This window comes from Oncorhynchus kisutch, unplaced genomic scaffold (assembly GCF_002021735.2).
Source record: "Oncorhynchus kisutch isolate 150728-3 unplaced genomic scaffold, Okis_V2 Okis02a-Okis13b_hom, whole genome shotgun sequence".
NCBI lineage: Eukaryota > Metazoa > Chordata > Actinopteri > Salmoniformes > Salmonidae > Oncorhynchus > Oncorhynchus kisutch.
In genome coordinates this window covers 1,358,275-1,410,784 of record NW_022261979.1, presented here as the reverse complement: position 1 = coordinate 1,410,784, position 52,510 = coordinate 1,358,275, and the positions used below count along the sequence as shown (strand labels likewise).

General features: G+C 42.8%; 1 protein-coding gene across 3 annotated transcripts; it reads left to right on the top strand.

Moving 5' to 3' along the window:
• The first annotated feature begins 9,819 nt into the window (after positions 1–9,819).
• Positions 9,820–33,502, top strand: LOC116359306 (angiopoietin-1-like). 3 transcript variants are annotated; one of them, XM_031812099.1, is made up of 9 exons: positions 9,822–10,651; positions 19,316–19,471; positions 19,721–19,830; positions 19,932–20,173; positions 20,958–21,103; positions 21,755–21,856; positions 26,464–26,630; positions 31,292–31,422; positions 32,275–33,502. In XM_031812099.1, the coding sequence occupies exons 1-9, from the start codon at positions 10,208–10,210 to the stop codon at positions 32,433–32,435; spliced, it is 1,659 nt and encodes a 552-aa protein (XP_031667959.1). In that variant the 5' UTR covers positions 9,822–10,207; the 3' UTR covers positions 32,436–33,502. The 3 variants fall into 3 exon arrangements, with proteins under 3 accessions (XP_031667960.1, XP_031667959.1, XP_031667958.1); XM_031812098.1 differs by having other exon boundaries at positions 19,709–19,830; XM_031812100.1 differs by lacking the exon at positions 31,292–31,422 and having other exon boundaries at positions 9,820–10,651; positions 19,709–19,830.
• The last annotated feature ends 19,008 nt before the right edge of the window (positions 33,503–52,510 follow it).

Below are 52,510 nucleotides of genomic sequence, written 5' to 3'. Positions count from 1 at the left end.
TTGCCAACAAAGGGTATATAACAAAGTATTGAAATAAACTTTTGTTATTGATCAAATACTTATTTTCCACCATAATTTGCAAATAAATAAATAAAAATCCTACAATGTGATTTTCTGGATTTTCTTTTCTCATTTTGTCTGTCATAGTTGAAGTGTACCTATGATGAAAATTACAGGCCTCTCTTTTTTTTATTTTTTATTTTTTTTATTTTTTATTTTTTTTATTTTTTATTTCACCTTTATTTAACCAGGTAGGCTAGTTGAGAACAAGTTCTCATTTGCAACTGCGACCTGGCCAAGATAAAGCATAGCAGTGTGAGCATACAACAAAGAGTTACACATGGAGTAAACAATTAACAAGTCAATAACACAGTAGAAAACGAAGGGGGGGTCTATATACAATGTGTGCAAAAGGCATGAGGAGGTAGGCAAATAATTACAATTTTGCAGATTAACACTGGAGTGATAAAAGATCAGATGGTCATGTACAGGTAGAGATATTGGTGTGCAGAAGAGCAGAAAAGTAAATAAATAAAAACAGTACGGGGATGAGGTAGGTGAAAAGGGTGGGCTATTTACCAATAGACTATGTACAGCTGCAGCGATCGGTTAGCTGCTCAGATAGCTGATGTTTGAAGTTGGTGAGGGAGATAAAAGTCTCCAACTTCAGCGATTTTTGCAATTCGTTCCAGTCACAGGCAGCAGAGTACTGGAACGAAAGGCGGCCAAATGAGGTGTTGGCTTTAGGGATGATCAGTGAGATACACCTGCTGGAGCGCGTGCTACGGATGGGTGTTGCCATCGTGACCAGTGAGCTGAGATAAGGCGGAGCTTTACCTAGCATAGACTTGTAGATGACCTGGAGCCAGTGGGTCTGGCGACGAATATGTAGCGAGGGCCAGCCGACTAGAGCATACAAGTCGCAGTGGTGGGTAGTATAAGGTGCTTTAGTGACAAAACGGATGGCACTGTGATAGACTGCATCCAGTTTGCTGAGTAGAGTGTTGGAAGCCATTTTGTAGATGACATCGCCGAAGTCGAGGATCGGTAGGATAGTCAGTTTTACTAGGGTAAGCTTGGCGGCTTGAGTGAAGGAGGCTTTGTTGCGGAATAGAAAGCCGACTCTTGATTTGATTTTCGATTGGAGATGTTTGATATGAGTCTGGAAGGAGAGTTTGCAGTCTAGCCAGACACCTAGGTACTTATAGACGTCCACATATTCTAGGTCGGAACCATCCAGGGTGGTGATGCTAGTCGGGCATGCAGGTGCAGGCAGCGACCGGTTGAAAAGCATGCATTTGGTTTTACTAGCGTTTAAGAGCAGTTGGAGGCCACGGAAGGAGTGTTGTATGGCATTGAAGCTTGTTTGGAGGTTAGATAGCACAGTGTCCAAAGACGGGCCGAAAGTATATAGAATGGTGTCGTCTGCGTAGAGGTGGATCAGGGAATCGCCCGCAGCAAGAGCAACATCATTGATATACACAGAGAAAAGAGTCGGCCCGAGAATTGAACCCTGTGGCACCCCCATAGAGACTGCCAGAGGACCGGACAGCATGCCCTCCGATTTGACACACTGAACTCTGTCTGCAAAGTAATTGGTGAACCAGGCAAGGCAGTCATCCGAAAAACCGAGGCTACTGAGTCTGCCGATAAGAATATGGTGATTGACAGAGTCGAAAGCCTTGGCAAGGTCGATGAAGACGGCTGCACAGTACTGTCTTTTATCGATGGCGGTTATGATGTCGTTTAGTACCTTGAGTGTGGCTGAGGTGCACCCATGACCGGCTCGGAAACCAGATTGCACAGCGGAGAAGGTACGGTGGGATTCGAGATGGTCAGTGACCTGTTTGTTGACTTGGCTTTCGAAGACCTTAGATAGGCAGGGCAGGATGGATATAGGTCTGTAACAGTTTGGGTCCAGGGTGTCTCCCCCTTTGAAGAGGGGGATGACTGCGGCAGCTTTCCAATCCTTGGGGATCTCAGACGAGATGAAAGAGAGGTTGAACAGGCTGGTAATAGGGGTTGCGACAATGGTGGCAGATAGTTTCAGAAATAGAGGGTCCAGATTGTCAAGCCTTATCTTTTTAAGTGGGAGAACTTGCACCATTGGTGGCTGACTAAATACTTTTTTGCCCCACTGTATACAGGTAACTGCCAACATAAAGAGACAATGAGGGATACAACGTATATTGAATGCAGGTGCTTCCACACAGGTGTGGTTCCCGAGTTAATTAAGAAATTAACATCCCATCATGCTTAGGGTCATGTATAAAAATGCCCAGTTGCCAATTACGTTGGGGTTAGTGCTACCCGGAATCCTTGGGACGTCTCTACCCTAAACCCTAACCTGAACCCCTGCCCTGCCCTGCCCTTACCATAACCATTACCTAACCCCTACCCTAAACCCTAACCTTAACCCCTACCCTTACCATAACCCTTACCTAACCCTAACTCCTACCCTTACCATAACATAACCCTAACCCTAACCCCTACCCTAAACCCTAAACTTAACCCCTACCCTTACCATAACCCTTACCTAACCCTAACTCCTACCCTACCCTTACCATAACATAACCCTAACCCCTACCCTAAACCCTAAACTTAACCCCTACCCTTACCATAACCCTTACCTAACCCTAACTTCTACCCTACCCTTACCATAACATAACCATTACCTAACCCTAACTCCTACCCTACCCTTACCATAACATAACCCTTACCTAACCCCTACCCTAAACGTAACCCTTACCATAACCCTTGCCTAACCCTAACTCCTACCCTACCCTTACCTAACCCTAACTCCTACCCTACCCTTACCATAACATAACCCTTACCTAACCCCTACCCTAAACGTAACCCTTACCATAACCCTTACCTAACCCTAACCCCTACCCTAAACGTAACCCTTACCTAACCCTAACTCCTACCCTACCCTTACCATAACCCTTACCTAACCCTAACTCCTACCCTAAACGTAACCCTTACCATAACCCTTACCTAACCCCTACCCTAAACGTAACCCTTACCATAACCCTAACCTAAACCTAACCCCTACCCTAAAGGTAACCCTTACCTAACCCTAACCCCTACCCTAAACGTAACCCTTACCATAACCCTAACCTAACCCTAACTCCTTGTCACGCCCTGACCTTATATATCTCTGTTTTTCTATATATTTTGGTTAGGTCAGGGTGTGACTTGGGTGGGTACTCTAGTTTTTGTATGTCTAGGGTTTTTGTATGTCTATATTGGCCTGATATGGTTCCCAATCAGAGACAGCTGTTTATCATTGTCTCTGATTGGGGATCATATTTAGGTAGCCATTTAGTCTCATTTGTGTTGTGGGATCTTGTCTATGTATAGTTGCCTTAGTGCACATCAGTAGCGTCACGTTTCGTTTGGTTGTTTATTGTTTTGTTCAGTGACTTTCGATTTATTAAAATGATGTGGAACTCTACTCGCGCTGCGCCTTGGTCTAATCCTTACGACGAACGTGACACTCCTACCCTAAACCCTAAACTTAACCCCTACCCTTACCATAACCATAACCTTTACCTAACCCTAACTTTAATCAATATTAACATTACTTTGGCCACCATGGCTAGAAGGTAAAACAAGGGAAATGCTAGTGGGGACATTTCCCATGTCCCCATGAGGACAAAGGCTATTTTAAACTTAGGGTTTAGTGTTATTAGGGTAAGAATTAGGGTTCGAATTATGGTCAAATCAAATCAAATTTATTTATATAGCCCTTCGTACATCAGCTGATATCTCAAAGTGCTGTACAGAAACCCAGCCTAAAACCCCAAACAGCAAGCAATGCAGGTGGTCAGGGGTTAAGGTAAGGGTTAGGTTTAGGGTTACCGGTTAAGGTAAGGGTTAGGTTAAAAAATAGGATTGTGAATGGAAATCAACTTTAGTTCTCCACGAGGACAGAAGGACAAAACCTGTGTGTGTCGTCTGTGTCTGTGTGCGTGCATCACTTTCTTGTGAAAAAGAGGAACCGTGTGTAATGTCTGAGAAGTTAGCTGAGAATTGTTTCTCAGGAATCAAAACTTTCAAAAATGCCTGGCTATATTTCCTGCAATGTGAGCACATAGCTACAGCAGGATCCATGGTGCTTGTGTAAGCAGAATGGAACATGAGACTGGACTATTCTGATGAGCCACTAGGGAATAGTTCTATTCATATTCCTGATGGAGTGTGAGTGGTCAGAGTTAATTGAAAGGTGGAGTAGCTCAATGTTTAACAATTGACATAAAATCACTATATTTTATGCATTATTACTTGTTATAAGCTTATTATCAACTCATAACCAATGTCCATTGCTTGGGAATGTGCAGTATAATTCTGTGTGGGAAATGAACTACAAAGGAAAATGCATCTTGTTCAAATGACATAAATGGCATTTCTAAATGTCATTGTGCTTTGCTTTGCTGTGCATTACTCCCCACACCTCCCCTTTGCATTAAACGTCAAAATACCATTTTATAAGACAAAGTATTTTCCTGCTCACCTCACAAAGTATTGATTTGCGTCTTAAAGGAACTAAGGAGCCTCTTGAAGACTAGATGGTGCAATTCAATGGGTCTATAATGATTTTTTCCTGTCAGAAATACAACCCACTGGCCACACACTGGTTGAATCAACATTGTGTCCACGCCATTTCGTTGCACCAACTTGGAATAGACGTTGAATTGACATTTGTACCCAGTTGGAAGCCTTTATTGACTTAATATTCTGCTTTAATCTCCTTTATGCAAATATCCCATACAATCCCTTTAGATTGTCCTGAGCTGAAGCTTTTTATATGTTAATGCATCTGACTCATCTTTTTCCTCCTCTCTCTCTTCACTCTCTCTCTCTCTTCACTCTTTCTCTCCTCTCTCTCTTCACCCTCTCTCTCTTCACCCTCTCTCTCTTCACCCTCTCTCTCTTCACCCTCTCTCTCTTCACCCTCTCTCTTCACCCTCTCTCTCTTCACCCTCTCTCTCTTCACCCTCTCTCTCTTCACCCTCTCTCTCTTCACCCTCTCTCTCTTCACCCTCTCTCTCTTCACCCTCTCTCTTCACCCTCTCTCTCTTCACCCTCTCTCTCTCTCGCTCTCTATTTTCTTCCTCCCCTATGCATTGAACTATTCATCAGCGCTCTCTTTCTTTACATTGTTTTTATTAGTTGAAGCCTGAAGGTCCCCTTTGTGAGGGCAGATGTACACTGAACAGAAATAGAAACGCAACATGTAAAGTGTTGGTCCCATGTTTCATGAGCTGAAATAAAAGATCCCAGAAATGTTTAATTGACACAAAAAGCATATTTCTCTCAAATGTTGTGCACACATTTATTTATCTCTGTTAGTATTTCTCCTTTCCCAAGATAATCCATCCTCCTGGCAGGTGTGGCATATCAAGAAGCTGATTAAACAGCATGATCATTACACAGGTGCACCTTGTGATGGGGACAAAAGGCCACTCTAAAATGTGCAGTTTTGTCTCACAACACAATGCCACAGATGTCTCAAGTTTCGAGACAGCGTGCAATTGGCATGCTGACTGCAGGAATGTCCACCAGAGCTGTTGCCAGATAATTTAATGTTAACTTCTCTACCATAAGCTGCCTCCAACATTGTTTTAAAGAATTGGGCAGTACGTCTAACCGGCCTCACAACCGCAGACCACATGTAACCATGCCAGTCCAGAATCTCCACATCTGGCTTCTTTTCCTGCGAGATTGTCTGAGACCAGCCACCGGGACAGCTGATGAAACTGAGGAGTATTTCTGTCTGTAATAAAGCCCATTCTGATTGGCTGGGCCTGGCTCCCTAGTGGGTGGGCCTATGCCCTCCTATTCCCACGCATGGCTGCGCCCCTGCCCTTTCATATGAAGTCCATAGATAAGGGCCTAATGAAATGATTTAAAATGACTGATTTCCTTATATGAACTGTAACTGTAAAAGTGTTGTTTATGTTTTTGCTCAATATATAAATTCATGAGGTTTTCCTTCCTGTAATAATTGTAGAATAATCTTGTATTTTTAAGTGTAGTATATGGATATATTATAAAGAGTTATCTTACTGTTTTATCTTCTCTCTGTGAAGTCCTCAGCTCAACATTCCACTTCTTCAATCTTTACAATATAATAGGTGTTGGATTGTCATCTAGTGGACAATTACAGTATTGACTCTAATCGTTCCTAAATTGGTCACCATCTAGTGGACAGTTACAGTATTGACTTTAAGCTTCCCTCAATTGGTCACCATCTAGTGGACAGTTACAGTATTGATTCTAATTATCCCTCAGTTGGTCAGCCTAGGGGGATATGAAGCCATCACTAGGGGGATATGAAGCCATCACTAAGGGGATATTATTTTAATTTTTTTCACCTTTATTTAACCAGGTAGGCTAGTTGAGAAGTTCTCATTTGCAACTGCGACCTGGCCAAGATAAAGCATAGCAGTGTGAACAGACAACACAGAGTTACACATGGAGTAAACAATAAACAAGTCAATAACACAGTAGAAAAAAGAAAAAAAAGAGTCTATATACATTGTGTGCAAAAGGCATGAGGAGGTAGGCGAATAATCCATCACTAGGGGGATATGAAGCCATCACTAGGGGGATATGAAGCCATCACTAGGGGGATATGAAGCCATCACTAAGGGGATATGAAGCCATCACTAGGGGGATATGAAGCCATCACTAGGGGGATATGAAGCCATCACTAGGGGGATATGAAGCCATCACTAGGGGGATATGAAGCCATCACTAGGGGGATATGAAGCCATCACTAGGGGGATATGAAGCCATCACTAGGGAGATATGAAGCCATCACTAGGGAGATATGAAGCCATCACTAGGGGGATATGAAGCCATCACTAGGGGGATATGAAGCCATCACTAGGGGGATATGAAGCCATCACTAGGGGGATATGAAGCCATCACTAGGGGGATATGAAGCCATCACTAGAGGGATATGAAGCCATCACTAGGGGGATATTAAGCCATCACTAGGGGGATATTAAGCCATCACTTGTTGCTTCATTTGACCCTCTTCACAAGGGTGACTTCATTCACAAATAGTTCATGCCAAATCTCTAAAGTCTGATTCATTCAATCAAGTGAAACACACACACACCCTTTCCAAAACAAACTATACAGAGTAAGACACACTGGTTGCCAAGCCTGGATGACATGAGAATAATTTGTGGTGGTGTTTGGTGTGTTCTGAGTCTGCACACAGTGTTCACACAAGCTCTCCTGATGATAGTTTAGTAAGGCCTGTGTTACTGTAACAATAACAATGCAGGGAAGCCTTTCTCATCATTTCATGTAGACCTACATTGCTACTCCATGGATTCCCGTAGCTGAAGCCCATGGGTAGGCAACCCTGGTCCTGGAGTGCAGCTGTCGCTTCATGTTTTTCATTTAACCGACCAGGTGTGTTGAATTTAGGCAATCACTGAACTGATCAATTAGCTAAGTAGCTCAGTGTGATGCCTGGTTGGAACAGGGTTGACTACCCCTGCAGTAGCCAAACACCTACCTCACCAATGTCCTAATTTGAATATTATCACTATCACTTAACTTGAAAGTGTGTCGAACAAACAGCACTATGGGTCTCTAGACAAATGTGTGTACTGTATTTATGCACTGGAGTCATTTAAAGTGTGAACTTGGAGTCCAGTTCCAAGTTTGGCTTTGGCACATACCTCTCAGTAACACAGGGTTTCATTCTAGAACTAAAACGATGAGGAGGAGAGAGTCGAGCCTCTCTGAGGCTCCACTGTGACTGTCTGTGGCAGGAGAGTAAGGAGCATAGCAGGGTCTACGAGCCAAATGGGTGAAAGAGCAGCTTTCTGACAACAACCCCAGCATGGTCACTAGAATGAGGACATAGAAAAAGTCAGCTTCTGCTCCATCCTTCTACTTCTCCTCTTCAGGCCTGAAGTCTAGCAGGAGTCTTTAGTTTGATTCCTACACCTCCTCGTCAGTCCTGAAGTCTAGCAGGAGTCTTTAGTTTGATTCCTACACCTCCTCGTCAGTCCTGAAGTCTAACAGGGGTCTTTAGTTTGATTCCTACACCTCCTCTTCAGTCCTGAAGTCTAGCAGGGGTCTTTAGTTTGATTCCTACACCTCCTCGTCAGTCCTGAAGTCTAGCAGGAGTCTTTAGTTTGATTCCTACACCTCCTCGTCAGTCCTGAAGTCTAACAGGGGTCTTTAGTTTGATTCCTACACCTCCTCTTCAGTTCTGAAGTCTAGCAGGGGTCTTTAGTTTGATTCCTACACCTCCTCTTCAGTCCTGAAGTCTAACAGGGGTCTTTAGTTTGATTCCTACACATCCTCTTCAGTCCTGAAGTCTAACAGGAGTCTTTAGTTTGATTCCTACACCTCCTCTTCAGTCCTGAAGTCTAGCAGGGATCTTTAGTTTGATTCCTACACCTCCTCTTCAGTCCTGAAGTCTAACAGGGGTCTTTAGTTTGATTCCTACACCTCCTCTTCAGTCCTGAAGTCTAACAGGGGTCTTTAGTTTGATTCCTACACCTCCTCGTCAGTCCTGAAGTCTAACAGGGGTCTTTAGTTTGATTCCTACACCTCTTCAGTCCTGAAGTCTAGCAGGGGTCTTTAGTTTGATTCCTACACATCCTCTTCAGTCCTGAAGTCTAACAGGAGTCTTTAGTTTGATTCCTACACCTCCTCTTCAGTCCTGAAGTCTAGCAGGGGTCTTTAGTTTGATTCCTACACCTCCTCTTCAGTCCTGAAGTCTAACAGGGGTCTTTAGTTTGATTCCTACACCTCCTCTTCAGTCCTGAAGTCTAGCAGGGGTCTTTAGTTTGATTCCTACACCTCCTCTTCAGTCCTGAAGTCTAACAGGGGTCTTTAGTTTGATTCCTACACCTCCTCTTCAGTCCTGAAGTCTAACAGGGGTCTTTAGTTTGATTCCTACAACTCCTCTTCAGTCCTGAATTCTAGCAGGGGTCTTTAGTTTGATTCCTACACCTCCTCTTCAGTCCTGAAGTCTAACAGGGGTCTTTAGTTTGATTCCTACACCTCCTCTTCAGTCCTGAAGTCTAGCAGGGGTCTAGGGTAACACACACATTCTTTTTCATGTTCAAACACATTTTTGTTTGTGTTTTTCACAAGTAAATATGTAATCTTGCATGCCATAGTAAACAATGGTAGGCTACAAAATGTGTCTGCTCAGTGACATGATTCTATTGGGTTCTCCATTTTGTTCATGTCATGTTTAAATCGACTTTCTGGATGTCAATGTAATTTACCGACACTGTCTAACAAAAAAATAGAAAAAAGCTTGTTGTACCAAATCAGGGTACCTTAAAACCGAAAACGGTTTGTTCTTTTAAAGATGGCAGAGCGTGCCCTCAGAGTTGGCCCTCATTTCCCCAGAAAACCATCCTCCTTCCATACATTGAAACAAGGTTTTATTTTCTATATGGGAGACGTTTACATTCCTATGAGGGAGAGCTGGATATGATGGCATGATTAAATGAAGATGAAAGGAAGACACTGTGCATAAAGAGTGTCTGAGAGCCCATCTCCTGCTCTCGGTAGATATCTGTCTGAATTACAGACTGTGGGGTCATTATATATGGACCAGGCATTCATTCAAGCCTGTGTTGTGGAAGTGTTTTCAAATCAGGAGTATATTAATAGAAATGAATCTCAAACCTCTCTCTCTCGCTCTCTCTCAAACACACACAACCCCATACTCTCTCTCTCTCACATTCCATTCGATCAGTCCCTCAGTATGGGAGGCACAGAGCCTGCCCAGAGTTGGACGTTCCAGTCCCCCCCCCCCGTTAAAGCACTCTAAACTCACATACAGACAGGCAGACATGAGGAACAGCACTACATACAGCCAGCCATGAGGAGGAGGATACAACACAGATCACTCCACTGACTGACAATGTAGTCTACATCACACAACTGTGTAGTGTGGATCCCTGTCCTGGATCTGGACCAGCAACAACAACTAACAAGACAACTGGTGATGAATTGGGATGAGTTCCACATTGACACTTGAGAGGACTACTCATCCATTCCTACTGATGGGAAGCGGCCATCTTTCTGGATCGACGGTCTACCTCCCAACCGTCTGATTGACGACAGGACAGGAAGACATGCTGTGAAGAAAGACAGAAGACAGACAGAAGCCATAAAAGAGGACCGTTAGCCTGTGTTTCCTGCTGCCATGCCGTGGTACTTCCTGCCCTGCCAGCCCAGCTGCCACATGATCTGGCTGGTTCTGGCTGCCCTTCTGCTGCTACTGACGGGCTCTGTGTCTGTGTCTCTGGAAGAGCTGCCCAGGGGCCCAGGGGACATAGCTGGCAGCGGGTCCATGAGCGCCAGCACTAACACTAACGCTCGCCAGTACAACTCTATCCAGCACGGATCCTGCACCTATACCTTCCTGCTACCAGATAACGCTGGGGGGAACAGGCCGTGCTTGACGGAGGCGGAGGGGGTCGGCAGCTCCAGCACCAGCCAGGGACAGGGCCAGTACCAGGGGAACACTCTACAGGGAGATGCCCCCCTGAAAAAGCCCAAGCTCCCAGGACTGGCCCCGGCTCTGGGGAACCAGAGGATCCAACACCTGGAGAACGTCATGGACAACTACACACAGTGGCTTCACAAAGTAAGAGCATGTTCTCCAAGCATACAGTATAGTAGTAGTTGATATAAAGATTAAAGCCTGGTGTTTCAGTCTAAACAGAGCTTTATCAGATATTTATACTCTAGAAGGAAATGCATGCCATGTCCCATGGCTGTGCATGTCAAAAAGATCAGCTTTTTATCCGATTGAACTATGTGCTATTGCATTTATAACACATTAGCCATTGTTGTTATCAAAGTTATATAGAGGTGGAACATCTGGCCAAAGCTAGAAAGTATACTGCATTTCATCACTTTAAAATCTATCTGTAGTGTTTTATACGGTATTAAATATCTAACTTTTTGAGCGACCCGACCAAATTCACATAGAAATGTGAGTTATAGATCTGTCATTGTCGTTGAAAGCAAGTCTAAGAAGTGGTAGATCGGCAAACAATTAGAATTTTAGCAAACAGGAAATGGGTGAACGATTTCTGCACAGTGCATCTTTAAGTGCACATTATCAGCATTGAGTGTGTTTCAACCCCATGAACTGTTTGGGCCGAGCCAAATGTGTCCTGCCATAATGAATATTATTATTATAGGACAACATTTGGCTCGGTCCCACCTGGATCCATCTCTTTCCTCTGTCTCTGTTTACTCAAGAGCAATAAGATATAAGATACCCCAGTACAATTCATCATTGCTTTACAGCCTATCTACATTTTACTCCCCATAGTACAGTATACAATAGATACTGTATATTTGTGGAGATCTGTTGTTTGGATTACTCCATTACACCGAACAACTCTAAATGACATGAGCACCAACCCAACAGAAACAGAAACCTTAAGGATACTAAAACATCTCTCTCTTACCCCATAAGTGATGAATGCACCATATCCCGCATTATTCATTAAAAACACTGTCATTTCAAAAGGACTGTTGTTCCAGTGTGTGTGGACCCAGGGACTATGTTGCAGCCCCAGGGATGAGAGATTGATGACAGGGACTTGTTTGACTGTGACAGACAGGCTGTGGCTCTTGGTCGCTGGGTTGTGATGTTCTGAGTGTGTCCGGCTGGCCTGGCTGTCCTTAAGAAAACACTGTGTTGTCTGTCTGAACCCTCTCACACTATGTCACATTGGCCCAATCCAGGGCTGGGGAGTCAATTTCAAGGAATGGGCTCAGCGTTTGGCAGTGCTCTGTCTGTCTGTCTGTCTGTCTGTCTGTGTGTCTGTTTATGTCTGTCTGTCTGTCTGTCTGTCTGTCTGTCTGTCTGTCTGTCTGTCTGTCTGTCTGTCTGTCTGTCTGTCTGTCTCTCTGTATCTGTTTATGTCTGTCTGTCTGTCTGTCTGTCTGTCTGTCTGTCTGTCTGTCTGTCTGTCTGTCTGTCTGTCTGTCTGTCTGTCTGTCTGTGTTTGTTTATGTCTGTCTGTCTGTATCTGTCTGTCTGTCTGTCTGTCTGTGTTTGTTTATGTCTGTCTGTCTGTATCTGTCTGTCTGTCTGTCTGTCTGTCTGTCTGTCTGTCTGTCTGTCTGTCTGTCTGTCTGTCTGTCTGTCTGTCTGTCTGTCTGTCTGTCTGTCTGTGTTTGTTTATGTCTGTCTGTCTGTATCTGTCTGTCTGTCTGTCTGTCTGTGTTTGTTTATGTCTGTCTGTCTGTATCTGTCTGTCTGTCTGTCTGTCTGTCTGTCTGTCTGTCTGTCTGTCTGTCTGTCTGTCTGTCTGTCTGTCTGTCTGTCTGTCTGTATCTGTCTGTCTGTCTGTGTTTGTTTATGTCTGTCTGTCTGTCTGTCTGTCTGTCTGTCTGTATGTATCTGTCTGTCTGTCTGTCTGTCTCTGTCGGTCTATGTGTTCCCTGACCCACCGGGACCTAGGCCAGCAGCATTCACATTCCAAGGAATACCTGTCTGTCTGTCTGTCTGTCTGTCTGTCTGTCTGTCTGTCTGTCTGTCTGTCTGTCTGTCTGTCTGTCTGTCTGTCTGTATGTATCTGTCTGTCTGTCTGTATGTATGTATCTGTCTGTCTGTCTGTGTCTGTTTATGTCTGTCTGTCTGTCTGTCTGTCTGTCTGTCTGTCTGTCTGTCTGTCTGTCTGTCTGTCTGTCTGTCTGTCTGTCTGTCTGTCTGTCTGTCTGTCTGTATGTATCTGTCTGTCTGTCTGTGTCTGTTTATGTCTGTCTGTCTGTATGTATGTATCTGTCTGTCTGTCTGTCTGTATGTATGTATCTGTCTGTCTGTCTGTCTGTCTGTCTGTCTGTCTGTCTGTCTGTCTGTCTGTCTGTCTGTCTGTCTGTCTGTCTGTCTGTATGTATGTATGTATCTGTCTGTCTGTCTGTATGTATGTATCTGTCTGTCTGTCTGTCTGTATGTATGTATCTGTCTGTCTGTCTGTCTGTATGTATGTATCTGTCTGTCTGTATGTATGTATCTGTCTGTCTGTCTGTCTGTATGTATGTATCTGTCTGTCTGTCTGCGTCTGTTTATGTCTGTCTGTATGTATCTGTCTGTCTGTCTGTCTGTCTGTCTGTCTGTCTGTCTGTCTGTCTGTCTGTCTGTCTGTCTGTCTGTCTGTCTGTCTGTATGTATGTATCTGTCTGTCTGTCTGTCTGTATGTATGTATCTGTCTGTCTGTCTGTGTCTGTTTATGTCTGTCTGTCTCTGTCGGTCTATGTGTTCCCTGACCCACCGGGACCTAGGCCAGCAGCATTCACATTCCAAGGAATACCAGAGATGATTCTGTCAGGGAGAACAAGGCCACTTCAGTAGTAACAGACTACCACTTCAGTATTACCAGTGCTGAGTTTGGTAATTGCATTTGGTATAATGTAATACAGTCTATGCTTAAGGGTGAGCACTTGGAACCCTGCATACATGTAGTGAATATAAATGACAAACTATTCTTCATCTCACTGCACCATCAAATGTTTTTGATATGTGCATCTGAAAATGACCAGGAGAACAGTCGACAGTTAAGAAAGCAACAATAATATAGTTTTTATGTGGGGCCATGCTTTTCAGAGAACTTCAACCTCAGTGTATTTGTGGGATATCAGTTTCACTGTCTTCATAGTTTCAGGAGTTCCTCTCCATGGCCATTCTTTGATTAAATGAACGTTATAGTGTGGTACTGAGGTAATGTGTTTTTCCCTTTGATTAAATGAACGCTATAGTGTGGTACTGAGGTAATGTGTTTTCCTCTTTGATTAAATGAACGCTATAGTGTGGTACTGAGGTAATGTGTTTTTCCCTTTGATTAAATGAATGCTATAGTGTGGTACTGAGGTAATGTGTTTTTCCCTTTGATTAAATGAACGCTATAGTGTGGTACTGAGGTAATGTGTTTTTCCCTTTGATTAAATGAACGCTATAGTGTGGTACTGAGGTAATGTGTTTTCCTCTTTGATTAAATGAACGCTATAGTGTGGTACTGAGGTAATGTGTTTTCCTCTTTGATTAAATGAACGCTATAGTGTGGTACTGAGGTAATGTGTTTTCCTCTTTGATTAAATGAACGCTATAGTGTGGTACTGAGGTAATGTGTTGTCCTCTTTGATTAAATGAACGCTATAGTGTGATACTGAGGTAATGTGTTGTCCTCTTTGATTAAATGAATGCTATAGTGTGGTACTGAGGTAATGTGTTTTCCTCTTTGATTAAATGAACACTATAGTGTGGTACTGAGGTAATGTGTTTTCCTCTTTGATTAAATGAACGCTATAGTGTGGTACTGAGGTAATGTGTTTTTCTCTTTGATTAAATGAATGCTATAGTGTGGTACTGAGGAAAAGCAGCCAACAAGAACTCAGCATATGTGGGAACTCCTTCAAGACTGTTGGAAAAGCATTCCTCATGAAGCTGGTTGAGAGAAGGCCAAGAGTGTGCAAAGCTATCATCAAGGTAAAGGGTGGTTACTTTGAAGAATCTTAAATCTAAAATATATTTGATTTGTTTAACACGTTTTTGTTTACTGCAAGATTCCATTTGTGTTATTTCATAGTTTTGATAAGAAAAACCCTTGAATGAGTAGGTGTGTCCCAACTTTTGACTGTTACTGTATATTTGGTAGGTGCCCCGGGACCCCTAATGTGGTAATCCGGCCATGCAACTATTCCTCTGGGTTTCTTATGTCTAATGTAGTGTGTGATTATTTGAGGACTCTGGACATTGTAATAAGGAGACTGCCACTTGACACGTTTTATCCTGCTCAACATGTGTACACTGCACTAGACCTTCTCTTCCTTTCCTCTGCATTAACATTGACATCTTAATGCACTCTGATCTTACAGATGAATTAATTCCTGAATGATTCCATTAGCTGACTATGCAATTGTCTTCGTGGGAAGCTGCTCAGACCACATAGCAGCAGAGATAAACAGTCTGACACTGCACTTTCAGTAAGTGTCATAGAGACCAGGCCTTTTTCTGTCTGTGCAGAGGGAATCTTTCAGTAAGTGTCATAGAGACCAGGACTTTTTCTGTCTGTGCAGAGGGAATCTTTCAGTAAGTGTCATAGAGACCAGGCCTTTTTCTGTCTGTGCAGAGGGAATCTTTCAGTAAGTGTCATAGAGACCAGGCCTTTTTCTGTCTGTGCAGAGGGAATCTTTCAGTAAGTGTCATAGAGACCAGGCCTTTTTCTGTCTGTGCAGATGGAATCTTTCAGTAAGTGTCATAGAGACCAGGCCTTTTTCTGTCTGTGCAGAGGGAATCTTTCAGTAAGTGTCATAGAGACCAGGCCTTTTTCTGTGTGCAGAGGGAATCTTTCAGTAAGTGTCATAGAGACCAGGCCTTTTTCTGTCTGTGCAGAGGGAATCTTTCAGTAAGTGTCATAGAGACCAGGCCTTTCCTCTGTCTGTGCAGAGGGAATCTTTCAGTAAGTGTCATAGAGACCAGGCCTTTTTCTGTCTGTGCAGAGGGAATCTTTCAGTAAGTGTCATAGAGACCAGGACTTTTTCTGTCTGTGCAGAGGGAATCTTTCAGTAAGTGTCATAGAGACCAGGCCTTTTTCTGTCTGTGCAGAGGGAATCTTTCAGTAAGTGTCATAGAGACCAGGCCTTTTTCTGTCTGTGCAGAGGGAATCTTTCAGTAAGTGTCATAGAGACCAGGCCTGTTTCTGTCTGTGCAGATGGAATCTTTCAGTAAGTGTCATAGAGACCAGGCCTTTTTCTGTCTGTGCAGAGGGAATCTTTCAGTAAGTGTCATAGAGACCAGGCCTTTTTCTGTGTGCAGAGGGAATCTTTCAGTAAGTGTCATAGAGACCAGGCCTTTTTCTGTCTGTGCAGAGGGAATCTTTCAGTAAGTGTCATAGAGACCAGGCCTTTCCTCTGTCTGTGCAGAGGGAATCTTTCAGTAAGTGTCATAGAGACCAGGCCTTTTTCTGTCTGTGCAGAGGGAATCTTTCAGTAAGTGTCATAGAGACCAGGCCTTTTTCTGTCTGTGCAGAGGGAATCTTTCAGTAAGTGTCACAGAGACCAGGCCTTTTTCTGTCTGTGCAGAGGGAATCTTTCAGTAAGTGTCATAGAGACCAGGCCTTTTTCTGTGTGCAGAGGGAATCTTTCAGTAAGTGTCATAGAGACCAGGCCTTTTTCTGTCTGTGCAGAGGGAATCTTTCAGTAAGTGTCATAGAGACCAGGCCTTTCCTCTGTCTGTGCAGAGGGAATCTTTCAGTAAGTGTCATAGAGACCAGGCCTTTTTCTGTCTGTGCAGAGGGAATCTTTCAGTAAGTGTCATAGAGACCAGGCCTTTCCTCTGTCTGTGCAGAGGGAATCTTTCAGTAAGTGTCATAGAGACCAGGCCTTTCCTCTGTCTGTGCAGAGGGAATCTTTCAGTAAGTGTCATAGAGACCAGGCCTTTTTCTGTCTGTGCAGAGGGAATCTTTCAGTAAGTGTCATAGAGACCAGGCCTTTCCTCTGTCTGTGCAGAGGGAATCTTTCAGTAAGTGTCATAGAGACCAGGCCTTTCCTCTGTCTGTGCAGAGGGAATCTAGCCACAAAGTAGACATTCTTAAGTTGAAAATCATATTTAGGGTGATCTGTTACTTTAAATCAGGGATAAAGTGAGACATGAAATTCTAACTTTGCAATGTAACTATTTCATATACCATTATTGTGACTACTTAACTGTAATTTCCAAACTGTACATTTTTGAAAATACATAGTTTAAAAGCTGTCCAAGGCTAAACTGATTCACATGAACTGAAAAGGCCATGGCTTGAAAGCCGGGGTAACAGGAAAACTCTAAACTTCAATGAATCACTGAATGACCCTGAGCTTTCACAAAAAAAACGATACATTTTTAAAGCACATTGCTGGGAAAGACCTCTCCTCATTGTAATCATCATCAGGACAGTGAACTTCAGATGGATAATGTCATTGGCAGCTGAGCCCTGTCCACATGATGCATCTGTGGCAGAAAACATACAGATGCAGTCCCATGACTGATCTCTCCTGGTTGACTAGAAGGAAATGACTGAACTCAACAACCCTGAAAGATCCCTCCCTAAGTAGCTGACCAGGGGCCAAGGAAATCCTTAGACAGGACCATATCGATGCAGTAAATCCTTCAATCCACAATTGCTGAAGGGAATGAATACATATCCAATCGTTTTTCTTCCCTGGATATAATTAGGTTATTTATGGATGGTTCCTTGGAAGTTGTGGGAACGTATGTTTTTGGTTTCACATTGGTTGTGGGAACGAAGCCATACGTTTCCTGACCGGTAAAACATCATTTTCAAACATTCTGAGAACAGAAGTCTCTGTTCTGGGAACTTTTATTTTTAGGTTGCAGAGATGTTCTGGAAATGGATATTATAGGTTATTTTGGTTTTTTAAATAACTTCCTTAAAACATTCAACATGTTTCAGTAAGACTTTTAATAACACTACTAGCTTATTTGGGGGTTTACTTTTTGAACTGCAAGCACAGATAGACCAGTTGGTTGTCTAGCAACAAAACCAATGTGTGCACAAATATGGGGTAAAACAGACAGGGTTGGCTTAGATTGTTGACAACATGTAAACTATAATTTGTCTTCAAATGTTTATTGAAAACATAAATACATTTTCACAACGAGCACAAATACATCGTTACAGTTGTTGGTTAGCTAGCTATCAAATTTTAGCCATATAAGCATTGACATGAAATCAGTCAAAACACGACATGGTTTCAAGAACAAGATAAATCTACGATTGCCTGCATGGCAGATTCTTTGTCATTGTTGTTTGCTATCTGATGTTTCAGAATCATAACAAAGCACATTTTCATGACGTTGTCAGACAACTGATCTATCAGACATTAACCCTATAAATGTGTTTGCATTAATCATCCAAACACATTTCTTCATTATTGTGACATGGCATCATCTTCTGTCGTCCATCCATGGAATCAGTCCACTGCGCCACCAGTATGGAGCTAGCGTGGACTAATAACAACACATCCACAGTTGTTCTTTTTGTCTATTCAAACAGACCCCATTTTAAAAGGCAACAAACACTCATTAACATCAAACACTTAACAAGACAGAGGATAGAGTTTTGTTGATGCTGAGAATGGAACGCTTTTATGGAACGTTTTCTTAATGTTCTGAGAACGGGACGTATGTTTTTAAATACACATTTTAGAACATTCTCTGAACATTACATTCTCTGAACATTACATTCTCTGAACATTACATTCTCTGAACATTACATTCTCTGAACATTACATTCTCTGAACATTACATTCTCTGAACATTACATTCTCTGAACATTACATTCTCTGAACATTACATTCTCTGAACATTACATTCTCTGAACATTACATTCTCTGAACATTACATTCTCTGAACATTACATTCTCTGAACATTACATTCTCTGAACATTACATTCTCTGAACATTACATTCCCTGAACATTACATTCTCTGAACATTACATTCTCTGAACATTACATTCTCTGAACATTACATTCTCTGAACATTACATTCTCTGAACATTATATTCTCTGAACATTACATTCTCTGAACATTACATTCTCTGAACATTACATTCTCTGAACATTACATTCTCTGAACATTACATTTCTCTGAACATTACATTTCTCTGAACATTAAATTCTCTGAACATTACATTCTCTGAACATTACATTCTCTGAACATTACATTCTCTGAACATTACATTCTCTGAACATTACATTCTCTGAACATTACATTTCTCTGAACATTACATTCTCTGAACATTACATTCTCTGAACATTACATTCTCTGAACATTACATTTCTCTGAACATTACATTCTCTGAACATTACATTCTCTGAACATTACATTTCTCTGAACATTACATTCTCTGAACATTACATTCTCTGAACATTACATTCTCTGAACATTACATTTCTCTGAACATTACATTCTCTGAACATTACATTCTCTGAACATTACATTCTCTGAACATTACAAAAGTTTTCTTAAAGTTCTTGGAACAATTTGAGAACATGACTTTAAATAGAACCAAGAGGAAACCTGTGGGAAACGTTATGCTGAAGTACTGAAATTCCCACAGAAGGAAGTTGTTTCTTAACGTTCTCTGAACTATGTGAGAACATGTTCAATGTTAAGCCAGTTGGAGAACGTTCCTAGGACATTAAATGTGAGTGTGCAGAACACCCGGAGTCTGGCGAGAGAGGTAAAGGCCTAAACATCCCTTCATACCTCCTCTGTGTTTGTGTGTCAGATTGAGAGATATGTGAAGGACAGTCTGAATGTGGAGATGGCTCAGCTGCAGCAGAGTGCTGTCCACAATCACACAGTTGCCATCTTGAATCTAGGCACCAACCTCCTGACCCAGACTGCCCAGCACACACGGAAGCTGACAGACGTAGAGATCCAGGTGCAGTATGAATCGTATACAAATATCCCTCTCCAAAGAACATTCAAGTGCATGTTATGATATCAGTAACACTTACTATTAATCATGTAGCCTACTCAGCAATTATCCTAATTTGATTGGATGAATAGGCCTATGAAGTACATTAAAATACATGGTGCCACTTTTAGCCTATATAGATACACTCCATACACTTGACTGGGTGAATATGAATGATAGTAACAGCTTCCTGATGGACAGGTGTTGAATCAGACCTCCAGGCTGGAGATTCAGCTCCTGGAGAACTCTCTGTCCACCAACAAACTGGAGACCCAGCTCCTCCACCAATCTACAGAGATCAGCAAGCTGCACGACAAGAACAGGTCAAATCAACATGAATGATTTTCTTCCCATGAAAAGTTCTGTCCTGATTTATTGGCTGACTGACTGATCAACTGATTTTCAAATCACTTGTATTGATCAGGCTCTTAGAGCAGAAGATGCAGGAGCTGGAGTCTGGGCACCATGAGGAGCTGGTCACCTTCCAGGAGGAGAGGTCCAGCCTGCAGCAGCTGGTAGCCAGACAGAGCAGTGTGATCACAGAGCTGCAGACCCATCTGGACCAGGCCACTGGCAACAACAGTATCCTGCTTAGCCAACAACAGCAGCTCACTGAGACCGTCAACAGTCTGCTGAAACTCTGCTCGAAGGACAGAGGGTCTGGAGGTACTGGATGGATACTGGGGCCAATGTTTCCTGTTACAGAATGTATAAATTAAATACTCTGGGGTATGAATATCATAGCATAGATAGTAATTATTTGCAGGAAGAAGGAGTTGGCTTTAAAAACTCTAGGTAGGGTTAAATACAACAGAGGTACTGGAGGATATATTGTGCCAAATGTTCACAGGTTCAGACAAGATATTCTCTGGGCACAGATAAAGCCTATAACTGGACTAAGAAGGCTGGACTAACCCATTGGGCACCGGCTGACGTCCATGGATGTTGAAAATAGGTTGAAACATGGAACCTACCGGCCTTAATTTCAATGTCCACATTTTCTAAGATCATAAGAAGATGCATTCCAGAACATAAGAACCTGTTCTAATAGGAACTCACCCAGTCTGGGCTGTTGATTACGCAAGAACCTGTTCTAATAGGACCTGACCCAGTCTGGGCTGTTGATTACGCAAGAACCTGTTCTAATAGGACCTGACCCAGTCTGGGCTGTTGATTACATAATAACCTGTTCTAATAGGACCTGACCCAGTCTGGGCTGTTGATTACGCAAGAACCTGTTCTAATAGGACCTGACCCAGTCTGGGCTGTTGATTACATAAGAACATGTTCTAATAGGACCTGAGCCAGTCTGGGCTGTTGATTACGCAAGAACCTGTTCTAATAGGACCTGAGCCAGTCTGGGCTGTTGATTACAAAGGATTTTGGATGTATTGAAATTGAAGCCTAGCTGATAATGTGTTTGCTCTTGTTTCATTATCTATTTAAACAGTGGTGGCAAACAGCAACCTTGCCTTTAAGCAGAGAGATTCATCTCATGAGGAGAGAAAGTATCGGGACTGCTCAGAAGTCTTTCAAGCTGGCTTCAACAACAGTGGATTATATACTATTCACATCAACACACAGGAGACCAAAAAGGTACGGAAAACTTGATATATTATCTTCAATAAATATTAGAGGGGGAAAAGAGATGTAAATTCTATTAGCAGAATGTGTAATATAGAGGCATATATTAGATGATATATGCAGGCCTGGCTTTACCTCTGCATGGAAACAGCAAAAACAGACATGAACAATTAAATGGCTGCACTTTTTGACTGTAACCTACTTTAGTTTACGTGCAAGTGGCAGCAATTATTATACGGTACTCTAAAGTCGCTTGCCAAAAGATTCAACAGCAATATCCCAGGAATATGTCAGGTATTGGCTGACTGACTGGCTGGCTGAGCTGGAAATACTCTTGGCTGGCCTCTTCAGCACAGCTACACAGCAGATGTCCTCCTCCTCAGTAGTGTCCTGCCAAGCCGCAGATGGCTGACTGGCAACAGTGTGTTGCTGTCCATTATCAGCTGTGCTGCTGTCAGTGTCCATGGTTACACAAAGCTACGTCCCTGGGCTTAGGACCCATTCCGTCATTGTGGCCTCTGACCATGGTACACAAAACTAAGGACCAGGGAGCCTCATCTACAGGAGTCACTCCTTTTACTTTATTGTCATGATATGCACTGCATGTGTGAGAGTAGTGTGTCAGCTACTCATGTCACGGTCTTTCTGTCTCTCTCTCTGTAGGTTTACTGTAACATGGAGGCAGCAGGGGGAGGATGGTCCGTCATTCAGAGGAGAAAAGATGGAACCATGGACTTCCAGAGGACGTGGAAGGAGTACAAGATGGTGAGGAGGACAGGGTGGGATATCCTCACAGCATTCTTCTGATGTTGGTGAATACATACAGTGAGGGAAAAAAGTATTTGATCCCCTGCTGATTTTGTACGTTTGCCCACTGACACAGAAATGATCAGGCTATCATTTTAATGGTAGGTTTATTTGAACAGTGAGAGACAGTTATAAATGATAAACAGTTATAAATTGATTAGCATTTTATTGAGGGAAATAAGTATTTGACCCCTCTGCAAAACATGACTTAGTACTTGGTGGCAAAACCCTTGTTGGCAATCAGAGGTCAGATGTTTCTTGTAGTTGGCCACCAGGTTTGCACAAATCTCAGGAGGGATTTTGTCCCACTCCTCTTTGCAGATCTTCTCGAAGTCATTAAGGTTTCGAGGCTGACGTTTGGCAACTCGAACCTCCACAGATTTTCTATGGGATTAAGGTCTGTAGACTGGCTAGGCCACTCCAGGATCTTAATGTGCTTCTTCTTGAGCCACTCCTTTGTTGCCTTGGCCGTGTGTTTTGGGTCATTGTCATGCTGGAATACCCATCCACTACCCATTTTCAATGCCCTGGCTGAGGGATGGAGGTTCTCACCCATGATTTGACGGTACATGGCCCCGTTCATCGTCCCTTTGATGCGGTGAAGTTGTCCTGTCCCCTTAGCAGAAAAACACCCCCAAAGCATAATGTTTCCACCTCCATGTTTGACGGTGGGGACGGTGTTCTTGGGGTCATAGGCAGCATTCCTCCTCCTCCAAACACGGTGAGTTGAGTTGATGCCAAAGACCTCAATTTTGGTCTCATCTGACCACAACACTTTCACCCAGTTGTCCTCTGAATCATTCAGATGTTCATTGGCAAACTTCAGACGGGCATGTATATGTGCTTTCTTGAGGAGGGGGACCTTGCGGGCGCTGCAGGATTTCAGTCCTTCACGGCGTAGTGTGTTATCAATTGTTTTCTTGGTGACTATGGTCCCAGCTGCCTTGAGATCATTGACAAGATCCTCCCGTGTAGTTCTGGGCTGATTCCTCACCGTTCTCATGATCATTGCAACTCCACGAGGTGAGATCTTGCATGGAGCCCCAGGCCGAGGGAGATTGACATTTATTTTGTGTTTCTTCCATTTGCGAATAATCACACCAACTGTTGTCACCTTCTCACCAAGCTGCTTGGCGAAGGTCTTGTAGCCCATTCCAGCCTTGTGTAGGTCTACAATCTTGTCCCTGACATACTTGGAGAGCTCTTTGGTCTTTGCCATGGTGGAGAGTTTGGAATCTGATTGATTGATTGCTTCTGTGGACAGATGTCTTTTATACAGGTAACAAACTGAGATTAGGAGCACTCACTTTAAGAGTGTGCTCCTAATCTCAGCTCGTTACCTGTATAAAAGACACCTGGGAGCCAGAAATCTTTCTGATTGAGACGGGGTCAAATACTTATTTCCCTCATTAAAATGCAAATAAATTTATAACATTTTTGACATGCGTTTTTCTGGATTATTTTGTTGTTATTCTGTCTCTCACTGTTCAAATAAACCTACCATTAAAATTATAGACGGATCATTTCTTTGTCAGTGGGCAAATCAGCAGGGGATCAAATACTTTTTTTCCCTCACTGTAGCACCAGGGATTAACATGGGTAATCGGGATCCCGGGACATTACCGGGAACACTCTTCACGTTTACCCCCCAAAATACATGACAATACCTGGGAAATTACAATAAAATTCCCCAATGTCTGCACTAATGAAATCCCTCAGCAAAAGATTAACAAAAACATTTATTGGACATTATCCAAACAGGTTGTCACATTGAAGCCTTTAGTCTAGCATATTTGACACAAAGTCGCTATAAATTCAAAGCGCACGCATAATTGACACTGCCGGCTGCTCTGGACTGCACACATGACTCGAATACAGTTAATAAACCCCACAGGAAACCTGACAGTATAGCCTTTTAAAGAGCATGTGCCTCTTTAAGCTGTCATTGTAAATCTTCAGACAGTCACAAATTTGATAGGCTTATGTACAATTCACTGCATAAGCATCTCTGTCACAGGCATGAAGTCCGTTAATAAGGCATGAGGGTAAATTTTATATTCTCATCCTAGAACCTAGGCTATTTCCCTATCCAATTCCTAATGATTTCCCTATCCAATTCCAATCCTAATGAAACCCAAAATCCTGACTCCTCTCACTCCTGTAGCTCATTTTATTCTGTAATCCATAGGATGCATTATCAAAGCACGCCTCTCGCCTATGCATGTCAAAATACCTCTTTCCCCCCTTCTCTGTGCTGTCTCAGAGAATGTGTGATCAACAAACGATATGAGAGTAGATAGTCCTCGTTAAGTCCTCATTAAGATACCTTGATATTATATAAACTATTTCCACTTCCTCTCCCTGTTATTCATGAGCTGATCTGCTATCGGTATAATCATCAACTTGATTTAGCCAAATATGGGAGATATTCTGTCATTCGTTGAAGGAGGTTATCTAGCAAGTTTAGCAACTTTGGTCATTTGACTTTTGTTTGACTGCCGTTACAAAGAAACAGCGCTATACTCGGAGGGCGCTCTGTGGGGCTACTTCTGAAATGCGCTGGCGATCAAAGATAGAGTAACTATCATGTCTAAACTTACATTTAATTTGCTCTGAAATCTTTCCATAGTGGCGCAGCCAAGCCGACAAGGTGGCGCAGCACCCCTCTTATTTGGGGAGAACCCTGGCATAGTGACCATCTTGGTTTTAAAAGGGCACTTCTAATTTTTGAAGTATTCCCCAGGTCTCTCGGGATAAATAGGGATTATTCCCGATATTGAAACTTTGTAGATTTTGGGGAAAATAGGAATCTCTACATTGCACAACATTCCACCATATGAATGTATATGTCAAACTACAACAGAAAAAGGAGCAAGTACAAACGCATAGCACAAAACAGACTTTGTGCATCCCAAGTGGCACCCTATTCCCTATATAGTGCACTACTTTTGACCAGAGCCCTATGGGGAAATAGGGTGTCCTATGGGCCCTGGTCAAAAGTATTGTACTTTAAAATGAATATGGGCCATTTAGGACGAATCCACTGTGTTGCCACTGCCAGCCCCATTAGGCCTTGAAAGAGCCCTGTGGCTAAAAAGGCCTTGGCCTCTGGGCTGAGCGAGAGAGGACTGTCCTCCAGTCAGGGGCTAAGGAAGTGTGGAGTGTAGCCTGGCAAAGACGCTGGCATACAATGGGTATGTGTTCGCTCGTTGACCCCTCTGTTGACAGCCGATGTCACAAAGTGCTGTACAGAAACCCAGCCTAAAACCCCAAACAGCAAGCAATGCAGATGTAGAAGCACGGTGGCTAGGAAAAACTCCCTAGAAACGCAGCAACCTAGGAAGAAACCTAGAGAGGAACCAGGCTCTGAAGGGTGGCCAGTCCACTTCTGGCTGTGCCGGGTGGAGATTATAACAGAACATGGACAAGATGTTCAAACGTTCATAGATGACCAGCAGGGTCAAATAATAATCACAGTGGCTGTAGAGGGTGCAACAGGTCAGCACCTCAGGAGTAAATGTCAGTTGGCTTTTCATAGCCGATCATTCAGAGTTAGAGACAGCAGGTGCGGTAGAGAAAGAGAGTCCAAAACAGCAGGTCCAGGACAAGGCAGCACGTCCAGTGAACAAGTCAGGGTTCCATAGCCGCAGGCAGAACAGTTGAAACTGGAGCAGCAGCAGATGGACTGGGGACAGCAGGTGGACTGGGGACAGCAAGGAGTCATCAGGCCAGGTAGTCCTGAGGCATGGTCCTAGGGCTCAGGTCCTCTGAGAGAAGAGAGAAAAGAGAGAAAGAGAGTTAGAGGGAGCATTCTTACACAGGACACCGGATAAGACAGGAGAAATACTCCAGATATAACAAACTGATTCTAGCCCCCCGACACAAACTATTGCAGCATAAATACTGGAGGCTATATCTCTCTCTCCATCTATATATCTCTATACCTCTCTATCTATATACCTCTTTATCTATGTCTCGCTAGCTATCTCTCTCTCTCTCTATAGGGGCGGCAGGTAGCCTAGTGGTTAGAGCAGGGGGCCAGTAACCGAAAGGTTGGTGGATCAAATCCCCGAGCTGACAAGGTAAAAATCTGTCGTTCCACCCCTGCACAAGGCAGTTAACCCACTCCTAGGCCATCATTGTAAATAAGAGTTTATTCTTAACTGACTTGCCTAGTTAAATAAATATATCTTTATCTACTCATCTGTCTGTCTCCCTCAATTCACCACTGTCATAAAAGAGTAAAACACAGAACATAGTTATTATTTTCTTTTAAAGAGAGGAAAACACAGAAGAGAATTCCTTTAAAAAAAGAGAACAAAGAGTCACTGAGTAGAACATCGCTCTAACAGTCTTAATTCTACCTAGAACCATATAGGGTTTGTGATCTTGTCCCTGTAGAAGAACCCGATATAACATTCATTATTTTTCTATAGCTCTATGTGTTGCTGGGACAAGGACCTGCGACAGACTAGTGTCCTGTCCAAGGGGTGTACTTGTACATCAAGCTGCCTTACACTACAGAAACAGAAGACAAGTGTTCCTGTGCTGTTGTGTTGTTGCAGGGCTTTGGGAGTCTGTTTGGAGAACACTGGCTGGGGAATGAGTTTGTGTTCCTGCTGACCAGCCAAAGGCCCTACAACCTGAGGGTGGAAGTGACCGACTGGGACGGACAGCAGGCCTTCTCCCACTATGACCGTTTCTACATCGGCAGCGAAAAGCAGAATTACAGGTGGGATACCAGCAATGTGTTCTGGGCCGTATTCTTCACATTTCCTGTTGCTGCAGGATTATTTTCCTGCTCTAGAAAACTGGCTGAAATTAAGATCCTACATCTGTATGTACCCTAAGTGGAGGAAATTAAGTTTTGTCATATCTCATCGCATTGTATCATACCTACAGTACAGTTTTTAGGATCATAGGACATTCCCCACTAAATACGCCCACATTCCTACTTAAATAGTCACTCAACTACTCAACTGTGGTTGCCTTTACTTGCTTCAGGACCTGCAGTATATTTTTAATGAAGTGGGAATGAGATATTGGACTTGGTTCTATCACTGATAATGATGTGCTTGGTGTTGTATTTCCATCACAGTAACGATGGTGAGGCACTGGTGACTCTGATCATGATTTGTAAACAATTAATGTATACATTTTTCAGTTTGTTGACTTTATTGTCCATAACCTTCTGATTGAGGCTTCTAGGACTTCAGCAGATCATAATTCTTACTTTTTCATTTATTGTCTCTTCAAAAACATACTGGATAATCTTTTTGAGTTCTGGAATGGAATCAATTTTGGTCTCTAGATTCGTATTTCATTGCCATTCTGTAATACTTGTCATGGAGATGGTCCAAAACAAACTATTGTCACACAGCTTCTTCGGAAAAGAGAGGCTCTGCCTCATTTCGCAATGCCATTACTAACTAAATAAAATGTAAGATCGTAAAAGGGAATTATTATATTTCCTAGAATGATAACCAGCAAGCTTTGTCTCAATCTGATTTAGGTCACCCACATATGGACGTGTGATCACACAAACGAACACACTTGTACCATTTTTTGTTGTTGACCTGGCTCACATTTTTACTAACCAGTTAAAGACAAGGAAGGATGGAAGGATGTACAAAGAGCTATTAGAGTAACTCTTGAGTAGTATTGAGAGGAAGAGTAAACAGAGTCCATCAGTGGAAATTGAAAAGTCATTTACAGTACATAGCAGTCAGTATATACTATGTAATCCGTTATTGGGAATGTATGTAAATAATGACCATTATTTTAAACATGGTTTATAGAGGAAGATCACAGCCTTTAAAAGGAAAGCTATTCTATGGAGTGTGGCGTTTAATGGGCCTACAGCTCAAATCCAATAACATGTTACTGGTTGTGTACACAAGGCTTGTGTTCCTAGCTCCAACAGTTCAGTAATACCTAGCTAAATGCTGGTGTTCCTAGCTCCAACAGTTCAGTAATACCTAGCTAAATGCTGGGGTTCCTAGCTCCAACAGTGCAGTAATACCTAACTAAATGCTGGGGTTCCTAGCTCCAACAGTTCAGTAATACCTAGCTAAATGCTGGGGTTCCTAGCTCCAACAGTGCAGTAATACCTAACTAAATGCTGGGGTTCCTAGCTCCAACAGTGCAGTAATACCTAGCTAAATGCTGGTGTTCCTAGCTCCAACAGTGCAGTAATACCTAACTAAATGCTGGGGTTCCTAGCTCCAACAGTGCAGTAATACCTAACTAAATGCTGGGGTTCCTAGCTCCAACAGTGCAGTAATACCTAGCTAAATGCTGGTGTTCCTAGCTCCAACAGTGCAGTAATACCTAACTAAATGCTGGTGTTCCTAGCTCCAACAGTGCAGTAATACCTAACTAAATGCTGGGGTTCCTAGCTCCAACAGTTCAGTAATACCTAACTAAATGCTGGGGTTCCTAGCTCCAACAGTTCAGTAATACCTAACTAAATGCTGGGGTTCCTAGCTCCAACAGTTCAGTAATACCTAACTAAATGCTGGTGTTCCTAACTCCAACAGTGCAATACCTAGCTAAATGCTGGTGTTCCTAGCTCCAACAGTTCAGTAATACCTAGCTAAATGCTGGTGTTCCTAGCTCCAACAGTTCAGTAATACCTAGCTAAATGCTGGGGTTCCTAGCTCCAACAGTGCAGTAATACCTAACTAAATGCTGGGGTTCCTAGCTCCAACAGTGCAGTAATACCTAGCTAAATGCTGGTGTTCCTAGCTCCAACAGTGCAGTAATACCTAACTAAATGCTGGTGTTCCTAGCTCCAACAGTGCAGTAATACCTAACTAAATGCTGGGGTTCCTAGCTCCAACAGTTCAGTAATACCTAACTAAATGCTGGGGTTCCTAGCTCCAACAGTTCAGTAATACCTAACTAAATGCTGGGGTTCCTAGCTCCAACAGTTCAGTAATACCTAACTAAATGCTGGTGTTCCTAACTCCAACAGTGCAATACCTAGCTAAATGCTGGTGTTCCTAGCTCCAACAGTTCAGTAATACCTAGCTAAATGCTGGTGTTCCTAGCTCCAACAGTTCAGTAATACCTAGCTAAATGCTGGGGTTCCTAGCTCCAACAGTGCAGTAATACCTAACTAAATGCTGGGGTTCCTAGCTCCAACAGTGCAGTAATACCTAGCTAAATGCTGGTGTTCCTAGCTCCAACAGTGCAGTAATACCTAACTAAATGCTGGTGTTCCTAGCTCCAACAGTGCAGTAATACCTAACTAAATGCTGGGGTTCCTAGCTCCAACAGTGCAGTAATACCTAGCTAAATGCTGGTGTTCCTAGCTCCAACAGTGCAGTAATACCTAACTAAATGCTGGTGTTCCTAGCTCCAACAGTGCAGTAATACCTAACTAAATGCTGGGGTTCCTAGCTCCAACAGTTCAGTAATACCTAACTAAATGCTGGGGTTCCTAGCTCCAACAGTTCAGTAATACCTAACTAAATGCTGGTGTTCCTAACTCCAACAGTGCAATACCTAGCTAAATGCTGGGGTTCCTAGCTCCAACAGTTCAGTAATACCTAACTAAATGCTGGTGTTCCTAGCTCCAACAGTGCAGTAATACCTAACTAAATGCTGGTGTTCCTAGCTCCAACAGTTCAGTAATACCTAACTAGATGCTGATGTTCCTAGCTCCAACAGTGCAGTAATACCTAACTAAATGCTGGTGTTCCTAGCTCCAACAGTGCAGTAATACCTAACTAAATGCTGGTGTTCCTAGCTCCAACAGTGCAGTAATACCTAACTAAATGCTGGTTTTCCTAGCTCTAACAGTTCAGTAATACCTAACTAAATGCTGGTGTTCCTAGCTCCAACAGTGCAGTAATACCTAACTAAATGCTGGTGTTCCTAGCTCCAACAGTGCAGTAGTATCCAACAATACATAACAATACACACACATCTGATAGCAAGATGGCGCCGATAGACATGGTCGCCCTGTTCATGGCTCCTAAGCAACTTTGCAGCTCTCCAGACACACTGGGTTTCAGAGAGACAGGCTGCCTTCCATAACTACAGTTCTTAATGTGACACAGAGTCACTGTACAGGAGCCAAACACCTGGTCACCATAGCAGCCAAGCCACATTAATGATCAGCCTGACACTTTGATGGGTCAGATATATGACCACACAGAGGGACCACAGATAAATAGAGACGTTATAATTGATGAACACCAGTGTTCAGGTCAAGTTCAATTCTGATATGTATTCATTTCTTTCATTATCTGTGTCATTCATATTCGTGTAATAGATGAATTAATGAACAATGTTTGTTAAATACGTTAAGATCATAGAAATGTTGTTTCTTGCTGTGAGGCCTGATTTGTTGAACTAATCAACCCTCTCAAAGTCTGTTGTACTCTATCTATGATGGTCTAACATAGACACAGTATTCAACATAGACACAGTATTCAACATAGACACAGTATTCAACATAGACACAGTATTCAACATAGACACAGTATTCAACATAGACACAGTATTCAACATAGACACAGTATTCAACATAGACACAGTATTCAACATAGACACAGTATTCAACATAGACACAGTATACAACATAGACACAGTATTCAACATAGACACAGTATACAACATAGACACAGTATTCAACATAGACACAGTATTCAACATAGACACAGTATACAACATAGACACAGTATTCAACATAGACACAGTATAAAGACCACTGACTAAGAATAGGGCCTCTCTCTTCTGTGAATTATCCATCACCTGGTTCTGGCAAGACCTGAAAGTTGTCTGACTCATAAACCACAGTTGGAGCTGCTTGACATGCAGTACAGTAGATGGGGACAAACAATGCAGGAGGAGGGAGTACAAAGAGTTCGCAGGGAAGTACACAAACGGCTTGAGACAAACGAGGAAACCGACAATGTCCTCATAAACCAGGATGTTCTTTATAAAAGCAACTGGTGTGATTGGGTTTTAATATAGTGTACGAGAATTTCAAAGACACTTATTTGGAAGGGTACATATTCTTTGTAGTAGATTAGAAGAACAGTGTGGTGGTGAATTTATGTCCTCAAACGTTCACACAGTGAGAACAAGGGGAGGTACATTTTTGCCTTAAGTAACAATCGGTCTCATGTAGCTATACGTAACTAAACATATAATATTAAATGGAGTGTCTCAGATTTATGTACATAATAATACGAAATGCTCTGAGACCAGGTTGCAAGGGGAGGTACATATTATTTAGATTAGAAGAACAGCGTGGTGGTGAATTTCTGTCCTCCACCGTGCACACAGTGAGAAGAACAAAAGCGTTCTCCAGCAGCTAAAGGGCACTAGCGTTGTGTTTCTGCTTTATTTTCCTCTGTGTTTCCCTGGCGACTGTGTCAGGCTGTTCCTGAAGAGTCACAGTGGAACGGCAGGCAGACAGAGCAGCCTGGTCATCAACGGAGCAGACTTCAGTACCAAGGATATGGACAACGACAACTGCATCTGCAAATGTGCTCTCATGCTGACTGGGGGTATGTCTGAGGTTAAAGTCCACATTAACCCCTAAACACATGCGCTCTGTATGTACTCCTGTAGAACTGAAACGACGGGATAAGTAGAAGCTATAAGACAACAACAACCACCCACCCACACTATGCTGGGTGAAGCTTTTGTCATTTTGGTAAAACATTTTCAACTCATTGACCTCCCGGTCCCCCTACCCACTTTATCTCCCGTCTAGAAGAACTACAGAGCAGGCCAGAGCCAGTTAATATGTATTCAGCACTGCTACTGACATATCACAGCAGAGAATGGTATCTCAGCTGGTGAAGCCAGGTGGCAGCCCTCAGCATTTTACAGAATGATTGACACATGCCATGGCTGGTTTAGAAGTCCAGGGAACTGGCCAGCAGAATAAATCAAAATGACAGTGAGATTCCTATTAAGAATGAATGTGAAGCTACAATCTCATCAGGATTTAGATCCAGAATGTACATCTGAAAATACATGACAAACATACATGTCTTTATCCTCTTATCAATGTCTAGAGCAGCATTCCCCCCCCCACATGTAGCTGGTCCAAACATGTTGGGCTCACAGAGATTCTTGTAGACTATTTATGTTTTGTTAGTTGCCCTCATACTCCACTCTCACCTGTAATGAAAGGTCAGAGGTCAGAATGGGGCAAAGCTATCCAAAGAGAGGAGTACTGGAGTCTGCTCTAGTGTTGACTACTTGGCGTTGCAACAAAGCTATCCAGAGATAATCAGAGGTCACAGGGAGGTCACACAGCTATGACTTTGATAGTTCTCTGATAGTGTAACATCATCAAGCCTAAAATCTATTTTCTCTGTTTCTCTCTACGTTTCTCTCTATGCCTTCAGGTTGGTGGTTCGATGCCTGTGGACCATCGAACCTGAACGGGATGTACTACAGTCATGGTCAGAACATGGGTAAACTGAATGGGATTAGGTGGCACTACTTCAAAGGGTCTAGTTACTCTCTCCGTGCTACTACCATGATGATACGACCAGCAGACTTCTGAGAGGACCTTTTGGTGACTGTCGTTGGGTACGTTGTCCATAGACATATTAGCAACATTAGTCATGTTTCCATCCAACTGTTTTTATGCGATAAAGTAAAGTACTGTCCAACAGGTGTGACGGAAACACAAAGTAGAAGGTGGGATAATTGTTTCTACTTTGACTTAAAAAATAGCAACCTAATTTCGTTTTCTATGAGGAACTTGGATTCTGACTTTCTGGTGCTTACATGTCCTCTTGAAAGACATTGATTGTTTGAGCACCAGCTCTGCAATGAATCAAACTGTAGAAGTGGGTTACATGAAGAGGATATGAATGTAAGATTTGGGGCTTTTGAAAGACTTTAATTTGTCTGGCTTTCATTTCTCTTTTCATTTCTCTTTTCATTTGACTCTCATTTGTCTCCCTTTCATTTCTCTTTTCATTTGACTCTCATTTGTCTCCGTTTCATGTCTCTTTTCATTTGACTCTCATTTGTCTCCGTTTCATTTCTCTTTTCATTTGACTCTCATTTGTCTCCCTTTCATTTGTCTCTTTCATGTCTCTGTTGTGTATTGTTCTTCTATGGGTAAGGTATTCCTGTTAACATGTTGTGAATCAGTGTACTGCTCTCTTAGTCTGCACTGTGGGCAGAGAAGCCTGATGGCCTAGACTGGATACACTTCAGAACACTGTTATGGATATTATTAGCCTATATAGTGGATTGCTGTATGTGTGTGTGTGTGTGTGTGTGTGTGTGTGTGTGTGTGTGTGTGTGTGTGTGTGTGTGTGTGTGTGTGTGTGTGTGTGTGTGTGTGTGTGTGTGTGTGTGTGTGTGGAATGTTTTATATCATTATGTTTAAGGAATGGTGGCTATGTGTGTCTCACCACACTTGAATATTTAATGGAATAGAGCTAAATAATTGATGTCTTCACTTTCATGTAAGTTTTCAGTAATAAAAGCATTGTTGCTCTTATACCCTTCCTAGATTTGTACTAATTTGCAACATCTATTGGGGCCTTTGTTGAACTTTGTAACAATGACAAAAGTACTTTTTTGTGCCATGAATTAAAAATATTCCCCCTAAAAGCAGTGCCAAGCATTTTTCTGCTCCATAAAGTAGTCCAACAAGCTAGACACTGCAGTGACTTCATGAACTTAGGTGACGTGAACTTCTGGCTCTGGGGTGGACTTTCCTATTGTTATGACGTTAAGGTCAGTGACAGACAGACAGACAGACAGACAGACAGACAGACAGACAGACAGACAGACAGACAGACAGACAGACAGACAGACAGACAGACAGACAGACAGACAGACAGACAGACAGACAGACAGACAGACAGACAGAGACAGACAGACAGACAGACAGACAGACAGACAGACAGAGACAGACAGACAGACAGACAGACAGACAGACAGACAGACAGACAGACAGACAGACAGACAGACAGACCGACCGACCGACCGACCGACCGACCGACCGACCGACCGACCGACCGACCGACCGACCGACCGACCGACCGACCCATTCCAATCTATTCACACACACATACATACATACATACACATTCCAATCTATTCTGCAGGCTGCGTGTCAGGCAGGGAGGCTGTGGGTGGGAACCATTTTGAATGTCAGTATCGGTTTCTCTTGTCAGATGGGAGATTTTTGTCTCCACACACAGGTGTGTTTTAGAGCTATGAAATATTTATTTATACATTTGATTATTTATTTCACCTTTATTTAACCAGGTAGGCTAGTTGACAACACCTTTATTTAACCAGGTAGGCAAGTTGAGAACAAGTTCTCATTTACAACTGCAACCTGGCCAAGATAAAGCAAAGCAGTGTGACACAAACAACAACACAGAGTTACACATGGAATAAACAAGCATACAGTCAATAACACAATAGAAAAAAAAGAAAGTCTATATACAGTGTGTGCAAATGGCGTGAGGAGGTAGGCAATAAATAGGCCATAGAGCAGCAAAGTAATTACAATTTAGCATATTAACACTGGAGTGATAGATGTGCAGATGATGTGCAAGTAGAAATACTGGTGTGCAATACTGGTGTGCTTTTACAGATGGGCTATGTACGGCTGCAGCGATCGGTTAGCTGCTCGGATAGCTGATGTTTAAAGTTAGTGAGGGAAATATAAGTCTCCAGCTTCAGTTATTTTTGCAATACATTCCAGTCATTGGCAGCAGAGAACTGGAAGGAAAGGCAGCCAAAGTAGGTGTTGGCTTTGTGGATGACCAGTGAGATGTACCTGCTGGAGTGTGTGCTACGGGTGGGTGTTGTTATCGTGACCAGTGAGCTGAGATAAGGAGGGGCTTTACCTAGCAAAGACTTATATATGACCTGGAGCCACTGGGTCTGGCGACGAATATGTAGTGAGGGCCAGCCGATTAGAGCATACAGGTCGCAGTGGTGGGTGGTATATGTGGCTTTGGTGACAAAACGGATGGCACTGTGATAAACTGCATCCAGTTTGCTGCGTAGAGTGTTGGAGGCTATTTTGAAAATGACATCGCCGAAGTCAAGGATCGGTAGGATAGTCAGTTTTACAAGGCGGCGTGAGTGAATTAAGCTTTGTTGCAGTCTAGCCAGACACCTAGGTGTCAGAACCGTACAGAGTAGTCAGAACCGTCCAGAGTAGTAATACTAGTTGGGTGGGTGCGGGCAGCGAGCGGTTGAAAAGCATGCATTTAGTTTTACTAGCGTTTCAGAGCAGTTGGGGTCCACGGAAGGAGTGTTGTATGGCATTGAAGCTTGTTTGGAGGTTTGTTAACAGTGTCCAAAGAAGGGCCATGTGTATACAGAATGGTGTCTTCTGCATACAGGTGGATCAGGGAGTCACCCGCAGCAAGAGCGACATCGTTGATTTATACAGAGAAAAGAGTCGGCCCGAGAATTGAATCCTGTGGTACTCCCATAGTGACTGCCAGAGGTCCTGACAACAGGCCCTACAATTTGACACACTGAACTCTGCCAGAGAAGTAATTAGTGAACCAGGCAAGGCAGTCATTTGAGAAACCAAGTCTGTTGAGTTTGCCGATAAGAATACGGTGATTGACAGAGTCGAAAGCCTTGGCCAGGTCAATGAAGACGGCTGCACACTACAATCTTTTATCGATGGCGGTTATGATATCGTTTAGTACCTTGAGCGTGGCTGAGGTGCACCCGTGACCAGCTCAGAAACCAGATTGCACAGCGGAGAAGGTACGGTGGGATTCGAAATGGTCAGTGTTCTGTTTATTAACTTGGCTTTCGAAGAGAGACAGGGCAGGATGGAGACCGTCGCTGGAGCCTCTCACAGGTTTTCACACAGATCTCAAGATGTGGCTAAGTACACAACTAACTAAATAGAACATGTGCAATTGTAACACATGATACTGCTCTGGGAGTAATGCATTAGAATATGTCAAAATAGTGACATTTGACCATTGTAGTTGTACTTTTTTATTTAACCTTTATTTAACTAGGAAAGTCAGTTAAGAACAACATTTTATTTACAATCACGGCCTACACCGGCCAAACCTGGCCAACGCTGGGCCCATTGTGCGCTGCTCTATGGGACTCCCAATCACGGCCTACACCGGCCAAACCGGCCAACGCTGGCCCATTGTGCGCCGCTCTATGGGACTCCCAATCACGGCCTACACCGGCCAAACCCGGCCAACGCTGGGCCCATTGTGCGCCGCTCTATGGGACTCCCAATCACGGCCTACACCGGCCAAACCCGGCCAACGCTGGGCCCATTGTGCGCCGCTCTATGGGACTCCCAATCACAGGCCTACACCGGCCAAACCCGGCCAACGCTGGGCCCATTGTGCGCTGCTCTATGGGACTCCCAATCACGGCCTACACCGGCCAAACCCGGCCAACGCTGGGCCCATTGTGCGCCGCTCTATGGGACTCCCAATCACGGCCGAATGTGATACAGCCTGGAATCGAACCAGGGACTGTAGTGATGCCTCTTACAATGAGATGCAGTGCCTTAGACCGCTGCGTCCCATGGGAGCCCAGCATGGGAATATATCACTTATAATGATGACAGTAAGAATTTCTAAGATGTTGATACTCATCATCTCTTGGTACTTGGCCGTATAATATCCCCCTAGTGTCGATTGATGCACCGGTGTATCCATCTAGGTAACATAATAATAAAAAACATCCAAATCCGTCAGTTTAAGCTAGATATATTTTTTGCATTGGATGCATTTCAATCCATCGCTTCTGCCAATGTAGCACTTCTGCATCTGCGGTGAGAAGTGGCAGAGCTGGAGCTGTGTTTGTCAGACCATGAGACATGCCAAACAACGATCTTCTCACAAAGGTATTATCACCACTCTATTGAGAGACGAGACTCGTTTTCCTCTACGACCCACACAAGTGGCAGGAGACTCATCTGAAGTCGCTACCATCTATGTGCCAACTTCTGTTTGGTAGAGTCCAAACTGTTTGGGCTACAAACTATTGGGACCCCACTGTGGAAAGGTTGAGATTCTCACGAACACGATGGTGTTCTCCATTTTGCTCTATAACACCACAAGTGTCACGGGACTCATCTAAAGGTAACCGGTACCGGTTTATAAAACAAATGGAAGTACAGTATGAAGGTCGTTTTGTGCCTACACAGAAAAGCGGTTCAATCTGTGCATGTATTTATTTTCTGAGATTTTTAATATCTCCTAGTTTTAGGACAGACACTTCAAAACCTTGGTTCTTATCATTTATTTTTGGACTGTCCTTTTTGCCATTTATGAATGTATTATTCAATTAATTTCTATGGGCTTTAGCAGCGAAAATCAATATTTTATCATTTATTTGGGGATACCTAAATGGGTCCTAAAAGTCTAAAACAAATAGCTAAATGATCCATATTATCACCACCTTAAAACCCCCACCCATTGTCTTAGACTCTAAAGAAATAAACATTTTGGCCCTATTGCTTCTAAATTTAAATTAAATTCTCGGACATCTATTTGGCAGTGCTTAGTACTGATTATAGGAAACAAGAGTTGGTTCATCTTTTTAAAGCTGTTTTATAACATTTCACATTCAAGAATGGTTTGTAGTTTGTAAAGTCACATTTCACAATTCAAATTCCCCCCAGGAAACAGTGGTTGACCTGACAGGTAAAATGCCTGTCACGACTCCGACCGAAGGTGGCTCCCCTTCCCGTTCGGGTGGCGCTCAGCGCTCGTCGTCGCCGGCCTACTACCTGCCACTGATTCTTTTCTCCCCCTCCTTATGTGTTTATTGAGTACACCTGTTTTGAGTTGGTTATAATTAGTGAGGCTTTATTAGTCAGCCGGCCCGCCTGGTTCTTTGTGCAGGATTGATTATTGTAACCCTGGTGTTTGCATTAGATGTACATGTTCGTGTATTTAGTGCTAGACTGTTTTCGTTTCCCTGTGTCTGGGGCATTTGGTTTGAGCACCCGTAAGTGGGGTGACCGTAGTTCACCGTGTGTGCATTAAAAAAGCACTTTATTGAACTCTGCTTTCCTGCGCCTGATTTCACCCTCACGACACCCAGGACCTTACAGAATCCCGCACCAAGAACGAATGGAGTCAGCAGGAGCAGCGGCCAACCCTCTCCCATCGATGTAGGAACGTGTCCTACACCATACCACCGTTCTCTATCGGATCGGAACGGCTATGAATCAGGTGATGGGAGAGAATGGACCGATGGGAGAGAAGTGGTCTCCTCTCTCCACCATCGGCTCCCCCAGCTCAGGACTCCCCATCCCCCGGCTCCAGCGCTCTCCGTCTTACCCTCCCGAGGGTTTATGATGGAGCGGTGGCGGGGTGCCAGGGGTTCTTACTCCAGCTGGAACTGTACCTGGCCACCGTCAGACCCACTCCCTCGGGAGCGGAGAGGGTGAGTGTCCTCATCTCCTGCCTCACGGGTCGTGCTCTGGAGTGGGCTAACGCAGTCTGGAATGGCCCAGACTCAGCGAAGGAGCACTACCCAGAGTTTTCCCACCATGTTTGACCACCCTCCAGAGGGCCGAGCGGTGGGAGAACGACTATTCCATCTCAGGCAGGAGAAGAGGAGCACCCAGGACTATGCGTTGGAGTTCCGGACCTTGGCAGCAGGATGTGGGTGGAACGACAGGGCCCTTATCGACCACTACAGGTGTAGTCTCCGGGAGGACGTCCGCAGGGAGCTAGCGTGTCGGGACACCGCTCTTTCCCTGGATGAGCTGATTGACATGTCCATCCGACTGGACAATCTGCTGGCTGCCCGCGGGCGTTCGGAGAGGGTCCTGTGTGTTCCACCACCCAGCACCTCCACTCCCGTTCCGATGGAGTTGGGAGGGGCCGTGCCGAGGGGTACCGGAGGAGAAGGCTCTCCCTGCACCAGCTGTGGTCGGAGAGGACACATGGCCGATCGGTGCTGGAGGGATCCGTCTGGGAGTCGAGATGGCAGGCGGAACATTTCTCGATCACCCCAGGTGAGTCAGCACCAAACTCACCCAGAACCCCCTGTTGGTCATATGATTGTCTTGATTTTTTTTCTTAAATTTTTCCCCTCTTCCCAGCATAGGGCGCTAGTCGATTCAGGTGCAGCTGGGAACTTTATGGATCGCGGACTCGCTATTAAATTAGGTGTTCCGGCTTGTGCCGATAGATTCTCCCTTTCCCATGCACTCCCTAGATAGCCGGCATTAGGGTCAGGGGTGGTCAGGGAGACCACGGTTCCACTGGACATGGTAACGCAGGGGAATCATAGGGAGCGTATCAGTCTCTATATTATTGATCTTTACGATCTTTACTATAGACTACTGAGGTATTCTGTATATGAAACTCTGTCTGCAATTGCATTTTATTGCTAAAGAGTTTTATACCAAGGTTCCTGTGTCTGTGTCATCTATCTGGAAGACTGATTGTTAAACTTACATCACCCCAGGCAAAGGACCACCCAACACTAGTTTTAAGTTCCTCGGCCTCCACTTCACGAAGGACGTGTCATGGACCAACACCACCACCCCTGTTGTCAAGAGGGCACAACAGAATGCCGCCCCGGGTCCTCTCCAAATACTAGCCCTGCACCATCAAGAATGTCCTGACCGTTTGCATCCCGGCCTGGTACGGGAATTGATCTGTCTACGACCGCAAGGCCCTCCAGCGGGTGGTGAAGATGCCCAGTACATCATGGGACCGTGCTCTCACCCATCCAGTACATCTACACAAAACAAAGGAAGTCATGCAGCATCATCCAGGACCCCACACACCCCAGCCACAAGCTGTTCTCTCCCTCCCTTAACATCTGGCATGAGGTCTCATACCAACAGGCTCAGAGACAGTTCCTATCTACAAGCCATCAGACTGCTGAACAATTGAACTGGACTGACCACCTGCTCTGATTCTCCTCCAGTTAGCACACATGCACTCACTCATGCACACACCCACACAAACATACACAGATATACATTCATGATGCACACACATCACAACTGCTGCTACCAGACTCTTGTCATACTGCTCAGTTTATACACTGCCCCCCATCCCCACCTTCTCCAACAAAAATGTAAATATTAGTCTAGAATATTGTGCCTTCTTGAATTATACTTATGCTGCTATAAAATGTTTTCTGTTCTATTGAGCCATGTAATTTATGTTCGTATTCTTAACCTTTTATTATGTCTTATTGTTGTTGCATGGTCTATAAGGAACCTGCAAGTACTTTGGGGTGTCATGGAAAATGTATGGAGTAAAAAGTATATTATTTTCTCTAGGAATATAGTGAAGTAAATGGTAATGTTTTGCATAGGGTGCTGTATTTCAGCGGACCCGAGCAGGAACAATCTAAAGCCAACGACTGAAGAGAGACCTAGACAGTAGAATGCAGATTGCAGTTTGAAACTGCAGTAAAAGTGCAGTAACTGCAGTCAGCTGTGTTATTTTGGACAGTTATACTGCACTCTGACTGCAATATTTTTTCGTAAGTGCTATGACAGCAGGTGGAGTCTCACTTCTAAAGGAGTGCATAATGCAGGTTAGCTGTGGATTATTAATGGACTAAACTGTAGTCGCACCCTTGCTCAAACAGATACAGTAGAGTGTGCCTTTTGGTCAAACAGAACAGTGTGTGTTCAGGTAACCACTGTCTGAACCTGCTGGGGCATGTCCAGTGGTCTAAAGTACTTAAGTAAAAGTACTACTTAAGTAGTTGTTTGGGGTATCTGTACTTTACTATTTATACTTTTGACAACTTTTACTTTTACTTCACTATATTCCTAGAGAAAATAATATACTTTTTACTCCATACATTTTCCATGACACCCCAAAGTACTTTTGAATGCTTAGCAGGACAGGAACAGACCAATTCACACTAAACACACATGCTTCGTTTGTAAATTATGTCTGAGTGTGCCCCTGGCTCTCCGTAAATGTATAAAAAATGATAATTGTGCCGTCTGGTTTGCTTAATATAGTGAATTTTTTATTATTTATACTTTTACATTTGATACTTAAGTATATTATAGCAATTACATTTGTTACTGGTACTTCAGTATATTTAAAACCAAATCATTTTTAAGACTTTTACTCAAGTAGTATTTTACTGGGTGATTTTTACTTTTACTTGAGTCATTTTCTATTAAGGTATCTTTACATTTACTCAAGAGTACTTTTTCCACCGCTGGGCGTGTCCAATAAGGACCAGAGTCCTGACCTAATGCATCTTTGCTAAATCAGACAGTTGTTGATGTAGTTTTCAATCATTGATTAGTTACTATTCTCTCCAATTAGAAACTCGATATTCATCACCATGTCCTCAGTGTGACAGCAATAAATGTGTTCTGTGGTGGTGTCTGAACTGTACCAGCAGATGGCAGCATATAGACAGACAAAGATCATGGGGAGAGGCAAATGGAAAATGTGAAAACAGCTCGAGGCTTAACTACAACTTGTGTATAGTCACAACAACCAACGTAACAATACTCGAAATAGGCAATACAATTACATCAAAACAAAAGTACATCTTATACACGTGTTAATAATGCTAAGAAATGTAAGTATGGACACTTTATTTTACTAGGCAAGTCAGTTAAGAACCAATTCTTATTTTCAATGACAGCCTAGGAACAGTGGGTTAACTGCCTGTTCAGGGGCAGAACAACAGATTTGTCCCTTGTCAGCTCGGGGGTTTGAACAAAATGAAGGCGATTGCATGGCCATGGACAGGTTGAGAGTGCAGTGGGGAGAGGCGTTGTGTGTTAACACTAGGCTCCTATCTGGGAACCCTCATCACGAATAAATAAATGCAAAACTGTACTTAATCAATTAATTAATAATTGACTTGAGTTTGACTGCGCTACATCTTGTGACCTTGTTATTTAGAATATTCATAATGATCTTTTTTTGTTTTAAGTCCGCTATAAACCCAAATGGTATGGAGGCCAAAAGATCACTGTCACACTCCATGGTAACCTTCATGAAACGCACATCCACTTTGTTGTTTGCATTGTTCTTTATGATTATACAATGGGTGGGTCTAATTCTGAATGCTGATTGGTTTAAACCGCATTCCAGCCTTAAAACCGCATTCCAGCCGGTGTGTATTTCACAAGTTACCACCGGCTAAATCTATAACGTTAAAATGCCTCTTTGATCTGTTCCATTTTCCTGTGAAATCCACTGTCTCATCAGCCCAGCCAGGCAATTTATAAACTTGATCACCACTATAAAAAGCATCTAGACAGTATCTCAAGTTTATTTTAGACTAACATTTTGTTTTCAAAAGCAGAGATTTGTATAAACCTTGGGGTCTGTCTCTCCGACTTTGGCAACATTGTTTCAATATTTAAATTCGATCTCCAGTCTCATAGTAATGAACGTGTCGGGAGGGGACAGACAGGCAGGCCGCGTTTCTCAGCCAGTCGAAATCATGAATCAGCTGGCCTAATTTTTATGGATATATACAAAGAAATGTCAATTGAAAGCAGGTCAAACAAAACGTATGTAGTTTTTACAGCTTCAGTTTGAAGTGATTGTGTTAGCTGTGTTGTTGGCTAGCTCCTCTGAACAACAATGTCCTGACGAGAGAGCACATTTCCTATGCCAGGTGAAATCGAGGCTTATTAGCTCATTGTTACGGATGTATCCAAATGTCACTAGAAAACTGCGTAAACAAATGCAAATACAGCTACTTTGTTGTTTTCTGGCTGCACTGTTCGATGTGACTGAAAGTTAGCCGTAGTTGGCTAGCTAGCAAGCAAGGGATGTGAACGTTGCTAGCTAGTATGGCAATAGAACATTTAGATCGAAAGACTGGGTCGTGTTCATAGATACGGAACAAAAAACTGAACGACTGGGTTGCGTCTCTGGCAACCGAACCGATACAACGAACAACGCCGGCTGGGTAGCAACCCTAGATTTGTGTCGGGACTATATCTTGTGGTGGATGAAATAGTATGAATAAATTATTCAAAATTAAAATTTTAATTAAAATATGTCAATCATGATTTGAATATGTTGGTAACCCTTTGTATAAAAGTGATAATGCCAGAGAAGCTGGTGTTTGGAGGATACATTGCCCCCAGGAGGTAAGGGTAGGTAACAACACATCCGACGCGCTGATCCTCAACACGGGGGCCCCGCAGGGGTGTGTGCTCAGTCCCCTCCTGTACTCGAAGCATTGCGAAGAGCTGCTGGCAAACGCACAAAAGTGCTGTTTGAATGAATGCTTAAGAGCCTGCTGCTGCCTACCACGGCTCAGTCAGACTGCTCTGTCAAATATCAAATCATAGACTTAATTATAACATAATAACACACAGAAATACAAGCCTTAGGTCATTAATATGGTCAAATCCGGAAACTATCATTTTGAAAATAAAACGTTTATTCTTTCAGTGAAATACTATATATTCTGTATTTTATCTTAACAGGTGGCATCCATAAGTCTAAATATTACTGTTACATTGCACAACCTTCAATGTTATGTCATAAATACATAAAATTCTGGCAAATTAGTTTGCAATGAGCCAGGCGGCCCAAACTGTTGCATATACCCTGACTCTGCGTGCAATGATCGGCAAGAGAAGTGACACAATTTCCCTAGTTTAATATTGCCTGCTAACATGAATTTCTTTTAAATAAATATGTAGGTTTAAAAATATATACTTCTGTGTACTGATTTTAAGAAAGGCATTGATGTTTATCGTTAGGTACATTCGTGCAACACTTATGCTTTTTTCGTAAATGCGCTTTTGTTAACTACTTCCCTAGTAGTTAACTACTATCCCCCGTTTGGCAAAGTTGGCTGTCTTTGAGTTTGAGTTAATTTTTTATTTTTACAGGGACATTAATCAACGTTTCAGTAAAAGTGCCGGTTTTAGCCAGCCGGCTAATTTTCAACCGCAGTCCCAGGGCAGGTTATTAAAAACAATTACAATATAGACAATAGCAACATAGAACAAGCAAGACATAGCAACATAGGACAAGCAAGACATAGCATACAGACAGAGCAACATAGGACAAGCAAGACGTAGCATACAGACAGAGCAGCATAGAACAAAAAGCAGCAAGTCAAAATTCATAAAAGCAACAAAGTGTTTCCACACCTCACAAGCTACAGACAACAGACAACATGGAGAGCGGCAACACACAGCTAGGGACAATGTTCACAAATCTGATTGACCTTTAGCCATGTCTTCAAGCATTTTGTGAAAGTGTGATATGTGGTGCAGTTATGTGTGTCTGATGGCAGTGTATTCCAGACATGGGAAGCTCTCACAGAGAATGCAGATTTACTAAAGGTGCTTTTCCTTAGGGGAACTATACAGTCACCTCTCATGGCAGACCTTGTGGATCTGCTGCCATATGTCTGGGTTTTCTGTTTAACAAAAATATTGAGTGGAGGGGGAGCCAGGCCATTAAGGATCTTGAATACAAGACATGCGTTGGTGTATTGCACAAGATTTTCCCAACTCAAGAGCTCATGCTTTCTAAGGATGTGACAATGATGATGGCTATTGGGCTTCCTATCAAGCACTTTGAGAGCCTGTTTGTAGACAGACTGAATAGGTTTTAATGTTGTACAGCAAGCTTGGGCCCAACTAGTCAAGCAGTATGTTAAGTGGGGGAGTATCATAGATTTGAAGTACAGTTTTGCTACCTCTGTAGTCAAACAATTTCGTATAAATCGGAAATTAGCTAGGTTGAATTTGGTTATTTGAATTACCTTTTTCACATGCTTTTTAAAAGAGAGGTTGGAATCAAGTATGATGCCAAGGTACTTAAAATCGGATACCACCTGGAGCTTCTCCCCTGACACATAGACATCTGGCTCAGTAGCATCTGTTGCCCTCTTTGTGAAGAACATGCAAACAGTTTTTTTCACATTGAGATGCAAACACGAGTCACTGAGCCACTTTGTAACCTGGATCATTACAGTAGTGAGTTCTTCTGCAGCTTGTTGTTTGCTCTTTGCATGCACATATATCACTGTATCATCTGCATACATTTGAACTTCAGACCCAGTACAGACAGAAGGCAGATCATTAATGTACAGGCTGAACAGGAGGGGCCCCAGTATTGACCCTTGGGGCACGCCCACATCATAGCTACGAGTGGGCGACAGCTCATTGCTCACTCTGACACACTGAGTTCTGCTTTCAAGGTATGATTTCATCCATCTCAAGGCATCAGGGGAAAAGTTGAACTTGGACAATTTTGTGATGAGAATCTCATGGTTAACAGTATCAAAAGCCTTCCTTAGGTCCAGAAACACAGCCCCAACAGCACACCCTTTGTCCATCTTGGACTTCACATTTTCCAGAAGAAAGCAGTTGGCCGTTTCTGTGGAGTGTTTCGCTCTGAAGCCAAACTGCATGGAGTGTAATGTGAAGGGGCTGTTGTTGAGGTGGGCAATCAGTTGTTCTGCTACACACTTTTCAACAACCTTTGACACCACAGGTAGTATACTAATGGGCCTGTAGTTACTCACGTTAGCAGGGTGGCCTGATTTAAAGATGGCCGTTATTATGGCCGACTTCCATACCCTTGGAAACACACCGAGACCAATAGATGTGTTGGTGACCTTAGTAATGGGGCCAATGAGTGACTCTTTGTAGTTTTTAAGAAAGGTAGAGTCCATCCCAAACACATCTTTGGCTTTAGAGTTCTTTAGTGAGCTAATCACCTTGTTCACCTTTGACTCAGAAACCTCCCTTATGATGAAGACAGGTTGAGTGTCATTCACTAGCACTGAGCCCAAGAAACCAGTGGAGGGGTTCTGTGTCAGTACCCTGACAGAGTCAATAAAGTAGGAATTGAAGGCTATTGCTATTTCGACTGCATCCTGTGTTAGATTGTTATTCACCATGATTTCTAGTCTTTTTGCAGTGTTACTATGGTCTTTCCCTGTTAACTTTTTTAGATTCTCCCATATCAATTTAGAATTTCCCTTTGCTTCACCAATTATGTTAATAAAAAAGTTTGCCTTGGCCTGTCTGATTTCTTTCATCACCTTATTTCTCAACATGGTAAACCTACGTCTGTCATGCTCTAATTTAGATTTTAGGGCTATTTTTAGAGTATAATCTCGTTCTTTCATCAATTTCCAGATTTCTCCATTTAGCCAAGGAAGAGTGCTCTTTTGGCCAGGTTTGGATTTGATTTTCTTTAGGAAGCCATTTATTGTAGTCTGGATTGTGGATAGAAAAACCTGACTATCAGCTTCCACGTCTGTATAGGACAAGAGATCATTCCAGTTTATTCCCTTAATTGCTTTTTCAAAATTATTTAATTCACTCTTAGGTATTCTGAGTTGATCCGGCTTTCTAACAGTAGAGAGGTTCAACCTGCTCTTAGACAGCTTTCTGGCTATAAGTGTCAGATTATGATCAGACAGCCCAGTAACCATATTGAATGATTTAGTCACTCTCTCTGGTTTATTACTGAACACCAAATCAATCTGTGTTTTAGAGCAACAAGTCACCCTGGTTGGCCCTTTAACTAGCTGTGTAAGGTCAAAGGTATTAGTGATCCGTTTGAGGGTTTTCCTACAACACTTGTCTTCATAATTAATGTTAAAATCTCCCATTAAGATGACCTCTTTCCCAAAATCACATTCCCTAAGCATGGTATTAAACTGATCAAAAAACACACTTTTGGTGGAAGGTGGCCTATACATTCCAATGAGGGTAAAAGACATTTGGGGAGACAGTGTAACGTTCAGGCCGATACATTCTAGTTCATTATCACATGACCACTCAATTTGTTTACATCGGATATGTTTTTTCATGTAAATCATCATACCCTCTCCTCTTCCCTCAATCCTGTCTCTCCTGAAAACATTGTAGCCAGGCACAACCAAAGCAGCATATGGAGAGTGTTTATGGATCCATGTCTCTGAGAGGCAGAGAAAGTCAAGGTTGGAGTCTGTGAGTAGATGTTGAATTTGATCACTTTTTGGAATGACACTATGAATGTTCAAGTGCCCCCCTAGTAGTCCCTTGGGCTTAGCTCGTGGGTCCCAGATGACTCGAGAGTGATTGACACATTGAATGATTGATTGACACACTTTGTTAGGAAGAAATAGTCTTCACAGTTCGCAACGAGCCAGGCGGACCAAACTGCTGCATATACCCTGACTGTGTTGCACAGAACGCAAGAGATGTGACACAATTTCCCTAGTTAAAAGAAATTGATGTTAGCAGGCAATATTAACTAAATATGCAGGTTTAAAAATATATACTTGTGTATTGATTTTAAGAAAGGCGTTGATGTTTATGGTTAGGTACACATTGGTGCAACGACAGTGCTTTTTTCGCGAATGGGCTTGTTAACTTTCGCTGTAAAGCATAATTTCAAAATCTGACACAACAGGTGGATTAACAAAAGGCTAAGCTGTGTTTGCCTATATTGCACTTGTGATTTCATGAATATAATTACTTTTAGTAATATTTATTGAATGTAGCGCTATGCTATTTAGCGGTTGTTGATGAAAAAAAACATTGAAAGTCAATATATATAAATAATATTTAAATAAATAAAAAGAGTTCTTAACAGGGCGTGTTTTTTTTACTGTTAGTGGGATTGCAGCCATAACAAGTTAAATCACCCGTTTGGCGAAGTAGGCTATGATTCAATGATAAATTAACAGGCACCGCATCGATTATATGATTATATGCAGCGCAGGACAAGCTAGATAAACTAGTAATATCATCAACCATGTGTAATTAACTAGTGATTATGTTAAGAGTGATTGTTTTTTATAAAATATGTTTAATGCTAGCTAGCACCTTACCTTGGCTCCTTGCTGAACTTGCATAACAGGTAGTCAGCCTACCACACAGTCTCCTCGTGGAGTGCAATGTAATTGGCCATGATCGGTGTCCAAAAATGCAGATTACCGATTGTTATGAAAACTTGAAATCGGCCCAAATTAATCGGACATTCCAAATAATCGGTCGACCTCTAATCTCCACACACAGGTGTGTTTTAGAATTACGAAACATTCACATTAAATGTTAGAGATAGCAGGAAATTGCTGCCATCTGTCAGATAACCATCATTCAACCAGTTTTGCAACCAAGTCAATAACAGTGTATTACTGTTTTTGTCTGCCTCTCCTACACCTGTCTTTAGAAGAAAACATGCATGACATCTAGGGTTGCAAAGGGTCGGAAACTTTCCGGTAAATTTCCATACATTTTCAGAAAATGTTCCATGGAAAGTTAAGCCCTGGAATTTTGGGAATTTTGCTTGAATTCATCAAAAAAGTTAGCTTATAACAGTGAACGTTTTTTTTGTGGGACACACATAAGGCAGTTCTAGGTCTTGTGGTTAAACTAATTAAATGGAATTGCAACCCTCTGCATGTGCAGTGCATTTTCCCATCACATGTGCAGTGCACTCTTCCATCACATGTACAGGTGATTCTCAAGATCTTGCACACTAATGAGATGCTATTGAGCCCACAGTACTACACTGTCTGAGCCAAGGACTACAACAATGTTGATTACAATACTGGGTGGGGTGAATATATTTTATATGACATACATTATTTTTTGTTAACTTCTTTGGGACTGGGGGGCAGTATTGAGTAGCTTGGATAAAAAGGTGCCCAGAGTAAACTGCCTGCTACTCAGCCATAAAAGCTAGAATATGCATATAATTAATAGATTTGGATAGAAAACACTCTGAAGTTTCTAAAACTGTTTGAATGATGTCTGTGAGTATAACAGAACTCATATGGCAGGCAAAAACCTGAGAAAGAATCCAACCAGGAAGTGGGAAATCTGAGGTTTGTAGTTTTTCAACTCATTGACTATCGAATATACAGTGTCTATGGGGTCATGTTGCACTTCCTAAGGCTTCCACTAGATGTCAACAGTCTTTAGAACCTTGTTTGATGCTTCTACTGTGAAGGAGGGGGGAATGAGAGCTGAATGAGTCAGGGCTCTGGCAGAGTGCCATGAGCTGATCACGCGTGCTCATGTGAGAATGACATGCGTTCCACTGCAATTCTACAGACAAAGGAATTCTCCAGTTAAACATTATTGAAGATTTATGATAAAAACATCCTAAAGATTGATTCTATACTTAGTTTGATATGTTTCTACAACTGTAATATGACTCTTCGTCTGAATGATAACTTCCAAAATGAGTGTGCTACGTGACATTTATCATGAAGTCACCCAGGTGTCCCACACAAGTAGCCTAAATGTACCCAAGTGGCCAAATTGGTGAAGTTATACATTTTGAATGGAGTAACTATATACAAAATACCAAAATGGTATTCTAACACACCCCCCCAAAACATGGAGAAAAAACATGAAGAAAAAAATATATACATTTACAAAATAACACTTTCAAGAACCTCAGTCCTCTACACAATATTGTGCTGCTGATGCCAGGTGCCATAGCAGTCTCTTTCTGAAGTAAAGCAGAGGGTCACCAAGCATGTGGTGCAGGTGATGGGGAACATCATTTTGCAAAGAACACAGCGAAGCCTCCATGCTGTGCCCTTTTGGCCCTGAGGCACATCCATGCCTGCAGAAATAAATTTGGGCAGATGAACACCACTTGTGGCAGGAGCTGGGTGAACCAGCTTCAGTGGGGGATGGACACCTTGGCACTGGGGGCTCCCATTCGGAGTCAGTGTCACTGTGAAAGAAAATGTTCAGTTAGAATAGTTTCACATATGAGCCCTATATCAACAGGTATAATAAACAGATATACAGTGCCTTGCGAAAGTATTCGGCCCCCTTGAACTTTGCGACCTTTTGCAACATTTCAGGCTTCAAACATAAAGATATAAAACTGTATTTTTTGTGACAAATCAACAACAAGTGGGACACAATCATGAAGTGAAACGACATTTATTGGATATTTCAAACTTTTTTAACAAATCAAAAACTGAAAAATTGGGCGTGCAAAATTATTCAGCCCCCTTAAGTTAATACTTTGTAGCGCCACCTTTTGCTGCGATTACAGCTATAAGTCGCTTGGGGTATGTCTCTATCAGTTTTGCACATCGAGAGACTGACATTTTTTCCCATTCCTCCTTGCAAAACAGCTCGAGCTCAGTGAGGTTGGATGGAGCGCATTTGTGAACAGCAGTTTTCAGTTCTTTCCACAGATTCTCGATTGGATTCAGGTCTGGATTTTGACTTGGCCATTCTAACACCTGGATATGTTTATTTTTGAACCATTCCATTGTAGATTTTGCTTTATGTTTTGGATCATTGTCTTGTTGGAAGACAAATCTCCGTCCCAGTCTCAGGTCTTTTGCAGACTCCATCAGGTTTTCTTCCAGAATGGTCCTGTATTTGGCTCCATCCATCTTCCCATCAATTTTAACCATCTTCCCTGTCCCTGCTGAAGAAAAGCAGGCCCAAACCATGATGCTGCCACCACCATTTTTGACAGTGGGGATGATGTGTTCAGGGTGATGAGCTGTGTGGCTTTTACGCCAAACATAACGTTTTGCATTGTTGCCAAAAAGTTCAATTTTGGTTTCATCTGACCAGAGCACCTTCTTCCACATGTTTGGTGTGTCTCCCAGGTGGCTTGTGGCAAACTTTAAACAACACTTTTTATGGATATCTTTAAGAAATGGCTTTCTTCTTGCCACTCTTCCATAAAGGCCAGATTTGTGCAATATACGACTGATTGTTGTCCTATGGACAGAGTCTCCCACCTCAGCTGTAGATCTCTGCAGTTCATCCAGAGTGATCATGGGCCTCTTGGCTGCATCTCTGATCAGTCTTCTCCTTGTATGAGCTGAAAGTTTAGAGGGACGGCCAGGTCTTGGTCAATTTGCAGTGGTCTGATACTCCTTCCATTTCAATAGTATCGCTTGCACAGTGCTCCTTGGGATGTTTAAAGCTTGGGAAATATTTTTGTATCCAAATCCAGCTTTAAACTTCTTCACAACAGTATCTCGGACCTGCCTGGTGTGTTCCTTGTTCTTCATGATGCTCTCTGCGCTTTTAACGGACCTCTGAGACTATCACAGTGCAGGTGCATTTATACGGAGACTTGATTACACACAGGTGGATTGTATTTATCATCATTAGTCATTTAGGTCAACATTGGATCATTCAGAGATCCTCACTGAACTTCTGGAGAGAGTTTGCTGCACTGAAAGTAAAGGGGCTGAATAATTTTGCACGCCCAATTTTTCAGTTTTTGATTTGTTAAAAAAGTTTGAAATATCCAATAAATGTCGTTCCACTTCATGATTGTGTCCCACTTGTTGTTGATTCTTCACAAAAAAATACAGTTTTATATCTTTATGTTTGAAGCCTTAAATGTGGCAAAAGGTCGCAAAGTTCAAGGGGGCCGAATACTTTCGCAAGGCACTGTATATAGAGTACAGGGAACATAAGGTTGAATATATTATTATAGACCTGCTAGATCTACTGTCTCATTTATATTATGACAGACCAGCTAGATCAAATCAAATCAAATCAAATTTATTTATATAGCCCTTCGTACATCAGCTGATATCTCAAAGTGCTGTACAGAAACCCAGCCTAAAACCCCAAACAGCAAGCAATGCAGGTGTAGAAGCACGGTGGCTAGGAAAAACTCCCTAGAAAGGCCAATACCTAGGAAGAAACCTAGAGAGGAACCAGGCTATGTGGGGTGGCCAGTCCTCTTCTGGCTGTGCCGGGTGGAGATTATAACAGAACATGGCCAAGATGTTCAAATGTTCATAAATGACCAGCATGGTCGAATAATAATAAGGCAGAACAGTTGAAACTGGAGCAGCAGCACAGTCAGGTGGAAGTTGAAACTGGAGCAGCAGCATGGCCAGGTGGACTGGGGACAGCAAGGAGTCATCATGTCAGGTAGTCCTGGGGCATGGTCCTAGGGCTCAGGTCAGTTGAAACTGGAACAGCAGCATGGCCAGGTGGACTGGGGACAGCAAGGAGTCATCATGTCAGGTAGTCCTGGGGCATGGTCCTAGGGCTCAGGTCCTCCGAGAGAGAGAAAGAAAGAGAGAATTAGAGAACGCACACTTAGATTCACACAGGACACCGAATAGGACAGGAGAAGTACTCCAGATATAACAAACTGACCCCAGCCCCCCGACACATAAACTACTGCAGCATAAATACTGGAGGCTGAGACAGATCTACTGTCTATTTTATATTATGACATTTCAGCTAGATCTACTGTCTCTATTATATTATGACAGACGAGCTAGATCTACTGTCTTTATTATATTACAACAGACTAGCTGTATCTACTGTCTCCATTTCACTTTGGCCATTGTTGTGGGCCTGCCCTCCCCTCAACAGCCTGAAATAGGCTATTTCATGTGGGGGTGGGGTGGGGTGGGAGCGGCAGACACACGCATCTCACATTTCATTACATTACATTTTTATATATTGCTACTAAAATTGAAAAACAAATCACAAATAATATTTAATATTATCAATTTTAAACAACGGCATTAGCATGAGAAGAACTTACCAGTCCAAAACTATGTCCTCTCCGTTCAAAAAATATTCCTCCATTTGGGAATCGCTAAATTAATCGTCCTCCAACAATCTCTGTCTCACTTTCCCGATCAATTTCTTCGAAAATTGTGTGTCCATCTGTATATGAGTTAGATTCC

What these genes read in the sequence shown, in the direction of transcription:
- LOC116359306 (XM_031812098.1), top strand. Translation starts at nt 10,208, where the DNA reads ATGCCGTGGTACTTCCTGCCCTGCCAGCCCAGCTGCCACATGATCTGG. An exon ending in TGACAGACGTAGAGATCCAG is followed by an intron (nt 19,472 to 19,708) that starts GTGCAGTATGAA and finishes CCTGATGGACAG; the next exon opens with GTGTTGAATCAGACCTCCAG. An exon ending in ACACACAGGAGACCAAAAAG is followed by an intron (nt 21,104 to 21,754) that starts GTACGGAAAACT and finishes CTCTCTCTGTAG; the next exon opens with GTTTACTGTAACATGGAGGC.